Consider the following 70,875-nt stretch of genomic DNA (forward strand, 5'->3'; position numbering starts at 1 on the left):
CAAATGCTGGGATTATAAGCATGAGCCACTATTCCTGGCTCTCTTTTTCATATTTGAATGGACGTGGGAGACAAAACAGAATTGAGCCATGCTAAGTCTTTTAAAGAATATTTCAGTTTCATACTTGTATTTATTTACTGCCCAAGAACTCCACCATGACCTCTTTCTGTAGTTAGCACACAGTAAATCTTACGATTTCATGAGTTTAACATATATCCAGTTAGTATTCTTTTGAGGGGGGAGCAGGTACTGAGGATTGAGCCGAGGGGCATTTTACTTCTGAGCTACACCTCCAGCCCTATTTTTTTTTTTTTTTTTGCTTGTTAATTTATTTGTTTATTTTTGTGGTTCAGGGAGTTGAACCCAGGAGCATTCTGCCTCTGAGCTATACCCACAGACCAATTTTGGTTTTCATTTGGAAACAGGGTCTTGCTAAGTGTCTTAGAGCCTCACTGAGTTGCTAACGGCTGGCTTTGAACCTACGATCCTCCTGTTTCAACCTCCCAAGTACTGGGAGTACAGACATGTGCCACTACACAGCAGATTTTCTTTTATTTTCTATTTTTTTTTTAATTTTTATGGTGTTTTCTACTTTTTTTTTTTTTTTTTTTTTTGGTGGTACTGGAGTTCCTGGAAACCCTTCTACCTCCGGGCTACACTCCCAGACCTATTTTTACATTTTTATTTGGAAACAGGGTCTCCTAAGCCGGCACACGTGGCTGGCTTCGAACCTGCGCGATCCTCCTGTCTCCGCCTCCCAAGCGTGGGGATGACAAGCGTGCGCCACCACGCCCGACTGTTTTCTATTTTTTGAAACAAGGGTTTACTACATTGCAGAGGACCTCACTAAATTGCTGATCCTGGCCACCAACCTATGATCCTCCTGTCTCAGCCTCCTGCATAGTGGGCATGCGCCACCCTGCCTGCCCCAGTGAGCCAGTCTTAAGCCACTCATTTTAACTTTGTCAAGACAGATGAAAGCATGTATTTGAGAGATAGTCGGCCTGATTACCCTATTTACGTTTTTACATATCCTCTTATTTATCTCATTCATTTTCAGCCGTTTTTAAGTGCCTTTCTAATACAGAAGGATTCTGGAGATTTGCTATTAATTCTTATCGCTCATCTTTCCATCTGTAACAGTTTTCGGTTGTGATAACTAGAAGTGGTAGCAAGATTGTTGATTTTAAAAGATACTGTCAAACAGCGCACCACATTTCCTGCAAAATACCCTTGGTTTGGTTTTTCATCTATATATCTCTTCCCTTTACCTGAGATGCAAGACTGTCCAGGTTTCTGCCGCTGCAGCTTACCCCCTCTCCAATCATTTCAGCTTCTGGAAAGGAAGAAATGGAGGTGAAAAGGTTGAGCATTTCCTGGCAGCTCTTGATAGTTCTGGTTCTCATCCTGCAAGTTCTGTCTGCGTTGGATTTTGACCCGTACAGAGTCCTAGGGGTCAGCCGGACAGCCAGTCAGGCTGACATTAAAAAGGCTTATAAGAAGCTCGCCCGGGAATGGTAGGTGAAACACACGGAAGTGTACCGTAAGCTAAGAAGTCTTAGCAGGGGAGCGGAGCCTAAACGGTGATTGGCTTCTACCTGTCTCTGTGTCTGTGTTCAATATATGTGTACGTGGATGTGTACGTAGACGCATACGCACCTGTCTAGAATACTTACGTAGAATTAGTGCTTATGTTCTCCGATTCTTCAGCGATAACGTCCAAAGCATGTATTTTCTATGAAAACCCCTCTTAGAATTGGCTTAAAGAACTGTCTTAGATACTGCTGGCATATTTAATGTTAAACTGTAAGAGACTTTTTAAAAAAACAACAACAACAATTTATGTTACTTTTTTTTTTTTTTGAAGACTTAAAGAAGTTTATTAGAAAGATAGAAATACAGAGGATAGGTACAGCTCCATACCAGACTGGCATGGAGGGGTGACTCGAATGAATACACCCTTATGTTACTTTAAAAAAAAAAAAAATGGATAAGCTGTCTTTTCCATGACATCTCATTCATGAAGTGGTGTGTGTGTGCGAGAGAGAGACAGAGAAAAAGAAAGGAGAAAAAAATGAATGAATGAATGAATGAATGAGGATTGGTTGGACCCAGGGGCATTCTACCACTGAGATACACCCCAGCCCTCCTTTTCTAGCCCCCACCTTATTTTGAAACAGGGTCTTAGTAAGTAGCCCAGGCTGGCCTTGACCCTGCAGTCCTCCAGTCTCAGCCTCCCAAGTACTAGGATCACAGGTGTGTACCACCACACCGAGCTGAGTATATTACTTTTAAGAATTTTTTTAGTAAAATCTTAATTTTTTCTATAATTAGCAGGGTAGAAATGAGCAGTATAGAAAAAATCTAAAACTTATTTTGTTTGTTTTTTTGTTTGTTTTTTTGTTTGTTTTTTTGTTGTTATTTTGCGGGTTTGGGGATGGAACCCAGGGGCATTTGACCTCCAAGCTACACCCCCTGCCCTATTTTTTATTCTTTATTTTGAAACCAGGTCTCACTGAGTTGCGGAGGGCCTCACTAAGTAGCTGAAGCTGTCCACAAACCATGATCCTCCAGTTTCAGCCTCCCAAATGCTGGGATTACAAGCGTGCGTCACCACGCCCGGCTTAAAACTTATTTTGGATAAACATTATCAGTTTCTCCCAATAAAGCTTTAGCTATGCCCAAGAAAACAGAAGTGTTGGATTATATAGCTGGAGGAAGAACAGCGGGGTCACAGAAGAGCAGACAGAAGGGACTCGGGGACCCCAGGCAGCTGAACAGCCTTAGCAGTGAAGGAAAGTGTGGTAGGTCCATCACTCAGCATCCCCTGCATGCCAGCCCCGGTTCTGTGTACATAACCTCAAGGAAACCTTGTCATTAGCCCGTGAAGGGCAGGGGATTACTGAGCCTGTTTTACAGATGAGGTTATCAAGGCTCAGAGCTTGCAAACCTGTATTACTTCTGGGTTCCAGGGTTTGACCTTCTGCAGCAACAGTTAGATTTAGAGTTTTTTGTTTTGTTTTCGCAGTTTTGTTTTTTGGTTTTTTTGTGGGTCTCTGAGCTACACCCCCTGCCCTATTTTTTATTCTTTATTTTGAAACAGGGTCTCACTAAGTTGCCAAGGGCTGTCTGCAAACCACGATCCTCTGGTCTCGGCCTCCCGAGTGCTGGGATTACAAGCGTGCACCACCACACCCGGCTTGTTTTCATTGTTTGTTTGTTTGTTGTTTTTTGGTGGTACTGGGGTTCCTGGAAGACCTTCTACCTCCCAGCTACACTCCCAGACCTATATTTTATATTTTTATTTGGAAACAGAGTCTCCTAAGGCAGCAAGACTGGCTTCTAACCTGCGCGATCCTCCTGTCTCCGCCTCCCAAGCACGGGGATTACAAGCGTGCGCCACCACGCCCGGCATTTTCACAGTTTTTTGCTTTTAACCATTTGCTCACGTGGGCATAAGTCCGGTGAGTGGGTGTCTGGCAGGAAGGAGCGGAAAAAGAGCCAGAGGTGAGGGGGCAGAAGCAGACCTACCAGGTCGAGACGCCAGGACTCCGCCTGCCCCCAGTCCTCAATAGGCAGGCGTTTCTCAGTATTGACCTAGCTGCGATGAACACAGTGTTTTGAATAAATATTTTAGACCGTATGCCTATCACAAGGAACACAGAACTGGACCCTAAAAAGACAATCTGTAACTCCGCCTGGCCTCTTCCTAGGGCCTCTTCACCCCAGACTTGCTTTCAGTCATTTCAAACTCTTGCCTTGTTATATTTAAATCAAAATACAGATATTGGTAGTTAAGTCATAAGGTGGCAGCATTCTTTGGGATGGGATGTAGTCTTGGACAAAGTTTCAGAGCAGAAATGATAGGTTGGGGATGTGAGACCTATTAACATGTACAGCCTAGACTTTTCTGTCTTCCAGAGCTGAAAAGGATGTTATGATATTAATTAAATGAGTCATGTGCTTCCTTTCTTTAATAGATTCTCTCCAGGAATAATTCATCACCGTAGAAATAGAGAGAGTGTCATCTAGTGAGAGTCTAAAGCTCTGTTTCACCTGTGTCTCTACTGTCTTTTCCTGCTGTCTTTGCTGTGGTGGTGTTTATCACTTGGAATAGTTTCAGTTTCACTCCATAATGGTTTCATATACACTTAAAAAAAAAAATAGCCGGGCGTGGTGGTGCACACTTGTAATCCCAGCATTTGGGAGGCTGAGACAGGAGGATCGCAGTTCGTGGACAGCCTCAGCTACTTAGTGAGGCCCTCTGCAAGTCAGTGAGACCCTGTTTCAGAATAAAAAATGGAGCTGGGGGTGTAGCTTGGAGGTAGAATGCCCCTGGGTTCCAACCCAAGTACTGAAAAAAAAAAAAAAAATAGGGCTGGGAGTGTAGCTTGGAGGTAGACCTAAGCCCCTGGGCTCATTCCCTGGTACCATAAAGGCGGGGGGGGGGGGGGAGTGCTCCTCAGTTTAACTTCTCAGAATAAGCTCTAACAGAGAGAAGTGGTTAACTGACAGATTATATTTACTGTTTTATTAAATGTTTCCTAGAATTCACAAGAATCTTCCCTTGCTTGATGAAACCTTGAAATTACCTTTTCTCTCAGGGAAACTGTTTCTTCCCCAATAAGGAAGTTTTATCCTAGATACTTTTATTTGTCATCCATCTTAGCAAAATAATACTTGTCATCCCAGCATTCGGGAGGCCGAGAAAGGAGGATCGCGTTTCGCGGACAGCCTCAGCTACTGAGTGAGGCCCTCTGCAACTCAGTGAGACCCTGTTTCAGAATAAAGAATAAAAAAAAATAGGGCTGGGGGTGTAGCTTGGAGGTAGAATACCCCTGGGTTCCATCCCCAGTACTGGGGAAAAAGAAAAATATATATATATTATTCCAGCACACTTGCTGTCTGTTTAGTAGTCATTTGCTTCCCTGTGCATTATTTTTTCTTCCAGAATCTTTGCTGGGGAAAATTTAGAAAATAGCAGAAGTCATTCATAAGGAGTAAACTCTGAGACACGGGGTATCCTAATAACGCAAACACTGAAAACCCAGTGTATACGTAACACTGGTGTAGATCTTAGGGAGCTGCTCCCCTGCACTGTGACTTCCCCAGAGGTGAATCGGCATGAGCAGCGACAGCTCATAGACGACCTCAAGATGGAGGCAGGTGATGACGAGCTGGACCTGCAGCAAATGTTGACGCTTAGGTGTTTGGGTTTGGTTTGGGTTTTGGTTTTTCTTAGTACTGGGGATGGAACCCAGGGGCATTCTGCCTCCGAGCTACACCCCCTCCCCTATTTTTTATTCTTCATTTTGAAACCGGGTCTCACTGAATTGCGGAGGGCCTCACTCAGTAGCTGAGGCCTGCACCACCACACCCAGCTTAATTTTATTTTTTATTTTTTTTATTTTTATTTTTTATTTATTTATTTTTTTTTTTGGTGGTACTGGGGTTCCTGGAAGCCCTTCTACCTCCGGGCTACACTCCCAGACCTATTTTTTACATTTTCATTTTGGAAACAGGGTCTCCTAAACCAGCGCGCGCGGCTGGCTTCGAACCTGCGCGATCCTCCTGTCTCTGCCTCCCAAGCGCGGGGATTACAAGCGTGCGCCACCACGCCCGGCTTATTTTTTATTTTGAAACAAGGTCCCACTAAGTTGCTGAGGCTGTCTTCAAACCTGCAATTCCCCGTCTCAGGGTCCCAAGCACTGGCGTTAAAGGCGTGCACCACCACACGTGGCCAAGATTTCGTTTTAAGTTAGTTGAAATAACAATGTGAACTGTAGACTTTTTTCAATAATTCTTGAAATTATTATCCATTCATAGGGGAAAGCCGTCCCAGGCGGAGAGGGACGGCCAGAGCAGTAATGCAAACCAGTATCCTCATCTGAAAGTCATCAGCAGGGCTCTCCTTGAAACTGGCTGTGCGGGCCGTTCACTGTGGCTCCGAAAAGCTGCTCTTACCCCTGGCTGCGTTGCCAGAAGCGGCGCCTGCGCCGGTATACTTCTACCACGGGGAGGAGGTGCTGCCATCCTGGGGGAAACATACCAGTTCTGGTGGCAGAGTGATTTAGCCTGCGCCCCTCGAGCAGCGTTTGGGATTCACAGGAAGACGCAGCCCAGCTCCTCTGAGAGACACCTGCTGCTCCCTCTCCAGTGCTTTGAGAGCGTGCCCCGCGGCAGTGCTCGGGAGCAAAATCACCTGCCTCAAAGTTCCATGAACCGTGGTCACGGGAAGCGACTGCTTGCTCCCACCGCTTGTCTTAGGTCACCATCCTGAAAAGGCGTTCCTCTGTTTGCCTCTAGTGTAGAGAAGTAGGGTGTGTGTGTGTGAGAGTGTTCAATGACCGTGTGTAAACTGAAGCCCTTCTCACCAGCTGCCCGTCTGTGTTCCAGGCATCCAGACAAAAACAAAGACCCCGGAGCAGAAGACAAGTTCATTCAGATCAGCAAGGCGTATGAGGTACAGTCAGACTGTGTGTTGCATCTGGTAGCGCTCACCTTTGGGGCGGGGAGGCGGGTACCGGGAACTGAACCCAGGTGTCTCAGGGATGGTGGCGCATGCCTGTAAAGCCAGTACTTGGGAGGCAGAGACAGGAGGCTCGAAAGTTCAAAGCCAGCCTCAGCAATTTTAGCAGGGTGCTGTTTCAAATTAAAACTTAGAGCCAAGAGCAATGGCACATGCCTGTTATCCCAGCCGCTGAGCTAGCCTTGAACCTGTTGCTGAGCTAGCCTTGAACCTGTGATCCTCCTGTCTCCACCTTCCATACTGGGATTAGAGTGTGGGCCACCACACCTATATTAGCTCTTATAAAATATGCCACTGATGATGCGTTCTGGAATGCCCTCTCTCAAATGGCGTGTCCCAGCACCCTGGCCCAGTTTCTAAATACCGGCGACCTGCCGGGCGTGGTGGCGCACGCTTGTAATCCCCGCATTTGGGAGATGGAGACAAAGGATCGCGCTGGTTTAAGAGACCCTGTTTCCAAATAAAAAGTATAAAAAAAAAAGTCGGTCTTGAGAGTGTGTAGCCCGGAGGTAGAAGGGTTTCCAGGAACCCCAGTACCACCAAAAAATAAGTAACAGTCGACCATATTTGCCACATCCGTATGATCAGACAGTGCAGTGCATGGACACTCTAGCTCCAGAGAATCCAGCCTATTTTAAGGATGTAATTGGAACTGTAAAACTACTCAGAATATGTTTCTGTTTACATTAAAGAATCACACACCAACTAGGCAGGGTGATGCACGCCTATCATCTCAGCTAGTGGGGAGGCGGAGGATCATGTTTAAGGCCAGCCTGGGTGATTTAGTAAGACCCTTTCTCAAAGTAAAAATAAAAAAGGCTGCCAGGCATGGTGGCGCACGCTTGTAATCCCCGCGCTTGGGAGGCGGAGACAGGAGGATTGCTCAGGTTCAAAGCCAGCCGCTTGCTCTGGCTTAAGAGACCCTGTTTCCAAATAAAAATATAAAAATAGGTCTGGGAGTGTAGCCCGGAGGTAGAAGGGCTTCCAGGAACCCCAGTACCACCAAAAAAAAAAAAAAAAAAGAGGCTTGGAATGAAGCCAGGCGTGGTGACACACACTTGTAATCCCAGTATTTGGGAGGCTGAGACTGGAGGATCACAGTTCATGTACAGCCTCAGCTACTTAGGCCCATGGCAACCAAGTGAGACCCTGTTTTAAAATAAAGAATAAATTAAAAAATAGGGCTGGGGGTTTAGCTCAGAGGTAGAATGTCCCTGGCTTTCATCCCCAGTACCAAAAAAGAAAAAGGAAAAAAATCCAGGCGTGGTGCCACAGGCTTGTAATTTCAGTTCTTGGGAGACTGAGACTGGAGGATCACAGGTTCACAGCCAGCCTCAGCTTCTTTTTGAGGCTCTCCACAATTTAGTGAGATCCTGTTTCAAAATAAAGTAAAATAGGGGAGCTGGGCGTGGTGGTGCATGCTTGTAATCCTAGCATTTGGGAGGCAGAGACTGGAGGATCGCATTTCATGGACAGCCTCAGCTACTTAGTGAGGCCCTTTGCAACTCAGTGAGACCCTGTTTCAAGATAAAGAATAAAAAATAAGGCAGGGAGTATAGCTCGGAGGTAGAATGGCCCTGGGTTTCATCCCCAGTACCGCAAAAAAAAAAAAAAAAAAAAAAAAAAAGTAAAATAGGACTGGGGTATAGCTCAGAAGCAGAATGCCCCTGTTTTCAATCCCTAGTTCGAGCCGGGCGTGGTGGCGCACGCTTATAATCCCCGCACTTAGAAGGCGGAGACAGGAGGATCACACAGGTTCGAAGCCAGCCTCTCTGGCTTAAGAGACCCTGTTTCCAAATAAAATATATATATTTAAAAAAAATAGGTCTGGGAGTGTAGCCCGGAGGTAGAAGGGTTTCCAGAAACCCCAGTACCACCAAAAAAAAAAAAAAAAAAAAAAAAAAATCAATCACTAGTACGAAAATAAAAATTACACACTAATTTGCTTGTATTTGTTGAAGTAACCCAAGGTTACAAAAACAGAAGATTTTCAGTACTCTTCCATTATATTGGATTCCATCCCCAGTACTACAAAAACCTGCTGAGCTGGCCTTGAACATGCCACCATGCCTGGCTTAATTTGAAATCTTTTAACGCCAACATTGGCATGAATATCTAAACAACTGAAATATTTTGGTCTTGAGGGTTTTTTAATGTTTTTATCAAGAGAAGCATTTCAGCTGGGCGTGGTGGCTGTTTGAGGACAGTCTCCACCACTCACCGACCCTGTTTCAAAATAAAAAATAAGCCAGGCATGGTAGCACATGCTTATAATCCTAGTACTTGGGAGGCTGAGACAGGAGGATCATCAGTTCAAGGCCAGCCCCAGCTACTTAGTAATGCCCTCTGCAACTTAGTGAGACCCTGTTTCAAAATAAAGAGTAAGCCGGGCGTGGTGGCGCACACTTGTAATCCCCGTGCTTGGGAGGCTGAGACAGGAGGATCGCGCGGGCTCGAAGCCAGCCTCAGCTACTTAGTGAGGGTTTCAGCAACTTAGTGAGACCCTGTTTCCAAATAAAATATTAAAAAAATAAGGTCTGGGAGTATAGCCCGGAGGTAGAAAGCCTCTGGGTTCCACCCCCAGTACCACCAAAAAAAATCAAATAAATAAATAAATAAATAAATAGTAAAAAAAAAAAAAAAAATAGGGCTGAGGTGTAGCTCGGAGAAAGAATGGCCATGCATTCAATCCCCAGTACTGCAAAAATAAATAAATAAATAAATAAATAAATAAATAAATAAATGTAAGAAATAAGCCAGATATGGTGCCGCATGCTTATAATCCAGGACTCGGGAGGCTGAGACAGGAAAATTACAGGTTCACCGCCAGCCTCAGAAGTTTAGTGAGGCCCTCAGCAACTTAGATTTGTTTCAAAATAAAAAATAAAATAGGGCTGGGGTGTAGCTCCGAAGTAGAATGCTCCTGGGTTCAAACTCAGTACTATAAAAAATAAAATAGGGCTGGAGGTGTAGCTTGGAGGCAGAATGTGAGTTCAAACTCCAGCACCACCACGGAAACCGAGAAAAAGTTCCTCCGTCCGTTGAGCCCCTGCCCGCCAAGCATCCCGTCTTCAGGCTTCGCGTTCCCGTCTCGTCTGCCTGCAGAAGAGCCCGTGCGGCGAGCCTCTGCTGTCGTCAAGCTCTCCTCTCTTTCCTTTGTAGATTCTTTCCAACGAAGAAAAACGGGCCGCTTACGACCACTACGGCGATGCCGGCGAGAACCAGGGCTACCAGAAACGGCAGCAGCAGCGCGACTATCGCTTCCGCCATTTCCACGAGAATTTCTACTTCGACGAATCCTTTTTTCAGTTCCCTTTCAGTTCTGAGCGGCGGGACTCACTGGATGAAAAGTATTTATTGCACTTTTCACACTATGTGAATGAAGTGGTTCCAGACAGCTTCAGGAAGCCCTACCTCATCAAGATCACCTCCGACTGGTGCTTCAGCTGCGTCCACATCGAGCCTGTGTGGAAAGAGGCCGTTCAGGAGCTGGAAGGACTCGGTAAGGCCACGGCGCGCACCCTCCTTGCACCCTGTGGGATGGGGGCAGTTAGCGTGGGCTCTGCCCGCCAGTTCACGGTGGGTGGTGGTTTCCAAGGGCGTGTCTCAGAGAGGGAAACTGCCTAAGACACTCGGAGTTGCATTACAGATTTAAAAATTTATCTCAATCTTATCCAAATGTCTAGCTCATACATAGAAAAACAAAATTTATTGGTTGAATAAAGCAGCCCTCAGCATCAGGGTTTTTTTTTCCGATACTGGAGATTGAGGATTCAACCCAGGAATGTTCTACCTCTGAGCTACAACCCCAGCCCTTTTTATTTTTTATTTGGAAACAAGGTCTCTCTCACCAAGTTACCACATTCTGGCCTCAACCCTGCCATCCTCCTGTCTCAGCCTCCCAGATACCAAGATCATAGGTATGACTATTGAGCCACCATGCCTGGCTCAAGCATCAGTTTCACTGCCAATAGGGATTACAGATAAGATAATGTGATAATATAATTGTGGAGTTTGTATGTTTGTGTATGTGGTACTAGGGATTGCATCCAGGGTGTATTCTGCCTCTGAGCTACACCCCCAGCTCTGTTTTATTTGTACGTGTGTGTGTGTGCACACGCATGCACATATACATGTATGTGCATGCACATGTGTTAGTAAGGTTTGAACCCAGGGTCATTCTAGTGCATTCTAGAGCACCTTAGCTCTATCTTATTTTTATTTTGAAACAGAATCTTGTTAGGCTGATGAGAGCCTCGCTGCTTGCTTCGGCTGTCCTTGAACCCATGATCCTCCTGTCCCAGCCTCCCAGGTACTGGGATTACAAGTGTGCACCACCACATGGGGCTTTATTTTTACTTTTTGAAGCAGGGTTTTCCCAGGATGATGAGCGCCTTACTACATACTGAGGCTGTCCTAGGACCCTGCGGTCCTCCTGTCTCAGCCTTTAAAGTACTAGAATTACAGGTTTGCACCACCACACTCTGCTGATATTCGTGTTTTACTTTGTGTGTTAGTTTGCTAGAACTGACACAAAAAATGCCACAGCCTGGGTAGCTTGAAAAACAGGCTTATTTTCTCACATTCTCTAGGCTAGAAGTCTAGGAGCAGAGGGTCAGCAGGCTAGATTTCTCCTGGGCCCCTCTCGGCTTGCAGATGGCTCTCACTAAGTCGCCACCCGGTCACCTGTCTTTGTATCTCTTTTTATATCCTTACCTCAGACAGGCCAGTGTCCAATCTCAGCTCTGCCATTTGCTGTCTTTATATCCCTTGAACGAATCACCTAACCCAACCTTCTTCACCTCTGAAGCAGGAGCAATATTATCAAATATTTTGATAAAATATTATCAAAGCAGGAGCAATATTATCATTATGAAGATCAACTGGGAAAGATGTTTGCTAAATGCCTGAGGCATATTAAGCACTTCCCAAACTAACCTTACAGAGTCTTTGATTAATTGGGTTCTCTGGTTTACCAAAGTAAATCTGTTAAAGTGTCTGTTTTACTAACCCCTTTTCAAAATCTCTCTTAAGCCGGGCGTGGTGGCGCACACTTGTAATCCCAGCATTTGGGAGGTTGAGACTGGAGGATCGCAGTTCACGGACAGCCTCAGCTACTTAATGAGGCCCTTTGCAACTCAGTGAGACTCTGTTTCAAAATAAAGAATAAAAAATAGGGCAGGGGGTGTAGTTCAGAGGTTGAACGCCCCTGGATTCTATCCCGAGACCCACAAAGAAAAGAAAAGAAAAGAAAATCTCTTAAAAACATCAGTCCACTGACCACAGAGCACAACTTGACTTATTTAGAGCTGGGCCTTGAAGAGGGCTGGAAGCTGGCGGGCAGGAAAGGAGGAAGAACATGACGGGCAGAGAAACAAAGACCCACAGCCTGGCTGCAGCGCTGTGCAGGGCGAGGCTGGTGGGTGAACGAGGAGGAAGCAGGATCCGGGAGGAACCCTAAGACGGGGCCGAGGGCGCTGGCCCTTTCTAGTGTATAGCAAGAGCCGGAGGGGTTTGTACAGAGGAGCGGTTTAATCACGTCTACGCTTCAGAAAGCTGACTGGACATGGTGGCACAGGTCTGTAATCTCAGTGCTTGGGAGGTCGAGACAGGAGGATCACAGGTTTGAGGCTCTAGCAAGCCCTATTTCAAAATAAAAACTAAGCCGGCCTTGGTGGTGCATGCTTGTAATCCCAGCATTTGGAAGGCTGAGACAGGAGGATCATGGTTTGCCGATATTTTCTGTCTCAGCTACTTAGTAAAGCCATTTGCAATTCAGTGAGACCCTGTTTCAAGATAAAGAGTTAAAAATAGGGCTGAGAGTGTAGCACAGAGGTAGAATGCCCCTGGGTTCCATTCCCAGTATTGTAAAAAATAAATAAAAAATCAATAAAAGCCGGGCGTGGTGGCGCACACTTGTAATCCCAGCATTCAGGAGGCTGAGACTGGAGGATCACGGGTCACAGACAGCCTCAGCTACTTAATGAGGCCCTCCACAACTTAGTGAGACCATGTTTCAAAAATCAAGAATATCCAGGTGTGGTGGATATTCGCTCCAAACGCTTGTAATCCTAGCATTTGGGAGGCTGAGACCGGAGGATCACGGTTCACAGACAGCCTCAGCTACTTAGTGAGGCCCTCTGCAACTTAGTGAGACCCTGTTTCAAGATAAAAGAATAGCCGGGCGTGGTGGCGCACGCTTGTAATCCCCACGCTTGGGAGGCGGAGACAGGAGGATCTGGTTCGAAGATAGCCCTGCTGGTTTAAGAGACCCTGTTTCAAAAAAATATAAAAATAGGTCTGGGCGTGTAGCTCAGAGGTAGAAGGGCTTCCAGGAACTCCAGTACCACCAAAGAATAAAAAAAAAAAAAAATTAGAAAAATAAAAGTAGGGCAGGGGCTGTAGCTCAGAGGTCGAATGCCCCTAGACCCGCAAAAAAAATAAAGAATAAAAAAAAAATCAAAGAATAAAAAATAGGGCAGGGGGTGTATCTCAGAGGTCAAATGCCCCTGGGTTCCATCCCCAGACCAGCAATAAATAAATAATAGAATAGGGCTGGGGGTGGGGGGTCTAGAGGTAGAACACCTCTAAGTTCAATCCCTAGTACCAACATGCTCACAGAAAATAAAAACCAGAAAGCTAACTGGTTAAAACCATGTGAGGGGCAGATTAAAGAGGTAGAGAAGAGATGCAGGGAGGTTGGCAGCCTGGCAGAGACCAGCCGCTGGCCCGAACCAGGGCAGCGGGAAGAGACAAGGACCGGGCAGTTCAGCCTAGGCCCGGGGACTGGCTCCGGGCACCAGGGGGAACTGAGAACCAAGGAGAGTGGGGTGCAAGACTGACCGCCCCGAGCTGAGGGTGAGCTGGGGAGTCAGCAGCGAAGAGCTGAACTGGAGAAGCGCCTCAAAATGACATTTGGACATTTGTTATGAAATAACAGACATATTAAGAGCTGACCATATGCTGTGAGTGTGTGTGTGTGTGTGTGTGTGTGTGTGTGTGTGTTGTTTACTGGGGAATTGAATCCAGGGGCATGCTACCTCTGAGCTACACTCCCAGCCTTTTTTTTGTATTTTGTTTTGAAACAGGGTCTCATTAGGTTGCTGAGAGTGTCACTAAGTAGCTGAGGCTGGCCTTGAACCTGTGATTCTCCTGTCTCTGCCTCCCAAGTCCTGGGATTACAGGTGTGCTTCATGCCTGACTTGCATCCCAGTACAAGTACAGTGCATGTTAAACAACAGCCCTGTAAGGAAGGAGTATGATTGCCGTTCCTCAGTGCAGATACCAGTCCTGTGATTTACAAGAAATAGAGTCAGGCCTGGTGGCGCGTGCCTGAAATCACAGCACTTTGGAGGCTGAAACAGGAGGCTCACAAGTTCAAACCAGCCTTGGCCATTGAGCAAGACCTCAGCAACCTAGCAAGACCCTGTTTCAAAGTAAAAAATAAAATAGGGCCGGGGTCATAACTCAGAGGTAGCATGCCCCAGACTTTAATACCCAATACTACAAAAAAAAAAAAAAAAAAATGGTGATTTTGACCTTGGTTGCTACACAGAGCTCTTAAGGTCTTGGAGTTTCCAGGCCGGGAGGATCACCTTTGGCACCGAGGCAGCTCTCGGTGGGCTCCTGGATGGGGCTGCTCACGAAGAAGGTCCAGCCATGATCAGAAACTCGAGACTGATCGTGACCGCACGGCGAAGGGCCCCTGCCTCGTCCACGCGGCTTCCCGTCTGCGTCCTTGGCCGTGACCTTGAAATGAGTGAGCAAACACGGCAGTCGCCCAGCGTCCTCGGAGCTGCTCTAGCAGACTGCCAGCCTCAAGGGGAAGGTCCCGGGAGCTTGGTGTGGGGCTGGCTGGTCAGAGGCGCAGGTCGCAGCCAGGGACTTGGCGTGTGGAGGGGTGGCCTGAGCCTGGGGGAGCTGGTGCCGTCTCCAGTTGATGCGTGAGGCTGGACGGAACTGCAAGGTGCACACTTGGCGTTGCTGGGCGTTTCTTGGTGTGGGAGGGGACCCTGCACCCCAGCTGTCACGGGTGACGTGTCCTGTTGAGGGTGAGAGTAGGAAAACAGTTCCGTTTCTCCTATTTCTTCCGCACTTTAAATGGCTAACAGAGAAACTGGCTGATACACTGAAGGCCGGGTTTCGGTGTGCTCCTCCTGTGTGCCCAGCTCTGCTCTGATGCTGGGATAGATACATCAGTTAACGAAACAGAGATTCTGGTCTTTAGGACGCTTCCACCTAGAAGGGGGAAGATGGGCAGTCAGTACCCAACAAGAACGGTGGTGTGCGTCGAATATTAGAAGCTGGTGAGCAGGGCTGGTAGCTCAGCGGTAGAGCGTGTGCTTTTATCGCATGCAAGGCCTGAGTTCATGTCGCGCGCTGTGACGACTCTTACACGATCTTCCTCAAGCAGTTTTATTACCCCAGGTTCTTGTACAGTTCCCGCAAATCTTCTTCCCGTAAATCTTCTCTTCTCTCTCTCTCCCCCCAGAAATCTTCCCCTTATATAGAGCCCAACAGCCAATCAGCAGACTGTTCACGTGCACAACTCATGGCAACAGCCAGTCCATTGGCTGTTGCCCTATGGCATGCGGTGTTCCCGTGTATCTCATGCTCTTGTCGTCACTTCCTGAAAGCTGTTTACCACCTAAGTGCTCTGGGGAAGATTTCCGCTCAGCGCCATCTTAGCTCTCGGACTTACTGGCTGATGGGCGGGGCCCGTCACAGTTCCCCCTTTTTTGTTTTTTCAGACAGGAGAGGACAGAGGACTCAACCCCTGTATGTTTGGAAGGGGCTTCTAGGCCCACCACCTTTTGCCAGGGACGGGACAAGAATCAGTGGCAACCCGTATGCAGTTGAGCATGCCCTCCTCGGGATGCACCCTCCCGGGGTCCCGAGTGCAGTCCTAGCTGGCATCCTGTCATTAAGACTTTCCCATCGCCGCAAGCCATATTTGAGGGGATTGTCCCAACTCCATGGCTGCAAATGCCTGAGCTATGAGCACTTGATCTGTAGCGCGCTGACGGATTAGTTTTCTAAGACAGTAGAGACATAAGATACACAGTAAGACCAGACAAAGACCAAGAGCACCCAGTCCAGCCCACTCTTTTAAATGACGAGCTGCTTGTTGGATCCAGGACATCAAGGTGCGGGCCATCACCGGGTCAACTTGAGTAGTATTGGTTTTGATGATCTCCAACCGCAACCGTCTTGTCAAATTGTCAAATTTCGATGACCGGTTATCTGTAGGATATGCAGAAAGCTCGCAAGAAAGATTAGCGGCAATAAACGCATTATCATTAATCATGACAAGGGGAGCTAAATCCGTGCAACTGCCATTTATCCCACAAAGAAGCCACAGATCAAATAGGTTAGAATGAAAGGCCATGGTCAGGCTCTAATAAGTAAAATTATAACCTGCAAAAGTAGAATTTGCTCCTGTGCCAATTTTAAGGGAAAAAGGTAAAAGGATTAAGCGGGGAAGAACTTGAGCAGAATGACTCAAAGGCAATAGAAAAGAAAAAGCAGTCAAAAGCCCCCATTGTGGATCACTTCCTATCCTTGGAATTCCACAGTATCATGGTCCCCAGAAGAATCAGTCGATGGCTCATCATCCTTTTGTTTCACCAGACGAGTCAGCCGCTCTGGAACCCAGACAGGATCGGCGCCGTTCTGTGGAAACACACAAACAGAGCCTCTGGCCCATGTGAGCACTGGGTCAGGTCCCCTCCATTGCCCTGTGAGGGCATCCTTCCAACGCACGAAACCCTGGCTCGTACCCGAGGGGGCAAAATGACGATCGGCAGCAGTCTTGCCATTGACATCTAATTGCAAAAAATTCAAAGTAAAAAGGGCTAAGGATAGGCGCTGCTTCGGTTTCATATTGGTTCCAATTCCCTCTTTTTGTTTTATCAAGCATTCTTTAAGAGTACGATGGGCGCGTTCCACAATACCCTGTCCCTGAGGGTTGTACGGAAGGCCATGCTTTAGAGTTATTCCCATCTGTGAACAAAAGGATGTGAATTTTTGGGAAGTATAAGCCGGGCCATTATCAGTTTTTATTTCTTTAGGCATATTCCATGCTGCCCAGGCCTCAAGGCAATGATTGACGACGTCATGTGCCTTTTCCCCGGCATGAGCAGATGCATGAATAATTCCAGAGACAGTATCTATGGAAACATGGATATATTTCAATTTTCCAAATTCAGATATGTGAGTTACATCCATTTGCCAGAGATGTAGAGGGAGCAAGCCTCGTGGGCAAATGCCCACATGTGAGGGGTGTAAAAAAGGGGCACAGGCATTACAGGTTTTTACAATTTCCCGAGCCTGATGTCGAGGGATTTTAAATCGCTGTTGTAATGTTTTAGAATTTACATGATATTGACGGTGAAATGCCTGTGCCTGTTGCATTTGAGTAAGAGAAAAAATCATATGTATCTTGGTGAGTTTATCTACTAGATCATTTCCATATGTAATAGGGCCAGGTAATCCCGTATGTGCCCTAACGTGCTGGATAAAGAATGGTGTCTTTCTTAAATGTATATAAATCTGGATTTGGCTAGCCATAGAATGAATAGGAGTATGTAAAGAGAGTTGACCCGCGCATTCAAGCGATCTAACCAGATTAACCACATATTGTGAATCTGATAATAAATTGAAAGGAGAAGAAACTCTCTTAAAAATTTCTAAAACAATATTTAATTCAACCAGTTGTGGAGAGGTATGTGAATATTGGATGACAACAGGATTGCTTCCCTCTATTAGGTAGGCCCCCACACCAGTTTTGGATCCATCAGTAAAAATGTTAATTGCATTAGCTACAGGTTTGTTTTTAGTGACCAATGGGAAAATGAGAGGATGTTCCAGAACAAAATGTAACAATGGATCTTTGGGAAGATGATTGTCTATTTCACCACTGAAAGAGCACATAAGTATAGCCCAATCATCAATAGTGGCTACCAGCGTTTGTACTTGCAGAGCAGTGTACGGTACCACCAACTTATCGGGCGTTCTGCCAAAATGTTGGATGCACTGCTGAATGGCTTTAAGGGCAAGGCTTGCTACACTGGTGGGATAATATTCAACTACCTTTTGAGGGGAGACTTTGGGGTGAATCCAAAGAAGGGGTCCTTGTTGCCAAAGAACACTAGTAGGCTGTTTTTCAGTGGCCAGGATACAAGCCCATAATGGCTGTCCAGGGGTCACTCGACGGAGAGACGCTTTCGTAAGTGCTTGTTCTACTAATTGTAACGCATGGCGGGCCTCATCGGTAAGGACGCGAGGAGAATCTAATTGAGGATTGCCTACGAGCAGATTATATAAAGGTTTCAAGGCATGGTTAGGAATTTGTAAAAAGGGTCGAACCCAATTAATGTCTCCCAACAGTTTTTGGAAATCATTGAGGGTTTTTAATTGATCAGTGCGGATGATTAATTTTTGAGGCAGGACTGCATGGGGGAGAACAATGTTGCCAAGAAAGTGTATATTTTCTCCTCTTTGTACCTTTTCTGAGGCGATGAATAATTGATGAGTTTCCAAAATCTTTACAAGGTGACAATAAGCCTCCTCAAGTATGGAGGGATTTTTTGTGGTTAACAAAATGTCATCCATGTAATGAATACACCGAATTTCTGGAAATTTGGTTTTTACGGGCTCAAGAGCACTATTTACATATAATTGACAGAGGGTAGGGCTATTGGCCATTCCTTGTGGGAGGACCACCCATTCATATCTACTGTCAATTTCCTCTTGATTAATAGAGGGAACAGTAAAAGCAAAACGAGGAGTATCCGCAGGATTTAAAGGGATGGAGAAAAAACAATCTTTTATATCTATGCTGATAAGTGGCCACTCCTTCGGAATAGCAGAGAGGAGTGGAAGCCCTCGTTGGACTGGCCCCATAATCTGCATTTGGCTATTTATGGCTCGGAGGTCGTGTAATAACCTCCATTTTCCAGATTTTTTCTTTATCACAAAAATCGGGGTATTCCAAGGAGAGGTGGATGGCCGGATATGGCCTAACTGTAATTGCTCTTGTACTAATTTCCTTGTTACTTCAAGCTTTTCACGGGAGAGAGGCCACTGAGGAACCCATACTGGATCTCCCGTCTTCCAGGTAATGGGAATTGCCTCCTCAGTGGCTACTGCACAAAACCCAGTTCCTCGCGACCACTCTTTTCTTTAGTAGGAATTGGGCTTTTACGTCCCTGGAGGTGTTTTCCCAGCCCGTAGGAAGGGTGGTAGCCCTGGCGAAGGAGAATATTATGGGCTTGGGGGAAATAAGATGTATTTTGTAAGGAATATCCCATGTCCACTAATAAATCTCTTCCCCAGAGGGAAACTGGCAGCTCCAGCACATAGGGTTCAAACTGCCCCTTATGTCCCTCCTGATCTTTCCAATGTAAAGCCCTAGCACTGAGGTCAGGGGTTTTAGCATAACCCAAACCTCTAAGTTCTCCGGTAGCCTTTTGAGTGGGCCATGAAGATGACCAATCTTTACAGGCGATGACACTTTTATCTGCCCCAGTATCTAAAAGTCCTAGGATTTGCTTGCCTTCCACGTCCAAGGTTATCAAGGGACGAGTTCCCATATCAAAGGCAAGAGATATTAACTCATTTCCTGAAGAACCGAACCCACCAATACCGCGTCGTCCCTCTGCTGAAGGAAACATACCATGTAGACTGGGAAGCAAAAGTAACTGTGCCACTCTATCCCCAGGGGAAATGGCAACGATACCCCGGGGCGCTGAAACCATCACTTTGATAATACCGGTATAATCCTCATCTATAACCCCCGGATGGACTACAAGTCCTTTCATGGTAGAGGAAGACCTTCCAAAAAGTAAGCCAACAGAATTAGGTGGCAGAGGACCTTGAAAATCTGTTTCAATAATTTGAACCCCCATTTGTGGCGTTAATACCAGCCTGGAGGTGGCACAGAGGTCCAATCCTGCCGAACCTGGAGTGGCTCGCCGGACTGTTCCGGAGGCTGTAAATTGGGCCACTGAGGTGGCTGTGTCTCCATGGCCCCATACACCTGAGGGTTCCCATATTTTTGTGGGCCCTGGGAACGAGGGCCCGCCCTCCCGTTTTTTGTCTGAGTATTTGATGATTGCTTTCCAGTATAGGGCAAGGGGTTGCCATCGATATCTTTAACCGAACGGCACTCAAAAGTAGGATGCCTTCCTTTTCTACATCGACGACAATACTCAGGAGGAGAAGGATAAGATTGGGACGCCCTACACTTAGGACAATCTCGTTTTAAGTGTCCTGTCGCTCCACAGGAAAAACAATTGCCATTTTTGGTACTATTCTTACTTTGTTGTCCGGAGGCCTGTATAATGGCTGCAGCAAGTCCTGAATTGGTTAAGGGTCCTCCGAGTTCCCTGCACACCTTCATCCACACCTCTAGGCCTTTATGTTTGTAAGGAGTGATGGCCTGTCTGCATTCTTTAGTGCATTGCTCATAGACCAATTGTTTAATGAGCGGCATGGCCGCGTCAGAATCCCCAAAAATTCTTCCCGCAGCCTCTACTAGACGGGCAACGAAGTCTGAAAAGGGTTCAGTCAATCCTTGAGTAATCTTTGTAAGGTTACCAGATACCTCTCCTTTGTTAGGGAGGGCCTTCCAGGCCTGGGTAGCGAGTCTGTTGATTTGTTCATACACCTGTTGTGGATACCCAAGCTGTTGATTAGCAAATCGTCCTTGGCCCATCAGCATGTCTATATCCCAGGCTGAATTTCCTGCTGCTCGATTACGTGCAGCTTGTTCAGTGGCATATTCTATATAATAAGCTTTCCAATCCAAATATTGGCCAGGATTTAAGGTGGCCCTAACCAAATTTTGCCAGTCTCCTGGGGTCATGGCATAGCGATGTAAACTCTCTATTATTGCTATAGTGAAAGCAGCTGACGACCCATATGTGCGAACTGACTCTGCGAGATGCTTAACTATTTTAAAGTCCAAAGGCTCATGATAACGATTTCCCCCCTCCTGCAGCTGGAAAACTGGGAAAGCTTGATTTGCTAAAAAAATTCCCGCATCTCTCCACATCTGACTACTAAAAGAGACACCTTCTCCTGCTCTGGGCGCAGAAGGGTTATACGGAGGAGGCGAAATTTCCTCTTTAATCAGTTCAAAAGCTTTCACTTGTTTACAAATGGCCTCTAATTCCTCCTCAGATTCATCCTCCCCCTCTGACTCTGAATCCTCCTCACTGGCCACTTTAGAGGAAGTTGAACGTTCCTCTTTTACACCGTCTAAAGCTGCCTGGCCCTCCTGCACAAATCTTCTAAAGCGCCTTTCTTCCAAACAGGCACGAATCAGCCGACAAAGCGGCCGAGTCCCTCCTGTGACAATACCTTGTTCTTCGGCGCGTTCTACGTCTCTTCCCAATTTATCCCAGCTTGCTAAAGAAAGATTCCCTGATACTGTAAACCATGGCGCTACCCTATCTATTTGTTCGAGAAAATCTTGTATTGTCTTGTCCCTAAGCTTTAGGCCTCTACTTTTCAACAAAGCTTTCAATGCTTTATGCAATGGGTGAGATGGACTATTTCCCATCTTGTCGAATCAGGACCAGCCCGATTCTCTAACTTACTTACACTAAAAAATATCCTCCTTAATGGAGCCCCCTTTGATCGGGGAAAATACAGCGCTGTTCCTCGCTTTTCCGCGAGCCTCGCTTATCCGCGAGCCTTATTTACTAAATATCCTCCTTAATGGAGCCCCCTTTGATCGGGGAAAATAACCCTCCGTAAACGGAGCCTCCTCCTCCCTTTTCGGAGTCAAGGAGTACTTACCAGCCGGCTGCCCTGGACTGCCGAGGTTCTGATCAAAGCGAAGGTCCCCGTACGGGCCAACCACTTGTCGCGCGCTGTGACGACTCTTACACGATCTTCCTCAAGCAGTTTTATTACCCCAGGTTCTTGTACAGTTCCCGCAAATCTTCTTCCCGTAAATCTTCTCTTCTCTCTCTCTCCCCCCAGAAATCTTCCCCTTATATAGAGCCCAACAGCCAATCAGCAGACTGTTCACGTGCACAACTCATGGCAACAGCCAGTCCATTGGCTGTTGCCCTATGGCATGCGGTGTTCCCGTGTATCTCATGCTCTTGTCGTCACTTCCTGAAAGCTGTTTACCACCTAAGTGCTCTGGGGAAGATTTCCGCTCAGCGCCATCTTAGCTCTCGGACTTACTGGCTGATGGGCGGGGCCCGTCAAGTTCATCCCCAGCAACACAGAAGAAGCCAGTAAGAGCCGGGCGTGATGGCGCACACTTGTAATCCCAGTACTTGGGAAGCTGAGACAGGGGAATCACAGGTTCGCGGCCAGCCTCAGCTACTTAGTGAGGCCCTCTGCAACTCAGTAAGATCCTGTTTCAAAATAAAGAATAATCCAGGCGTGGTGGCTCAGGCTTGTAATCCCAGCATTCCGGAGGCTGAGACCGGAGGATCGCGATTCATGGACAGCCTCAGCTACTTAGTGAGGCCCTCTGCAACTCAGTGAGGCCGGGTTTCAAAATAAAGAATAAAAAATAGGGCAGGGGGTGTAGCTAAGAGGTTGAATGCCCTTGGGTTCCATCCACAGACCCACAAAAAAAAAAAGAAAGAATAAAAAATTGGGTGTAGATCAGAGGTAGAATACCTCTGGGTTCAATTCCTGGTACTGCAAAAAAAAAAAAAAAAACAGTAAGCAGCCAGGCATGGTGGCACATGCCTGTAATCCCAGTATTTGGGAGGCTGAGACAGGAGGCACCACAACTTTGAAGCTAGCCTCAGCAACTTAGTGAGGCTGTCAGCAGCTTAGCAAAACCCTGTTTCCAAATAATTCAAACATGGTGATGCATTCCTATAATCCCAATACTTGGGAGGCTGAGACCGGAGGATTGCAGGTTTGAGGCCAGCCTTAGTAATTTAGTGAGAACTTGCATAATTTAGTGAGACCTGTTTCAAAATAAAGCATAAAATAGAGTTGGGGGTATAGTATAGAGATGGAACACCCCTGGGTTCAATCCCCAGTACCACAAAAAATTAAAAAAGAATAAAACATAAAATCAGTCTTGGGTTCTGGAGTTAGAATGCCCCTGGGTTCAATCATTAGCACCACAAAAGTGGATGGATGGATGGATGGATGGATGGATGGATGGCTAGAAGGTAAAATAGGGTTATGGGTGTGGTTCAGAGGCAGAATGCCCCTGGGTTCAATCACCAATACCACAAAACAAAAACCAACAGCAAAAAGACACCAGTAAGCCCCCGTGACTTGGTAGACTGAGGCAGGAGAATCACAAATTCAAGGCCAATCTAGGCCTTGAATTTAGTAAGACTCTGTCTCAAAATAGAAAATACATCCAGGTGTGATGGCACACACTTGTAATCCCAGCACTTGGGAGGTTGAGACAGGAGGATCGCAGGTTCACAGACAGCCTCAGCTACATAGTGAGGCCTTCTGCAACTCAGTGAGACCCTGTTTCAAAATAAATAATAATTTTAAAAAAGGGCCTGGGGTGGAGCTCAGAGGTAGAATGTCCCTGGGCTCAATCCCCTGTACCGCTAAAAATAAATAAATAAATAGATAGATAAATAAATAAATAAATAAATACAAGAAAGCTGGTAATGTAGCTTAATGGTTGAGTGCCCCTAGGTTCAATCCCAGCACTACACTCGAATAAAAATGTCAGCCAGGCATGGTGGCACACACTTATAATCCCAGCATTTGGGAAACTGAGACAGGAGGATCATAGTTTGAGAACAGCCTCCGCTACTACTTAGTGAGGCCCTTTGCAACTCAGTGAGACGCTGTTTCAAAATAAAGAATAAAAAATCGGGCTGGGGGTGTAACTCAGAGGTAGAACACCCCTGGGTTCCATCCCCCAGTACCGCAAAAAAAAAAAAAAGTCAGCCCTGTGTCAAGAGCGTAAGCGAGCAGGGTGCAGGCCCTTACCTGTGGGAGAGGACATGACGCCGGCGGCGGGGCGCCAGGGAGGTGCGCCGGGCCGAGGCCTGAGGCGGGAGCACAGTGCACTCAGGGAGGAGCAGGGATGCCAGGGACAAGTGCGAGGGCACAGGAAGGATGGCAGAGGGGACCAGGAGCCACGGCACAGAGGTCCTCTTGGTCTTTTGTGGCTTGTGGGTTTTATGCTGAGTTAAACAAGTACATCTTTGCAGGGTTTGGGCGGAAGATTATCGTGATCCATATATATATGTGTTGGAAGGAAGAGCTTGGCCACTGTGTTAAGAATAGGCTGCCGGGGGATAAGGGAAAACAGGCAGCCCGCCAGGAGGCTGGTGCCGCGGCCCAGGCAGGAGACGGGCAGGCCAGCAGGGCGGACCTGGGAAGAGCAGTCGAGTGGGCCGACTCTGAAGGGAACCGACGGGAGGACAGATGGACATGGGGTGCGAGAAACCAGAGGCCCCTGAGGTGGGGCCCAGGAGAGAAGGCACCACCAGCCGGGGTGGCTGCCGTGTGGGTGGAGCAGGTCTGTGGGAGGAGAGAAGAGCTGGGTTCTCAAGCTCCCCAAGTCTATGAGACATCCAGAGGAGATGTGTTTTTGTAGGCTCTTTTTTTTGGGGGGTGCTGGGGATTAAGCCCAGGCTAGGGCCATTCTACCATTGAGCTACACCCCCAGCCCAATTTTTTTTTTTTTTTTTTTTGGTACTGGGGCTGGAACCCAGGGGCATTCTACCTCCGAGCTACACCCCCAGCCCTATTTTTTATTCTTTAGTTCGAAACAGGGTCTCACTGAGTTGCAAAGGGCCTCACTAAGTAACTGAGGCTGTCCGCGAACCGTGATCCTCCTGTCTCAGCCTCCCGAATGCTGGGATTACAAGCCTGTGCCAACACGCCCAGCTTTGTTTATTTTGCAACAGGGTCTAAGTTGAACAGGGCTCCCCTAAGTAGCTGAGGCTGGCCACAAACCCAGATCCTCCTTTCTGAGCCTCCCAAGTACTGGGATTACAAGCATCACCACGCCCTGCTTGTAGGCGGTTAGTCTTACTGTAGAAACTGAAGAGATTTTAGCTGTGTCATTAGCCCTTCAGATAACACTGGTTGAATGAAGGAACAAGAAAGGTGGAGAGGGGGAGAAAGGACGAGGAGGAATAATTTTAAAGCCAGTCTCAGGCCAGGCATGGTGGCACATGCTCGTAATCCCAGCGCTTGGGAGGCTGAGACAGGAGGATCGGATCACACAGGTTCAAAGCCAGCCTCAACTACTTAGGCTCTCAGCAACTTAGTGAGACCCTATTTCCAAATAAAGCATAAAATAGCTCTGGGAGTATAGCCCGGAGATAGAAAAGGCACTGGGTTCCACCTCAGAAACACACACACACACGCACGCACGCACGCACGCACGCATGCCTCAGCAATTTGGTAAGAGCTCGAACCTGCTATCCTCCTGTCTCAACCTCCCAGTACTGGAATTACAGGTGTGTACCACCACGCCTATCTTTTTTTTTTTTTTTTTCTCCGTACTGGGGCTGGAACCCAGGGGCATTCCACCTCCGAGCTACACCCCCAGCCCTATTTTTTATTCTTTATTTTGAAACAGGGTCTCACCGAGCTGCAAAGAGCCTCCCTAAGTAACTGAGGCTGGCTGCTGTGATCTTCCTGTCTTAGCCTCCCAAATGCTAGAAGTAGAAGCATGCGCCACCACACCCGGCTTCTTTTTATTTTATTTATCTATTTTTTACTGTGGATGGAACCCAGAGGCAGTCTACCTCCACACTACACCCCCAGTGTGATTTCATTCCTTATTTGGAAACAGGATCTCACTGAACGCCTAAGTTGACCCTGTGATCCTCCTGCCTCAGCCTTCCAGGTACTCTACAAGCGTGCACCACCACAACCAGCGCTTTGTGTTTTCTTAATTGCATTCTAGGGATTGAAATCAGGGACACTCTATCATCCCCAGCCCTTTTCGGTTTTTTTGTTTGTTTGTTTGTTTGTTTGTTTGTTTGAGACAGGGTCGCAGTAAATTGCCTAAGCTGGCCTCGACCCTGTAATCCTCCTGTCTCGGCCTCCCAAGTACTGGGATTATAGGTATGAATCACCCACCATGTCCAGTTTTAGGTCTTGTTTCTTTTTCTTTCATTTGTTTTGTTTTTGTTTTTCTTGCTTTTGATTTTGTTTTAGTTTTGTTTGTTTTTGTGGAGCTGGGGATTGAACCCAGAGGCATTCTACCTCTGAGCTACACCCCCAGCCCTATTTTCTTTTTTATTTGGAAACAGAGTCTCACTAAATTGATACAAGCCTCACTGAGATGCTGAGGCTGGATTTGAACCTGTGATCCTCCTATCTCAGCCTCCCAGTACTGGAGTTACAGGTGTGCGCCACCATGCCCAGCTTAGGTTTTGTTTCTTTATAAATAGGAATATGGAATACAGATTGCTCTTTTCCCACTTAAACTACCTCCTATGACTTCCTCCCAAAATTAGAAGCAACAGGCTTAGCCGGATGTGGTGGCGTATGCTCTGGAATCCCAGCATTTGGGAGGCTGAGACAGGAGGATGATGGTTTGCAGCCAGCCTCAGCTACTTAGTGAGGCCCTTTGCAACTCAGTGAGACCTGTCTCAAACTAAAGAATAAAAAATAGGGCTGAGGGTGTACCTTGGAGGTAGAATGCCCCTTGGTTCCATCCCCAGTAATGCAAAAAATAAAAAAAAAAAAAGAAGTAGTAGTAACAGGCTTAGCCAGGCGCACGCTTGTAATCCCAGCATTTGGGAGGCTGGGACAGGAGGATCACGAGGCCCTTTGCAACTCAGTGAGACTCTGTTTCAAGATAAAAAATAAAAAATAGGCCTGAGAGTGTAGCTTGGAGGTAGAATGCCCTTGGGTTCCATCCCCAGTAGCACAAAAAGAAAAAGGAGAAGGAGGAAGAAGGAGGAAGAGGAGGAGGAGGAGGAGGAGGAGGAGGAGGAGGAAGAGGTGGTGGTGGAGGAGGTGGTGGTGGTAGTAGTAGTAGTGGTAGTAGTAACAGGCTAAAAGATAGAAAGATTTGTAACTCTTCTTAAATATCACCATATTCCTTTGCAGAAAAACTGAATAATCCAGAATTTTAAGAGTAAACAAATGCTAGACAGTCTATTAGAAATAGATTGTCTTCAACTTAGTGTGATGGTGCTCACCTGTAATTCGTGTACTGGGGAGACTGAGACAAGAGGGTCACGGGTTCGAGGCCTGCCTCAGCAACTTAGCAAGACCCTGCTTCAAAAAAATTATATATATAATTACTAGGGATGGAATCAAGAAGCCTTCTACCTCCGAGCTACACTCCTAGACCTACTTTATATTTTTATTTGGAAACAGGGTCTCACTAAGGTGCCATGCCTCACTAAGTAGCTAAGGCTGGCTTCGAACCCACACGAACCTCCTGCCTCAGCCTCCCAAGTACTGGGATCACAAGCATGTGTCACCACGCCCAGCCATCAAAATTTTAAAAAGCTGAGCATGGTAGCACATACTTAGAATCCCAGTACTTGGGAGGCTAAGGCAGGTTTGAAGCCAGTCTCAGCAATTTAGCAAGGCTGTAAGCAATTTATATCCAAATAAAAACTGGGGGAGCCAGGTGTTGTGCCGCACGCTTGTGATCCCAGTACTTGGGAGGCTGAGGCAGGAGGTTTGTGTGGGTTCGAAGCCAGCCTTAGCTACTTAGTGAGGCCCTCTGCAACTTAGACCCTGTTTCAGAATAATAAAAATTAGTACTGGGAGTGTATCTCAGAAGTAGAATGCCCTTGGGTTTAATAGCCTCGTACTGCAAAAAAAAAAAAAAAAACAGGGATAGGGTTATAGCTCAGAGATAGAATACCTCTGGGTCAATCCCCAGTATCTAAAATAAAATTTCTCTCCTAGTAAGTTGGTTTTAATTTCAAGCCAAAAACAACCCCAAAGTTATCAGCATGTGTTCCGCTCACTGTGGGGCACGGAAAGGCCTCACGGAGCTCTTGTGTGCCTTGCAGGCGTGGGCATCGGCGTGGTGCACGCTGGGTACGAGCGACGCCTGGCCCACCACCTGGGGGCGCACAGCACGCCCTCCATCCTGGGAATCATAAACGGAAAGATCTCCTTCTTCCACAACGCAGTTGTCCGGGAGAACCTACGGCAGTTTGTAGAAAGTCTGCTTCCAGGAAACTTGGTGGAGAAAGTAAGTATCCGTGGAGGAGAGCGTGGCTGGGAGGGTTTGCAGGGACCTGGGACACCGACTGCCCAGGACTCTATCCGGGCACTCCTGGACCTGAATTTCATTTGGAACAGAACAAGCCACAGTGTCATCAATTGATCACTCAAACGAAATTCTTTTTTTTTTTTTTTTGGTGGTACTGGGGTTCCTGGAAACCCTTTTAACTTCAGGCTACACTCCCAGACCTATTTTATATTTTTTTTATTTGGAAACAGGGTCTCCTAAGCCAGCGCACAAGGCTGGCTTCGAACCCGCGCGATCCTCCTGTCTCCACCTCCCAAGCGCGGGGATTACAAGCGTGTGCCACCACGCCCAGCAAACTAAATTCTTTTAAGTGATGTCTGTAGGGAGCTGAAAATTGAAACACGCACTACAGAGGCTGAGAGAGTTCACTCACCACGTGGTTATCTTGGGACTTTTACCCTGCCGTGTGAAGCTGAGTGTAAAATGGCAGGGACTCTTATTTTTTCTTTCCTTTTCTGTTTTGGGGTTGGAGATTGAAAGCGACAGTACTTTACCTCTGAGCTACAGCCCCAGACCTAGTTTTTATGTTTTTATTTTAAACAGGAGAGTCTTGCTGCTTCTTGAGGCTGTCCTTCAACTGCCATCCTCCTGCCTCAGCCTCCCAAGTACCGGGATTAAAGGCGTGTGCCACAGTGCCCTGCTTGAAAGTGACTATTTTATAAACAATAGTAACAAAAAGCTCTTATTTTCTTGCTTGTTTATTTTGTAGGTCTGGAGAGTGAACCTGGGAGCATTCTACCTCTGAGCTACACCTAAGCCTTATTTCATTATTTTATTTTGAAACAGGGTCTCAATTGCAGAGGGCCTCACTTAAGTTGCTGAGGCTGACTGTAAACCTGCAATCCTCCAGTCTTAGCCCCCCAAGTACTGAGATTACAAAAATTAGGTCATGTGGTACAATAAAAGATTTCTCTCCCCTGGCGTGGTGGTACGTGCCTGTAATCCCAGTACTTGGGAGACTGAGGCAGGAGAATCACAGGTTCCAGGCTAAGTTCAGTCATTTATACTCTCAGAAACCTAGCGAGACAATGTTTTAAAACAAAAAAGCTGGGTGTAGTGGCACAAACTTGTAATCCCAGCATTTTGGGAGGCTGAGACAGGAGGATCATGGTTCAAGGACAGCCGCTGCTACTTGGTGAGGCCCTGTGCAAGTCAGTGAGACCCTGTTTCAAAATAAAGAATAGAAAATAGGGCAGGGGGTGTAGCTAGAGGGTAGAATGCCCCAGAATTCCATCCCCAGTGCCACAAAAAATGAAAGAATATTGAAAACTTAATAAAATTTTAAAAGTAAAAAAAAATTAAAGAATAAATAATAGGGCTAGAGGTGTAGTTCAGATGTAGAATGTCCTTGGGTTCATCCCCAGTTCTGCAGGAAAAAAAAAAAAAGAACTTTGGCTGTGGCCTGCAGGTGGAGCTGTTGCTGTCGTAGAAGTTTGAGCAGAGGAATGGAACAGATTTAACTTTACTATGAAAAATTTCTATGTAGAAATTTAATTCGTGCCGGGTGTGGTGGCGCACACTTGTAATCCCCACGCTTGGGAGGCTGAGACAGGAGGATCGCACGGGTTCAAAGCCAGCCTCAGCTACTTAGTGAGGCTCTCAGCAACTTAGTGAGACCCTGTTTCCAAATAAAATAGAAAATAGGTCTGGGAGTGTAGCCCAAAGGTAGAAAGCCCCTTGGGTTCCATCCCAAGAACCACACACACAAAAAAAAGCAATTTATGGGGTTTTGTTTTGTTTTGTTTTGTTTTGTTTTTTTGGTTCTCAGTAGGAATATTTTAAGACATAAGTGAGAAAAGGAACAAATTAGATGTTAATAAATGGAATTATATAATGTATAGACAGGATGGGTCACCAATTTATATATATGCTATTTATTTTATTTACTTACTTATTTTCAGTACTGGAGGTTGAACCTACCTCTGAGCAACACCCTAGCCCTATTTTTTATTCTCTATTTTGAAACCGGGTCTCACTAAGTTGCGGAGGGCCTCACTAAGTAGCTGAGGCTGGCCAGGAACCTGCAACCCTCCTGTCTCAGCCTCCCAAGTACTGGGATGACAAGTGTGAGCCACCACGCCTGCCTATGTAAGCCATTTATTTTTTTTTTAAATTGGTGCATCGTAATCATACATCACATTGGAATACAAGACTTGAGAGGATATACAAGCACACATCATCCAATTAGCCCTCATCCAGTCCCCATCCCATTGCCTCCCCCTCCCTCGATCCCATGCTTGTTTGGTGATTAACTTTGATACATATGTTCATGTACCTCCTGCTTTTTAAAGAGGCTCCATCCTCCCCTTTTCCATACCCTCTGATTGGTCACCTTAATTGATGCACTATAGGGCCCTTTCTATAGCTCATCCTCTTCCTGTTGCCCCTTTCCTCCTAGTTATTGCTGATTAGGGGAAGCATCTGGTTTTAATTTTCTGCGATATTTCTCTGTGCATGCCGCATTGAAAATACCAATCCCACTCTTGACGGCCCCAGTAGTGGCCTGGCTACCCGGTGGACTGATCCAGACCTCACTGGCTCAAGCAGCGGCCTTGCCTCATGTAAGGCCCCGATTCTGGTCTCGCTGGCCCCGACACTGGCCTAACCCCTCAGCTGGCTCCGATCCCGGCCTCGGAGGTTCCAGCACCGGCCTTCCTCACGGCAGGCTCTGATGCTAGCCGATGGCCCTGGCATCGGCCTAACCCCTCGGCAGGCTCTTGTCCAGACCTCTGAGACCCCGGCACTGGCCTTGCCTCATGGCATACTCCGATCCCGGCCTCACTGGCCCCAGCACCGGCCTAACCCCTCGGCAGGCTCCGATCCCAGCCTCGGAGGCCTCAATAACGGCCTTGCCTCACGGAAGGCTCCAATGCTGGCCGAAGGATGCCCCGCCAGCGCCTGCCCACCAGCCCAGGGTCGGGGCCAGAGGCCTGGACCTATGTAAGCCATTTAAAAAGAGCAAGTAAGCCGGGTGTGGTGGCACACGCTTGTAATCCCCACGCTTGGGAGGCAGAGACAGGAGGATCGTGCAGGTTCGAAGCCAGCCGCGTGTGCTGGCTTAGGAGACCCTGTTTCCAAATAAAAAATGTAAAAATAGGTCTGGGAGTGTAGCCCGGAGGTAGAAGGGCTTCCAGAAACCCCAGTACCACCAAAAATAAAAAATAAATAAAATTTTAAAAAATAAGAGCAAGTCAGCCAGGCGTGGTGGTGCATGACTATAATCCCAATACTTGGGACGCTGAGACAGGAGGATCGCAGGTTCCAGGACACCCTCAGCAAATAGTAAGATTCTCATCAACCTAGAAGACTGTTTCAAAATTTAAAAAATGTTTGGGAGTATAGCTCAGTAGTAAAATTCCCCTGAGTTCAATCCCCATACCGCATACACACAAAAAAAGAGCTGAAACAAATGAAAATAGGAAATCTCTGTCTCTATTTTTTAAGTTTCAGTGAAATGAAGACAAAGATTAGTTAATCTGAATTTTTATTTTGGTGCAAACAGTCTTTTATACACGTTTATACATGTTTAATTTGTTTATCTCCTGACTGCTAAGAATTAAATATTTGAAACTAACATTATGTTTTCAATTTCAGGTTACAAATAAAAACTATGTCAGATTCCTGTCTGGCTGGCAGCAAGAGAATAAACCTCACGTCCTTCTGTTTGACCAGGGCCCCATTGTGCCGCTGCTATACAAGGTACTTCATGCACTCACAGGTTGTTCTCAGATGTTGGTGGTAATCTCTGTTAGAACTGGTAACGTGTGGGCATGGTGGCGCACGCTTGTAATCCCCGCGCTTGGGAGGCGGAGACAGGAGGATCGCGCAGGTTCGAAGCCATCCTTGCTGGCTTAAGAGACTCTGTTTCCAAATAAAAATATAAGAATAGGTCTGGGAGTGTAGCCCGGAGGTAGAAGGGTTTCCAGGAACCCCAGTACCACCAAAAAAAAAAAAGAAGAACTGGTAGCGTGTTTGTATTTTATGTAAATATAAGTTGGATACCCGAATTTATTTGGTGGGGGGCTGCTAGGTTTTAACCCAGAGGCCTTCAAGCTGCGCCCCAACCCAATTTTATTTCTTATTCGGAAACAAGGTCTCACTAGGTTGATTAGAGTTTCGCTACTTGCTGAGGCTGTCCTCAAACCTGCGACCCTCCTGTCTTAGCCTCCCAAGTATAGGGATCACAGGGCAGGTCATCACTCCTGGCTGAGTGTCCCTAATTTAAGAGTCCAAAAGGGAAAACTTGGTGAGCACCAATGCAACACCACAAATGAAAAATTCCATGTCTGACCTCAGGTGATAAATCATAGTCCAAACCTGGGCACAGGCAGACATGGTAGCACACACGGATTGCAGGTTCCCGGCCAGGCTTAGCAACTTAGCGAGACTCAGTTTCTAAATAAAAACGGGCTGGGGCTGAGCGTGGTGGCACATGATTGTAATCCCAGCATTTGGGAGACTGAGACAGAAAGATCATGGTTCATGGACAGCCTCAGCTACTTAGTGTGAGGTCCTTCGCAACTCAGTGAGACTGTGTTTCAAAATAAAGAATAAAAAATAGGGCTGGGAGTGTCACTCGGTGGTAGAATGCCCCTGGGTTGTATCCCCAGTACCACACACACACAAAAAAAGAAAAAAAACGGGCTGGGAGCCGGGCATGGTGGCGCACACTTGGAATCCCAGCATTTGGGAGGCTGAGACAGGAGAATCACAGTTTGCGGCCAGCCTCAGCTACTTAGTGAGGCCCTCTGCAACTCAGTGAGACCCTGTTTCAAAATAATGAAAAATAGGGCTGGGGGTGTCGCTCGGAGGTAGAATGCCCTGGGTTCAATCCCTAGTACTGCCAAAAAAGATTTTTTTTTTTTTAATAAAAAGGGCTGGAGGTATAGCTTAGTGATCAAATGGCCTAGGTTCAATCCCTAGTAACACACACACACACACACACACACACACACACTCATGGTGTCTACCTTTGTTGTACAGTTTTTGAGCATGGAACACCACAGAGTTCCCAGAAGCACATAGGGATATAGACCGGCTAGCTGGCAGTAGAGGCTGGCATTCATCTCCACCCATTGATGTGAACAGGTCCCACCTGATTCGTTATTTAGGTTTCTTGTATCAGTTTCCTTTTCTTCTCCGTTTCTGCCCGCAGTTGACTGCTTTCGCGTACAGAGATTATTTGTCATTTGGATACGTGTATGTCGGTTTGCGAGGGGCGGAAGAGATGACGAGGCAATACAACATCAATGTCCACGCCCCCACCATCTTGATCTTTAAAGAGCACATCAACAAGCCTGCCGATGTGATCCAGGTACGTGAGAGTCACCGCGCTTCAACACCTATTTCTCGCCGGGCGTGGTGGCGCACGCTTGTAATCCCCGCCGTTGGGAGGCTGAGACAGGAGGATCGTGCAGGTTCGAAGCCAGCCTCAGCTGGTTTAAGAAACCCTGTTTCTAAATAAAGTATAAAATAGGTCTGGGAGGGTAGTCCGGAGGTAGAAGGCCCCTGGGTTCTATCCCCAGTACCACAAAAAACAAAACTGTTTCTCGCTAGGCGTGGTGGCGCACGCTTGTAATCCCCGCCCTTGGGAGGCTGAGACAGGAGGATCGTAGGTGTGAGAACATCCTTGGCAAATAGAGGGACTCTCAATAACCTAGCAAGACCTGTTTCAAATTGAAGATAAAATAGGGCTGGGGTGTAGCTCAGAGGAGGATGTTCCTGGGTTCAGTCTCTAGTGCCACCAAAAACAGCCCTACTGCTCATTTCATCACAGACCTTCATGTCAGTATTAGTTTTTCATTTCTTCCTGCCAGTGGACAGCATTTTTACTTTGCTCTAAAAAATATACATATATTCTTTGCTTTGCTATAAAAAATATATTTTACAGCCAGGCATGATGGCACATACCTATAATCCCAGTACTTGGGAGGATCACAGGTTCCAGGCCAGCCTCAGCAGCTTAGCAAGACCATGTCTCAATATAAATAAAGCTGGGGGTGTAGCACAGAGGGTGCATCCCCCGGATTCCATCCTCAGTACCATAATAAATAAATAAATAAATAAATAAATAAATAAATTACCTTGTACTAAGCCAGGCATGGTGGCCCAAGCTTGTAAACTCAGCATTCAGGAGGCTGAGACAGGATTGCGATGTGCAGCCAGCCTCAGCTACTTAGTGAGGCCCTCAAGCAACTCAGTGAGACCCTGTTTCAAAATAAAGAATAAAAAATAGGGCTGGGGCAGCCCGGAGGTAGAATGCCCCTGGGTTCCATCCCCAGTACCACACACACAAAAAAAAAATTGTATCAAACGTTTCTTGGTTTTCCTCCAGGCTCGAGGTCTGAAGAAACAGGTCATTGACGACTTCATCACCCAGAACAAGTACCTGCTGGCGGCCAGGCTCACCAGCCAGAAGCTGTTCCACGAGCTCTGCCCTGTGAAGCGGTCTCACCGACAGAGGAAGTAAGGGTTGGGCTCCCCTCTGCCTGTCATTGCGGCCGAGGGGCCAGGTGTGCGCTATGGGAGTGCAGTCAAACGTCCACCTGAAAGGCTGGCTAAGGGTGGGGAGTATAGCTCAGAGGTGGAGTGCCCCTGGGTTCAATCCCCAGGACCAAAAAAAAAGTGTTTAGAGTTATTTCATCTATAAAAGGTGTCAGGAAGCCAGGCGTGGTGGCGCACACCTGTAATCCCAGGACTGGGGAGGATAAAACGAGTGGAAGGCAAGTTTGCAGCCAGCCTCAGCAGTAGCAAGACTCAACAGCCTAGCAAGACTGTTTCCAAATAAGAAACATCCGGTGAGGGCATAGCTCAAAGATAGAATGCCTCTGGGTTTAATCCCCAGTGCCACACACACAGACAAAGTTATCTGGATATGAAAGGAAAACTAAATATTGTTGAAAATAATGAATTTCCCTATGTTTACAGATTTTCCCAATTCCCTTATAGTCTAAAAAGAAAGATTTTGATTAGATTTTTTTTTTTTTTTTTTTTTTTTTTTTTGGTGGTGGTACTGGGGTTCCTGGAAGCCCTTTATCCTCCGGGCTACACTCCCAGACCTATTTTTATTTTTGGAAACAGGGTCTCTTAAGCCAGCGCGGCTGGCTTTGAACCTGCGCGATCCTCCTGTCTCTGCCTCCCAAGCGCGGGGATTACAAGCGTGCGCCACCACGCCCAGCTTGATTGATTATATTTTTTAAAAAATATCCTAGCCAGGGGCCTCGGAGGCCGGGATCAGAGCCTGCTGAGGGGTTAGGCCGGTGCCGGAGCCAGCGGCCGGCATCGGAGCCTTCCGTTAGGCAAGGCCACTATTGAGGCCTCCGAGGCCGGGATCGGAACCTGCCAAGGGGTTAGGCCGGTGCTGGGGCCAACGAGGCTGGGATCGGAGCCTGCCGCGAGGCAAGGCCGGTGCCAGGGTCTCAGAGGCCAGGATCGGAGCCTGCCGAGGAGTTAGGCCGGTGCCAAGGCCAGCGGCCGGCATCAGAGCCTTCCGTGAAGCAAGGCCGCTACTGAGGCCTCCGAGGCCTGGATCGGAGCCTGCCGAGGGGTTAGGCCGATGCCGGGGCCATCAGCTAGCATAGGAGCCTGCTGTGAGGAAGGCCGGTGCTGGGGCCTCTGAGGCTGGGATCGGAGCCAGCTGAAGGGTTAGGCCAGTGTCGGGGCCAGCGAGACCAGAATCAAGGCCTCCCATGAGGCAAGGCTGCTGCTTGAGCCAGCGAGGTCTGGATTGGTCTACCGGGTAGCCAGGCTATAACTGGGACCGTCACGAGTGGGATCGGTATTTTCAATGCGGTATGCACAGAGAAATATCGCAGAAAATTAAAACCAGATGCTTCCCCTAATCAGCAATAACTAGGAGGAAAGGGGCAACAGGAAGAGGTCGAGCTATAGAAAGGGCCCTATAGTGAAGCAACTAAGGTGACCAATCAGAGGGTATGGAATAGGGGAGGATGGAGACTCTTTAAAAAGCAGGAGGTACATAAACAAATGTATCAAAGTTAATCACCAAACAAGCATGGGATCGAGGGAGGGAGGGAATGGGATGGGGACTAGATATAATTAAAATAAAAAATAATAAAAATAAAAAATAAAAATATCCTAGCCAGGCATGATGGCGCACGCTTGTAATCCCAGCATTCGAGAGGCTGAGACCAGAAGATTGCGGTTTGCGGACAGCCTCAGCTACTTAGTGAGACCCTGTTTCAAAATAAAGAATAAAAAATAGGGCAGGGAGTGTAGTCGGAGGTAGCATGCCCCTGGATTCTATCCCTAGACCCGCAAAAATAAATAAATAAGTAAAAGGATATCCTAAACTGGGTGTGGTGGTACATGTTTATAATCTCAGTATTTAGGAGGCTGAGACAGGAGGATCCCAGGTTCAAGGACAGCCTCAACAAGTAGTGAGACTCCCATCAACCTACCAAGACCCTGTTTCAAAATAAAAATAAAAGATAGGGCTGGGGATGTAGCTCAGGGGTAGAATGCCCCTGGGTTCAGTCTCCAGCAAAACAAAACAAAAACAGATCTTCAGTCAGGCATGGCAGTGCATGCTTATAATCCCAGTACTTGGAGGCTGAGACAGGAGAATTGCAGGTTTGAGGGCAGCCTCTGCTACTTAATGAGGGCCTGTTTTAAATAAAAAAATAAGTGAAGTTGGGAGTGTAGCTTGGATAAAGAACGCCCCCGGGTTCAATCCCCATTACCCCCAAAAAGAAGCAAAATGGATGTTCGTGCTTGTGGTTCTTTCTGCCTGGGACTCGGACCCCGTTCCCTCCCGTAGCTTACCACAGTCAGGTCGTCTCTATGACTTCCTTTAACCAAGCCATACAACAGACTCCCACCCGTGCTGGCCTTTCCGTATCTCTTTGCCCTCTTCTTCTTTGATGGCACGTGCCGTTACTGTTAGGATACGCCTACTTGTCTGTGCTGCCCTCTGGAACATTACTCCGCGGGCGTCTCTTACCTGGCATGTGGTTGCTCGGGGAGGGTTTGGGGAAACGCTGGATGAGTGAGGGGCTGAGTTTCCACGGGGCCTGGTAAAGGAGGCCCGTTCAGAACGAAGCTCGGAAGCCGCGCGGTCGGTGTCAGCACTTGGGAGGCTGAGACAGAGGATCACAGGGCCAAAGCCAGTCTCAGCAACTTAGCAAGGCTCTCAGCAACTTACTGAGATCCTGCTTCCAAATAAAAAATAAAATTGGCCTGGGAGTGTGGCTCAGAGGTAGAATGCCCTCGGGTTCAATCCCCAGCACCACACACACACACAAAAATCAGAATGAGGCTCACTGGCCTACGTTAGATCAGCCAGTCACCCTGGGTGGAAGAATTAGGACGGAAAGCTTCCAACAGGTCTGTCCACATCAAGGATGCAGTGACCGAGGCCTTAAAGGAAACTCGGGAGCACATCCCCAGTGCAGACCAGGAGCCGGTCGCCAGTGACTGGGAAGTCTCCTTTCCACACTATGCGCTCTGTAAGTCGGCGCCTCCTCCTCCTCCACTTCACCAGCCTTTGCAGGGAACTGGTCAGAGAGCCTTCTCCCTTGTTCTCTTGCAGGTACTGCGTGGTCTTGCTGACTCCCGAGGCCACCAAGCTGAGCCAGCCCTTCGAAGCTTTCCTGTCCTTCGCGCTGGCCAACTCGCAAGACACAGTGAGATTCGTGCACGTCCACAGCGGTCGGCAGCAGGAGTTCGCCAGCACGCTGCTGCCGGACAGCGAGGCCTTTCAAGGCAAAGCTGCGGTGAGGCCCCGCGCTACTACCCCCCTGCCTTCTGCTCCCTTCTTTCTCGGGAGTTGTTTTTTTGTTTTTTTTTTTGTTTTTTTTTTTGCAGGTCTGGGGATGGAACTTAGGTCATTTGACCTCCGAGCTACACCCCCTGCCCTATTTTTTTTTTTTTTTTTTTTACAGTTGCTGAAGATTTTTAAAAGTTTATTAGAAAGAAATACAGAAAATAGAAATACAGCTCCATACCAGACTGGCATGGAGGGGCGACTCAAAATGAATACACCCCCCTGCCCTATTTTTTATTCTTTATTCTGAAACCGGGTCTCACTGAATGGCAGAGGGCCTCACTAAGTAGCTGAGGTTGTCGGCGAACCGCGATCCTCCAGGTCTCAGCCTCCCAAATGCTGAGATTACAAGCGTGCGCCACCCCGCCCGGCTTTTCTTGGGAGTATTGAATGCAGATTCCAGAGTCCAGAACCATCTAGGGCTGGTTTTTTTGTTTGTTTTTTGTTTTTGTTTGTTTGTTTGTTTGTTTTGTGGCACTGGGGGTGGAACCCAGATGCTTTCTACCTCCGGGCTACACTCCCAGACCTATTTTATATTTTATTTGGAAACAGGGTCTCACTAAGTTGCTGAGAGCCTCACTAAGTGGCTGAGGCTGGCTTTGAACCTGCGTGATCCTCCTGTCTCAGCCTCCCAAACGCGGGGATTACAAGCGTGCGCCACCACGCCCGGCTCTAGGGCTGTTTTGAAAGGCGTGGTGGCGCACACTCCTGGTTAAGTGAGTGGTCCTTCTCACAGTTCCCCTCTGTGATGGGTCCGCTCTTACAGGATCCTGATGGCAGGTCAGACAGATCTTTAGTTTAGGCCACTGAAAATACTCTTGGAGATTTCTCCTCCTCCTGCTCTTCTTCACAGTGGGTCTTTCTTCCCTCTCGCTCCTCCTGAAGCAGGAAATTAATTCTCCTCGTCCTCTGGGTGGAGCTAGGGCACATGCCTAGCATGCCTGAGGGCCTGTTTTTGGGTTTTTTTTTTTTTTTTTTTTTTTTTTGGTGTGTGGTTTTTTTTGGGGGGGGGGTGTGGTTTTTTGTTTTTTTTGTTTTTTGGGGGTTTTTTTGGTGGTACTGGGGCTCCTGGAAACCCTTCTACCTCCTGGCTACACTCTTAAGACCCATTTTTATTCTTTTTTATTTTGAAACAGGGTCTCTTAAGCCAGCACGGCTGGCTTTGAACCTGCGCGATCTTCCTGTCCCCGCCTCCCAAGCGTGGAGATTACAAGCGTGTGCCACCTAATTTTTATTCTTTACTTTTGAAACTGGGTCTCACTAAGTTGCAGAGGGCCTCGCCAACTATCTGAGGCTATCTGTGAACCACGATCCTCCGGTCTCAAGCTTCCTGAATGCTGGGATTACAAGTGCCACCACGCCCAGCTTTATTCTTTATTTTTGAAATGGTCTCACTGAGTTGTAAAACACCTCACTAAGCAGCTGAGGCTGACCTCCTGTCTCAGCCTCCCAAATGCTGGGATTACTAGTGTGCGCCACCATGCCCAGCTTCTAATGGTTTTTCTTTTATCCCAGGTGTCTATCTTAGAAAGGCGCAACACAGCAGGAAGAGTGGTGTATAAAACCCTGGAAGACCCCTGGACCGGGAGTGAGAGTGATAAATTTGTCCTTTTGGGTTATCTGGACCAATTGCGGAAAGACCCGGCTCTTCTGTCTTCTGAGGCTGTGCTCCCAGACCTGACCGACGAACTCGCCCCTGTGAGCATGGTCCCCAGGAGGGTGGCGCTGGCGGCTTCAGGGGCTCCTGGGGCTGGTGACTGATTTCTGCGCAGAGCAGAGGTTCACAGCAGCCCTGCTGGGTGCGGGGTGCGGGGCCTCCCTCTGTCCACCTTGACCGCCATTCTCTCTCCGTAGGTCTTCCTCCTGCGGTGGCTCTACTCCGCCTCTGACTACCTCGCAGGCTGCTGGGATAGCATGTTTCACAGCAACTGGTAGGAAGGCTGCTGGGCGGGTTTCTTCTCTCTCTGAATAGCATCATCACTGTTTCCCTCGGGAAAGAAAGAGCACATCCTACTTTGACTTCAGGGTGCCCTTGAAATAATGACTGGACAAGCGTTTACACATTTCTGCTTGGGCATGATGGCTCAGACTTGGGATCCCAGTACTTGGGAGGCTGAGACAGGTGGATTTCAGGTTCAAAGCCAGCCTCAGCAACCTAGCGAGGCCTTCTGCAACTAAGTGAGGCCCTGTTTCAAAATAAAATAAGGCTGGAGGCATAGCTTAGAGATAGAATGCCCATGAGTTGAATCCCCAGTACCACACACAAAAAAAAATGTGTGTACATTTCCAACAACCGTTTCCTTCTTTTTTTTTTTAAGCTTTTTATTTTATTTGCTGATGATCCCCTTCCCACTGGCAGGGAAAGGATCACCCTGGCTGCCCTTTAGACAGAAGAGCTGGGACCGTGCCCTGCACGGGAGCACTCCAGCTCAGCACATGGCCAGCACACACGGAGCCCCCTGTGCAGGTGCACGGATGAATCAGTGGTTGACCAGAGGAGGGATGTCCAACTCCCGCCCCAGTGAGACCCACCTCGCTCATGCTTACGGCTCCTGGCCCACAGCACGGCACCTGAAAGACGACAGGCCCTTGATGGGCGTTCATGGGCAAACAAAGCGTTAGAACAGCAATCCTAGAGGGAATCTCAAAAAATCAACATTCCATCCCTGCTCCGCCCCTCTCGACCAAATCTGCATTATTCTGGCCAAAAATAAATAAACTCAAGGAGCTCGTTCCGCAGACTTTCTAGTTACATGTTTATAACTTAAATTCTTTATTATAAAGCAAGACAGGGTAGCTGGGCACGGTGACACACATTTGTAATCCCATTACTTGGGAGGCTGAGACAGGAGGATCGCAGGTTCATAGCCAACCTCAGCAACTTGTGAGGCCCTCTGCAACTTAGTGAGACCCTGTTTCAAAATAAGTAATAAAATAGGGCAGGGGGTGTAGCTCAGAGGTAGAATATCCCTAGGTTCAACCCCCAGTACCACAAAAATACAATAAAATAAAAATAAGTAAAGCCAGGCATGGTGACTTATTCCTGTAATCCCAGTCCTAGGGAGGCTGGGACAGGAAGATAGAGGTTCGAGGATAGCCTCAACAAGTAGTGAGGCTCTCATCAACTTGGTGAGACCCTGTTACAAAATAAAAATGAAAAAATAGAGCTGGTTGTGCAGCTCAGAGGCAGAGAGCGTCCAGGTTCTAGCAAGAACTAGCAAGAAGCCTAGGAAGACTCTCGGTTATTATTTGTGGACACAGTATCTCGCTCAGTTGCTGAGAGCCTCCCCAAGTTACAGAGGCTGGCTTTGAACCTGGGATCCTCCTGTCTCAACCTCCCAAGTACTTGGATTGCAAGTGTGCACCACCACGCCCGGCTAAGATTTTGTTTCAAAATAAAAAGGGAAGCTGGGCATAGTAGCGCCCACTTGTAATCCCAGCACTTGGGAGGCTGAGACAGGAAGATCACAGGTTCAAAGCCAGCCTCAGCAACTTAGCGAGGCCCTGTTTCCAAATAAATATCGAGCTGGGGGCAATCCCCAATACTACAAATTAATAAATAAATAGGGCTGAGGGTAATGTCAGACGTACGATGCCCGTATGGTACTCTGCAATCCACAGTACCACACACACAGAAAAGTGCAACATAGCCTACTGAGATACCAAGTCAGACTTCTTTTGGTACTGGGGATTGGACTCAGAAGATTTTTACCTTTGAACTACACCCTCAGCCCTTTTTTTTTTTTTTTTTTTTTAATTTGGAAACTTGGAAACAGAGTCTCAATAAATTGATGAGACAAGCCTCAAACCTGCAATCCTCTTTTCTCAGCCTCCGTAACAGGATTAGCAGCATGTGCCACCACACACAGCCCAGAATCAGGCTTTTAAAATAAGCACTCTGTAGCTGGGCGTGGTGGCGCACGCTTGTAATCCCAGCATTCGGGACCAAAGGATCGAGGTTCGCGGCCAGCCTCAGCTACTCAAGTGAGGCCCTCCGCAACTCAGTGAGACCCAGTTTCAAAATCAAAGAATAAAAAATAGGGCAGTGGGTGTAGCTTGGAGGTAGAATGCCCCTGGGTTCCATCAGAACCCGCAAAAAATAAATAAATAAATAAAATAAGCGCTCTCTGATTTAGGGCACTGAAGAAACTATCTCTGGTATGGCGTCAAAGCTCCCTGGCTGGGGGTTTGTTTCTTCCTAGCACCCCAGCACCCAACAGGAGCTGATGCAGCTGTGTGCTTGGTTTCAGGCGGGAAATGATGCCTCTCCTGTCCTTGCTCTTCTCGGCCCTGTTCATCCTCTTCGGCACCGTCATCGTGCAGGCCTTCAGGTGAGCCCCTCGGGCTGCCGTGGGGGCTCCCGACCCCCATACACATACTACTCCCTTTTCATAAGACACTTCTTTTCCTTCTCTAGTGACTCGAATGATGACCGAGAGTCCCACGCTCCGGATAAAGAGGAAGTGCCCGAGAAGGTCGGGAAGGCCGAGCCCAGCTTCCCCAAGGAGAGCAGCAGGTGTCCGACGCCCGGGTCCCCCGCCCAGGCTCGCGCCTGCGCACACGCAGCTGAGAGCGTCGGACGCGAGTCCGTGGTGGAGCTCGGCTGCACCTCCGCGTGGGTGTGAGGCGAGAATGCAGGTTGAGCTTCCCTGCCTCGGAAGCTCAAATCCCAACCGGGCCAGAACCTGAAATGCTTTGAGCGCCATCATGACACCACAGCAGAAAGTCACACACCTGAAATCAAGTGACAGACAATTTGTAGTCGAAACTCAGGCATGGTGGCGCACGCTTGTAATCCCAGTACTTGGGAGGGTGAGACGGGAGGATGACAGGTTCACAGCCACCTCGACGACTTTGCGAGGCCCTCTGCAACTCAGTGTGCCCCTGTTTCCGAGTAAGAAATAAAATCAGGCTGGAGGTTTAGCTCAGAGGTAGAATGCCTCGGGGCTCAATCCCCAGCGTCACAAAAACAAAAATCAACTCAGATACGCCAAAAATTCCATATGCAGTTAGCTTCAGGCTATGTGTACAGGGCGGATAGGAAATATAACTGAACTTTGTGTTCAGGCTTGGGTCCCGTCCCTAAGATATTCCAAATGAGAAGAAATCTGAAACACTTCTGGTCCCAAGCCTTTGGGATAATGTATACTCAGCCTGTATTGTGAAAGATTCCCGCTGACTGGTATTCGCTAAGACCTTGTAGGCATTCAGATACAGGACCTCCATTCCTTATACCCCGTGACTTTGGTTTCTCAGTCTCAGATCTCGTAATGAAGGCAGGAAACAAGTATATCAGGCTGGATACAGTGGCACACACCTAACCCCAACAACCTGGGAGGCTGAGGCAAGAGGACTGCGAGTTCAAGGCCAGCCTGGGCCGCTTAGACCCTCTCTCAAAAAAAAACAAAAAACAAGCTGAGCGTGGGTGGTACACACCTGTATAATCTCAGTACTTGGGAGGCTGAGACAAGAGGATCACAAGTTCAAGACCAGCCTCAGCAACTTAGACCCTGTTTCAAAATAAAGAATAAAACATGACTGGGGGTGTAGCTCAGAGGTAAAATGCCCTGCGGTCAGTCCCTAGTACTATAAAAATAAATAAATAAGGGCTGGGGTGTAGCCCAGTGGTCGAGTATTTGCCTAGCATGCACAAAGCCCTGGGTTCATCCTCCAGAACCACCAAGAATGCAGAGCACACCGGGGAGGGGTGGCGGAGCCAGAGCAGAGCGTGAGCCGTCTGCAGTCCATGATGGTGTCGAGGATGGTGTGACTAATTGTTGAGGGCACACGGCAGCAGTGAGGGGCCGGGGTTTCTGAGACGAAACAAAGCAGATTGCTAACCGCCTCCATCTTCTGGCCTCAGACAGCTCCTGTGGCAGCTGAAAAGCCGCAGCAGAGGAGCCGTGAGCTCAGGGGTCACGTACCGAGGGCAGGTCATGCCGTCCTGCCAGCGGGTCAGAATCAGCGTTTTCTTTTTCTTTTTATGGTGCTGGGAATTGAGCTCAGGGGTGTTCTACCTCCAGCTGCACTCCCAGCCCTATTCTATCTTTTGTTTTGAAAAGGTCTCTCTAGGTTACTGAGAGTCACCGTGTTGCTAAGGCTGTCCTTGAACCTGTGACCCCGTGTCTCGGCCTCTCACGGACTGGGATTCTAGGCTTTCCACCACACCTGCCTGCACTTGTTCCTTTTTAGGTCATAGCATTCCTCCTGCCCTGATAACATCTTCATTCCTCTGTGTTTCTCCACAGCAAGATTCCTAAAAAAGGTTTCGTGGAGGTGACTGAACTCACAGATGTCACGTACACCAGCAACTTGGTGCGCTTGAGGCCAGGCCACATGAACGTGGTACTCATCCTGTCCAATTCCACCAAGACCAGCCTGCTGCAGAAATTTGCTTTGGAGGTCTACACATTCACTGGGTAGGAGTGTGTGCGTGTGTGTGTCTGTGCACACACGTGTAAATAAGGAAGGGAGCGGGGAAAGGGGGACTGGAGGACCCCGCCCCTCCCCTCTGTGCCCACGTGGGGCTTTGCCCATGCAGCAAGGCCTCGGCCGTGTCCTTCCCCGCAGATACCCAAGCCGCCGTGGGGGCTTCCCCCCCCCCGACTTTCATATTCTATCTGTCTGAACAAAGTCTGAACACAGTGCCACTGCTCCCTGAGCCCTTTGAGAAAGCCTGCTCTCTGGCCCTTTGCATTTCCAGAGCTCTGCAGCAATGGGCCGGTTGGTAAACGGAGCCAGAGGCCTGGCGCCCTCAGAAAGTCTTTGTTCCAGCCGAGCGTGGTGGGCACGCTTGTCATCCCGCGCTTGGGAGGCGGAGACAGGAGGATTTAATTGGAGACCCTGTTTCCAAATAAAAAGTATAAAATAGGTCTGGGAGTGTAGTCCAGAGGTAGAAGGGTTTCCAGGAGCCCCAGTACCACCAAAAAATTAAAAAAAAAAAAGTTTTTGTTCTTCTCTGTTGAGCCCCATGTGACACAAGGCCTCTGTGAGCGTGTGTGTGTGTGTTGGGGCGGGGGGTGTTTGGCACCAGGGATTGAACCCAGGGGCTTTCTACCTCTGAACTGCATCCCCAGCCCTATTTTATTCTTTATTTTGAAACAAGTTCTCAATAAGTTACAGAGGGCCTCACTAACTAGCTAAGGCTGGGTGTGAACCTGTGATCTTCCTGTTTCAGGAAAAATAAAGCGTGTGTGTGTGTGTGTGTGTGTGTGTGTGTGTGTGTGTGTGTGTGCCGGGCGTGGTGGCACACGCTTTTAATCCCCCTACCTCCACCCCCCCTTGGGAGGCGGAGACAGGAGTATCGCGCTGGTTCGAAGCCAGCTGTGCTGGCTTAAGAGACCCTGTTTCCAAATAAAAATATAAAAATATAAAATAGGTCTAGGAGTGTAGCCCGGAGGTAGAAGGGCTTCCAGGAACCCCAGTGCCACAAAAAAAAATAAATAAATAAATAAATAAAATAAAAAAACTGTGTGTGAAATGCCCTGACCCCTCTTCCTGCCCTCCCGCAGGAGCAGCTCCCTACACTTCTCCTTCCTGAGCCTGGACAAGCACAGGGAGTGGCTCGAATACTTGCTCGAGTTTGCTCAAGACGCAGCCCCCATCCCAAACCAGTACGATAAGCACTTCATGGAGCGAGACTACACGGGCTACGTCCTAGCTCTGAACGGCCACAAGAAGTACTTCTGCCTCTTCAAGCCCCAAAAGACAGTGGACGAGGAGGCGGCCATGGGGGCCCCGGGTCTCGACCCCTCCCTCCCCCTGGGCGAGGCCCGGGGGAAGTCCGCCTGCGGCCCGGGACCCAAGCCCCTCAAAGGCAAGCTGAGCAGGCTGTCGTTGTGGATGGAGCGGCTGCTGGAGGGCTCCTTGCAGAGGTTCTACATCCCGTCATGGCCCGAGTTAGACTGAGGACTTCCACGAGAGCCGGGAACTTCGGGCTTTTAACACGCCCTGGGAACAGGCGTTCTCAGGACTCGGATGGTCACCATGAACAGAGTAGAGATTTTAGATTGCTCTTCTAGAACAATGGCTGGAAGAATCTTTCCTTCATCCTGTTCTCACCTGGGAGTGAAACACACTGCAGGTTTGAATTTCCCAGATCAGAACACTTCCCTTTGGGTTCGCTGCCCCGGTTTGAATGCCATACTGTTTTAAATGGGCTGCTCAGCCCCCCCTCGTCACCCTGCCACGGCCTCACACCGCCCCTCCTCTGTGCCCGGTACCAGAGAGAGCGGAGCTGGACCCTAGCAGCCCCGCACCCGCCCCACCCGCCCCGCGCGCTTGTGCCAGGCGCATGCTCAGCGCTGCCCGCCGGCCTCTAGGCCCTGCTGCCCAGAAGAGGCCTAGCTCAAGCAGTTTCATGGCCTGGTGGTCCTGGGAGTGAGTGTATTTTGGGGGTATCTCCCACAACAGCTTGCCAGCCACAGTTTTGGAAGGCAAGGGCTGAGCAGGGGTTCTGTGTATGAGTCTGGTTTTCATCCCAAGCCCCGCGAAGGGAAGGCCGGGCGCGCCTGCAGCGGCGAGCTCGGGCCCTGGGTGGCAGCCCAGCAGACGCCCGCGCCGCCCGGTGGGCTCACCTGCCTTCCTGCCTCTGTCGATTTAGGGTCTGGATATTAGGAGCCATAACCTGTAAACTTGTTCTCTGAACGTAGCTAAGCTGCTATAGAGCCAGTAGGTAAATTCTTCGTGCCTGCCAGGAGTCGGGCAGAGGAGCCTCTCCACGCCCTCGGTGTCTCTTGTCAGCACCACCCGCGTCCTTGTATCCAGCGAGGAGCTTACACTCAGCGGCGGCGTCTTTACTGCACGGCGCCGGGCCTCAGTCGTCCTGGGCGAGTAGCGAGCCGAGACCTGGGCAGGACGCCCGCCTCGCCAACAGCTCACTCTCCGCTCCAGGCCTGGATTTGGGCGTCTTGGCCTAATGGTTTCACGCGCCCCTTAGCGCCGCTTCACAAGAGTCAGGGCCCCTTTGTTTTTAGGCCCACGCCACCAGGGAATCCGGACAGCTTCCACGAGTGGTCTGTTCTACTGTCAAAGCAGACGCCCTTCTGTAAAGTGAAGGGCAAAAATCAGGGATGGGACGTTTACAGAGTTAGTATTTCTTTAATTATAATTGCTTTAAACTAAGCCACCTGGATCCTGAATAACTTAAGCGTTGAGCCACAGTGGAAAGTAGTAAATTATTCGAGCCCAGGAATTGCTGTCGTTTCCATGGAGTCTGTAGCTTTATTAGAAAATAAGGAAACCCCTGCCAGGCCTAATCCTTCCCCATGGCCAATCCCTGCAAATGGATGCTTGCTCTGGACACCGTGTCTCATGGCACCTGGCCCACCTGGAAAAGTCAAGGAATGGCCAGACATGGTGGCCCACGCTTGTCATCCCAGTACTTGGGAGGCTGAGACAAGAGGATCACACGTTCAAAGCCAGCCTCAGCTACTGAGTGAGGCCCTCTGCAACTTAGTGAGGCCTTGTTTGAAATTAAGAATAAAAAATAGGACTGGGAATGTAGCTTGGAGGTAGAAATGCCCCTATGTTCAATCCCCAGTTCCACACACACGGGCACACACAAAAAATCAAGGAATGCATGGGCTTCCTGCTACCCCAGTCCTCTGAATCATTAGGGCGGGGTTATGGCCCAGTTGCTCATATGATGTAGTGTTTGTTTCAATGATAGCTTTTTAAATTTCTGGTACTAATGAAATTTAAGACTTTAATTTCTGAAAGCCAAAATTCCCTAAATGTGTTCACTTTTGAAAATTTTGTATCATGAAATCGAAAAGCACCAGCCAGGCTTGGTGGCATATGCGTGTGATCCCAGGCCTTGGGAGGCTGAGACAGGAGGGTTGCGGGTTCAAGCAGCCTCAACAACAGAGCAAGCCTCTCCGTGACCTAGTGAGACCCTGTTTCTAAACAAATAAAAATAAAAAGGGGTAGGGGTGTGGCGTAGAGGTACAATGCCCCTGGGTTCAAGCCTCAGCACCACAAAAAGCAAAGCACCTTCCATTTGCACTAGGAAAGGAAAGTGTTGGTAGAACTGGCAACACTCCTGGTAAACACTTCAGTCCAAAAATGCACATCTACCTGGGGCAGTAGCCTCGCCCTCAGAGCGCACCAGGGAGCTCGGTCACAGGCTGCACCTTATCCTCGGCCACACACGCCTTTTCTTCCTTCCGAATGTTGTTTCCATGGATTTGTTTCTTTTGTGTCAAATGTAGAAGCCATTGTCACGCTCAGCCAGCGCCACCCTTTGTCACTCTGGAGCCTGTAACCACACAGGCCCTGGTTTGGGTTTTACTCCCCTCGTCTTCAGATATGGGCACCGATGTCCTCAGAGCCGCGTGTTTCCAGTCAATATAGACTATGCATCCTGTTTAGTAGACGGAGTGAAAACTAGCCTAGAGCGCGTCTTTGTAGAACACACACAAAGTTCCAGAAATCCTCTTCCTGTCGCTCAGGTATCCGTTGCACGATTCATCTCACACTGAGGTGGTCAGCCCGACGCCTCAGCGAGCCGCTGCCCTCTGCCAGCAGGTGCCTGCCTCCTCCCACCGCCCCACGAGCTGGGTCGGGCCCTCAGGCCGCTCTCCGTGCTCCCTCCCTGCTTGTAACCTTTATTCATTACCATCCTAACCAGTCTGCAGCTGCCACCAGTGCAGAAGTGTTTTCCTGATGTAAAAGGGAAAAGGGCCGTCTGCGCTGTAAGTGATTCTCTTTGTTTGGGGATAGGAATTGGAAGCAAATGCTCGGCCTTTCGGGTCTCTCCCCGCCCACACTAAAATAGAATTCCTTACCAGCGTGGTGACACACACCTAAATCCCAGTACTTGGGAGGCTGAGACAGGAGGAGCACAGGTTCACGGTCAGCATCGGCAACTTAATGAGACCCTGTGTTTTTTTTTTATGTGGGTGGTGGTTTTTTTGAGGGTCTTGCGGTGGAACCCAGGGGCATTCGACCTCCGAGCTACACCCCCTGCCCTATTTTTTATTATTTATTTTGAAACCGGGTCTCACTGAGTTGCAGAGGGCCTCGCTAAGTAGCTGAGGCTGTCCACAAACCGCGATCCTCCAGTCTCAGCCTCCCGAATGCTGGGATTACAAGCGTGCGCCACCACACCCGGCTGAGACCCTATTTTAAAGTAAAAGAATAAAATAGGGCTAAGGGTGTTGCTCAGAAGTAGAATAAAAATGCCCCTGGCTTCCATCCCCAGTGCCACAAAAAAAAAAAGTACTAAGGATGTAGCTCAGAGATAGAATGCCCCTGGATTCAATCCGCAGCACTAAAAAGAATGAAAATTTTGAAAGAGCTCGGGGTGTGGCTCAGAGGTAGAATGGCCCTGGTTCAAGCCCCAGTATCACACACAAAGCAGACTCCCTCAGAAGCCAGCGCAATGGCGGGAGCAGAAGCCGAAGCGCAGCGGCAGCTGGCTGGCCGTCCGTGCACGAGACCCTGGAGTCCATCCCTAGCACCGAAACCTTAAAAATTAAGAAAACAAAAGCCGCTGAGTGTGGTGATACACTCGTAATCCCAGTAGTTGGGAGGCTGAGTCAGGAGGATCGCAGGATCGCGGCCAGCCTCAGCTACTCACTGAGGCCTCTGCACTTAGTGAGACCCTGTTTCAAAAATAATCAAAATAGCACTGGGGTTGTAGCTCAGAGGTAGAGTGCCCCCAGGTTCAATCCCTAGTACCACAAAAACAAGATGCAAAACATCCTTACAAATTAAATGTAGCTCACATTCAGACATAGGACACGGTCCCCTGAAAAAGCACACAGTGTGGCAGCTGCTGGCTCTGCTCAGTTGAAGATGCTTGTACCTGGGGGGCACATCTGAGAAGAAGGTGGATATTTTGCACTTTTGATACTCCTAGGAACAAATAATTTATTTAGAAAATTGTGTCTTTATGTTTTAGGGGTTTTTTTTGTTTAGGTCCTTTTTTTTTTTTTTTTGTATTGTGAACAGGCACCGAAGCTGATATTATTTTAAGAATATTACAGACTGGAAACAAATAAACTATTTTAATGTGTCGTGACTGTGGGTGGCCCTTGCATCCGAGATGATTCAACCAGGGACCCGTTATCAACAAAACTGCATTTGCCCGTAACTCTAGGCGCGCTGACTGGCCGCCAGCAATCCGCACACTTCCCTGCGGATTCCAGGAATGGCTGCTGTAGAGGCCACTTCGACTGGAAAAGTGGATCGTGCAGAACCGAGGCTTGCCAGGAGTGGACTAGAAGCCCCTTCAAGCTGATGTTATCTGGGTTAGAAGACATTCAGTCGCCCTCCTGGGCTTCCAAGTGGGAAATTTTCCTATCAGGACTTGCGTGTTATTTTGCTTCAGATGATTTATTTATGTTCACCATGGTCCTAAAACCAAGATGCAGTCCTGAGGTCCTCAAAGGAAGAGCTCTCTTTTAAGGAAAAAAAAAAATACTATAGAAATATGGAGCCAGGTGTGGTGGTGCACACCTGTAATCCCAGTCCTTGGGAGGCTGAGACAGGAGAATTACAGGTTCAAGTCCAGCCTCAGCAATTTAGCGAGACTCTTGGCAACTTAGAACCTGTTTCAGAACAAAAATAAAACAGGACTGGCTGTAGCTTGGAGGTAAAATTTCCCTGGGTTCAAATCCCCAGTGCCACAAAAAGAAAGGAAGAAAGAAGAAAGGGAGGGAGGAGGAAAAGAAAAGAAAGAAAGGAAAAGAAGGAATCTGTGCTGGGTTATTTCATAGGTTATTTTTTATTTTGCTGTTCTAATTTTTAAATAACCTCGAGTGAAGTTCTCCATCCACTTTCCCTTACCCTTCACCATCCTTCATCAAAGGAATAAAGACCCAAGCAGTGTAAGTGCCTCGTTTATTCTTAAATCCATTCCAGCCCTTAGAAATGTTAGCTCTTAAGCCAGATGCTTGTAATCCCAGCATTCGGGAGGCTGAGACCTGAGGGTCACGGTTCGCAGCCAGCCTCAGCTACTTAGTGAGGCCCTCTGCAACTCAGTGAGACCCTGTCTCAAAATAAAGAATAAAAAATTGGGCTGGAGGTGTAGCTCGGTGGTAGAATGCCTCTGGGTTCAATCCCCAGCACCACCAAAAAAAAAAAAAAAAAAAAAAAAGAAATGTTAGCTATTGAGTTAGAATCCTGAATGTCCTTATTTTACAGCCACCAATGACACTTTTCACAGAAGGCTTTATTGGCATAAATTCTGGCTCTCAGACTACTTGCTCAGACATTCTGGAGAATTTGTCAGCAGTGCGATCAGTTTGGTCTTGGAAGCACACAGGCGTCAGGCGGGTGTCGCTTTGGGGAGAACACACAGCATCTCAAACAGCAGGTTAGCAGCCAGGAGGGCCGTGTTGCCTACGAGGACCAAAACCCGGCGTGAGCACCGCACACACCACACCTGACGCCAAGGCCTCCCGGGCCCCTTGGGCTGCCCTCCCAGAGCCCTGATGCCCACACCCGCTCACACGGCCACCTGTGTGTCTGCCCTGCCTGGCATTCTCCCCCCACCAAGCATCACTTCGACACAGTACTTGAAAATTCAGAAGGTTCTGGGTGGACTTGTAGAAAAGATTATTTTTTCCCCAAAGGAAAATCTATGCTAGGCCCACGTGGTGGAACATGCCAGTAATCCCAGTACTTGGGAGGTTGAGATAGAAGAATTGGTTCAAAGACAGCCTCAGCCACTTAGCAAGACCCTGTTTCCAAATAAAAAATAAAATAGGTCTGGGGATGTAGCTCAGAGGTAGAATACCCCTGGGTTCAATCCCCGATACCAAAAATGGGAAAATTTATAATAAATGGTGTGTACTATATTTCTTAATTCATTTACTTTGTGGGATTAAACCCAGGGTTGTTCTACCACTGAGCTACACCCCCAGCCTTTTTTTTTTTTTTTTTTTTTTTTTGGTACTGTGTGTGTGTATGTTTGAGACAGGAAATTGAACTCAGGGACATTCTACCTCTAAGCTACACCCCCAGACCTTTTTTAATTTTGAAACAGGGTCTCGCTAGTTTGCTGAGCACCTAGGTCACTAACGCTGGTCTCAAACCTGCAATCCTCCTATCTCAACCTCCCAATAACTGGGATTACACCATGACCTGGATAAAACAATTGCCACTAGCCGCTGCCTGCAGATCGTTGTCTCCCTGCTCACTTACCAGAAAGATCGTACAACGGCGACACTTCCACAAGATCACAGCCCACCACGTTCAGGCCCTGACAGCCCCGGATGATCTCCAGAGCCTGTTGAGGATTGAAACCGTCCACGGTAGCCATCATTTACAATCCCAAGGAACCCCAGAAAGACTTCCTGGGCTGCTCCCAACATGCGCCCACCCTTTTATGGGCTTAGACCTCTGTATTTTTTTTTTTTAATGTAGTTCTGGGGATTGAACCCAGGGACATTCTAACTCTGAGCTATACCCCCCAGCCCAATTTTTTTATTCTGTGTGTGTGTGTTACTGGGGATGGAACCCAGGGGCTTTCTACCTCAGGGCTACACTCCCAGACCTATTTTTCATATTTTATTTGGAAACAGGGTCTCACTAAGTTGCTGAGAGCCTCACTAAGTAGCTGAGGCTGGCTTCGAACCCGTTCGATCCTCCTGTCTCAGCCTCCCAAGCGCTGGGATTACAAGCGTGCGCCACCACGCCCAGCTCTTATTCTTTATTTTGAAACAAGATCTCACTAACTTGTGGAGGAGGGCCTCACTAAGTAGCTGAGGCTGGCCACAAACCTGCGAGTCTCCTGTCTCGGCCTCCCAAGTACTAGGATTACAAGCGTGCGCCACCATGCCCGGCCCTCAGTAAACACTTATTGACTGCAGCTGAACTGGGGCGGGGGCGCTCCCAGAGATGCAAATATCTAAGGAGCTGCCTCTGTTCCCAGGGCTTCTTAGTGTGATGATGGAGATGAGCAATCCAGGAGGTGCAATGTCATGTATTACGGCCTTCGAGAAAAGAAGCCCGGAGTAGCACAAGTAGCAGCCTGGAGATGCGGGAGGCGCCCAGTGAAGCCAGTTCAAGGCTTTGCCCCCGCAGTTGAGCAGAGGAAGAGCCTTCCAGGCAGAGGGAAAGGCCCCGGCCCGGAAGATGTGTAGGTAGTCAGATGTGGCCGAGGACAGGACGAGCCCGGGAGTGGCAGGAAGACAGTTGTCTGAAAGCATTTCTATCCTGCAGGCAGAAAGCCTGGAAAGGCGACAAGCAGAGGGCTGACTGAGGACTGTTTCAGAAATCCCTCTGTGGGCCAGCCACAGAGGGCCATGCCTATGACCCCAGCTGCTCAAGAGGCTGCAGCAGGAGGATCCCAAGTTGGAGGCCAGCCTGGGCAACGTAGCAAGACCCTGTCTCAAAATGAAAAAGATAAGAGCCAGGTGTGGTGGCACACCCTGTAATCCCAGTGATTGGGAAGCTGAGACAGGAGGATTGCAGGTTCAAGAACAGCTTCAGCAAATTAGTGAGACCTCAGCAACCTAGTAAGACCCTGTTTCAAAACCCCAAAATTAGAAGGGCTGGAAGTGTAGCTTGGAGGTAGAATGTCCTTGGGTTCAATCCCACCAACACACACACAAAACAAAATCCTACCTTGATTCCTCAAGACTCACTACAAGTCCTGGGGAAGAGGGGGTGATTGAGTCCCCCAGGAACCTCCCTCGAAGGAGCCTCCTTACCTGACTAGGGGTGAGGCCGGCGATTTCAGGTGTCCCTGTCCCTGGGGCATAGGCGGGATCCAGGGCGTCAATATCAAAGCTGATATATAGGGGCTTGCCTCCCATCTGCTGCCGGACCTCGGCCATCAGAGGAACCAGCGACTTCATCCAGCAGTCTTCAGCCAGGACCACCCGGAAGCCCTGAGGAGCAACCGCAGAGCCAAGGTAAGGCCAAGGCCATTTGACCCTCAGTCTCCGTGAGGAGGAACATGAGGGTCCCTGTTTTACAGGTGAGGTAAGGAGGTAGGTCAGACATGGCCTGTGGGAGCTGGGCGTGGTGGCGCACACTTGTACTTCCAGTCCTTGAGAAGCTGAGACGGGAAGATCGCAGGCTTAGGCTCCCCACAACTTAGCAAGACCTGTTTCAAAATAAAGAATAAACACTAGGGCCGGGCATGGTTGTGCACGCTTATAATCCCAACATTTGAGAGGCTGAGACAAGAGGATCGTGGTTTGCAGACAACCTCAGCTACTACTTAGGCCTTTGGCAACTCAGTAAGACCTTGTTTCAAAATAAAGACCAAGAGCCAGCCGTGGTGGCGCACGCTTGTAATCCCAGCGCTTGGGGTGCTGAGACAGGAGGATTACACAGGTGCGAAGCCACCCTCAGCTACTTGGTGAGGCTCTCAGCAACTTAGTGAGACCCTCTTTCCAAATAAAATATAGGGCTGGGGGTGTAGCCTGGAAGTAAAAAGCCCCTGGGTTCCACCCCCATACCACCAATACAAAGTAAATAAATAAATTGTGTAGCTCAATGGTAGATGCCTCTGGGTTCCATCCCCAGTATCACAAAAAAAAAAAAAAAAAGAAAGAGAAATGGCCTCAGCCTTTCCTTTCGTGTGTGTGTGTGTGTGTGTGTGTGTGTGTGTGTGTGTGTGTTAGTATTCCTGGGGGTTGAACCCAGGGGCATTCTACCTCTGAGCTACACCCCAGCCTTTTTTATTTATTTACTTTTGTTTATTTTGAAACAGAGCCTCACTAAATTGCTGAGGCTGTCCTCGAACCTGCAATCCACCTGTCTCAGCCTCCCAAGTACAGGGATTACCAGCGTGTGCCTCGATGCCCGGCTCCTCCCTATTTTTTGAACTTGATTATAAAAGTCAGAGCCATGGTGGCCTCAGGGTGATAATGGAGAGGGGGACACTTTGAGGTGCGGGGAAGGGCTTTCTGTCTGTCACCTGGCTCCGGCTGTATCTGTACGGATCCAAGAAGGTGGAAGAGCCCCGGATGCCGATCTGTGCCACCCGCTTACAGTCCAGGAGGCCCTCGTCCACGCACCGGCGGAAGGGCGACCCGTGGTAGAGCTTCTCCCCCAGGGCCTTGTCGACGGTGTCCATGTGGGCATCCACGTGCAGCAGCCCCACCGGGCCATGCCTGGGGACAGCAGGGCTGCTCAGAGGCCATGCATGCCCCGGGGCCCAGCACACACCCCAGGCCACCAAAGGCTTGGTGAGGTTCACAGCCGCAGCGTAGACCTGTCAGTTACCTGCCCGGCAATGGGTTTCTGCCTTCTGATTCACTTAGCTCCTTGGAAGAACAGAAACCCTCAGGCAGAAAACAGGCAGGTGACTTGGTGACCACCCAGAATTACCTCCCTCGGAGGGAGCAGGGGGGATGAGCCCGCTGGCTCAGCGGAGCTCCGCTGCAGGCTGTGATACCAACAGCAAGCCCTCACCCAGTTCCTCCAGCCTCCGTTCACCCCACGGGCCACCCCAAAGGAGCGTGCACATCCATGGGGGGCCAGCACAGTTCAGAGAAAAAACCATTCTCACCTGCCTCCAACCAGAACACTGCCCAGGAGCCCTTCCCAAAAACCAGCTCTCTGGGGCTGCCACCCACAGCTTCTGGCTTTAGCCCTTCTCTCTCCAACGGAGTCAGCCAAAGCTGGTCAATCCCTGGTAGACTTCCTCTACTGAAAAAGCAGTATGTGTCTCACGCCTGTAATCCCAGCACTTGGGAGGCTGACACAGGAGGTTTGCAGACAGTCTCAGGAAGAAGCAAGATTTTCGGCAACTTAGTGAGACTCTTTCCAAATAAAAAATAAAATAGGGCTGGCGGGGGGGGGGGGGTGGCTTGGAGGTAGAATGCCCCCGGGTTCCATCCTCAGAACCACACACAGACCAAAAGAAAAAAGGAAAAGAAAAACTCAGTCTTCTCATTGTCTGGGAAAGAGCGCCCTCTCAGGAGAAAATGGCTTCCCAGCAAGCTCCACTTCTGTGCCCATCAGAATCTGTATTTGGTACCCGTGGTGGCACATCCCTGCAATCCCAGTGCTTGGGAGGCTGAGACAGGAGGATCGCAGGTTCACGGCCAGCCTCAGCTACTTAGTGAGGCCCTCCACAACTTGGTGAGACCCTGTTCCAAATTAAAGAATAAAACCAGGCTGGGGATGTAGCTCAGAGGTAGAATGCCCCTGCGTTCAATCCCCAATACTGAGGAAGGAAGGAAGGAAGGAAATAGGGTTGGGTATGTAGCTCAAAGGTAGAATGCCCCTAGTTTCAATCCCCAGTACCACAAAAATAAAATAAAAATAAAAAGAGCTGGGAGCTAGGCGTGGTGGCGTGGCACATGCTTGTAATCCTAGCATTTGGGAGGCTGAGACAGGAGGATCGCTGGTTCGTGGCCAGCCTCAGCTACTTGGCGAAGCCCTCTGCAATTTAGTGAGATCCTGTTTCCAAACAAAGAATAAAAAATGAGGCTGGAGCTATAGCTCAGAGGTAGAATCCCCTGAGTTCCACCCCCATTACCTCAAAAAAAAATAAAAGAGCTGGGGTGTAGCCCAGAGATAGAACACCCCTGGATTCAATCCCCAATACAAGAAAGAAAGAGAGAAAGAAAAAGAAAAAAAAATTGTATTTGGCTTTCGAAGCCAAACAGAAACTGAAATCAACAGGGTTGTACATTTCACTAGGGGCTCATCTTCCAAAACCAGTCCAGCTGAAAATGCTGACCACACATTCCACAGCAGATCTGGGCAAGGAGGGCGGAGGCTGGAGGTGTTAATAATAAATTGTCATGGCTTCCAGCTGGTGACTGACAGAGACACCTGGAGCCCGGCCTTCATTCTGATCCACAGAAACAAACTTAGTTGGGAATTTCCCGCCACGCGCCCCCGCCCCTGACCTGAGCCTACAGCAGTCACGCGATGCCCCCCAGCAACACTCAGCTTTTCTTGCAGGGCACGGTGGTGCACTGTTGTAGCCCTAATTCGGAGGCGGAGACAGGAGGATCCCAGGTTCGAGGCCACACCCAGCAATTTAGTGAGATTCTATTTCAAAATAAAAGAATAAGCCAGGCATGGTGGCACACTCTTGTAATCCCCGTGCTTGAGAAGCAGACAGGAGGATCACACGGGTTCGAAGCCAGCTTCACTGGCTTAGGAGACCCTGTTTCCAAATAAAATATAAAATAGGTCTGGGAGTATAGCCCAGAGGTAGAAGGGTTCCATCCCCAGTACCACCTAAATAAATAAATAAATAAATAAATAAATAAATAAAATAGGGCTGGGGAGCTGGATGTGGTGGTCCACGCTTGTAATTCCAGGACTTGGGAGGCTGAGACAGGTTCGTGGCCAGCCTCAGCTACTTAGTGAGGCCCTCCACAACTTAATGAGACTCTGTTTCAAAATAAGAATAAAAAATAGTTCTAGGGGTGTAGCTCAGAGGTAGAATGCCCCTGGGTTCAATCCCCAGTACTGCAATAAATAAATAAGTTATATAAATAAATGATGGCTAGGTGTGGTGGCGCACGCTTGTAATCCCAGTGCTTGAGAGGCTGAGACAGGAGGATCACACAGGTTTGAAGCTAGCCTCAGCTATTTAGTGAGACCCTGTTTCCAAATAAAATATAAAAAATTGGGCCGGGCATGGTGGCGCACGCTTGTAATCACCGCGCTTGGGAGGCAGAGACAGGAGGATCGTGCAGGTTCGAAGCCAGCCGTGCGCGCTGGCTTAGGAGACCCTGTTTCCAAATAAAAATAGGTCTGGGAGTGTAGCTTGGAGGTAGAAGGGCTTCCAGGAACCCCAGTACCATATATATATATATATATAGTAGGTCTGGAAGTATAGCCCAGAGGTAGAAAAGCCCCTGGGTTCCACCCCCAGTACCACACACACAAAAATAAATGAATGAATGAATGAATAAATAAATAAATAAATAAATAAATAAATAAATAAATAATAGAGCTGGGAGTATGGCTTAGAGGTAGAACGCCCCTGGGTTCCATTCCCAGTACCACACAAAAAAAAAAACCCTCTTCTTTAGCGCCTGAATTTCAGAACCGTGCCTGGCCAAGCCATTCGAGACTTACTTTTTTGCTATCGCTTGCAATATAGGGTACGTGATCGTGTGATCTCCACCTGCAGAGAACAAAACGGAGAAAACGTGTAGAACGTCGACGTGGTTATCCTGCGTGACAGCCCTAAAGTCGCCACTTCCTGCCACCCGTTCGGTTTGACTAGAAAACTTTGACCACAGCTAAATCACGATCTTGTCCAGCGGTACGATGCTTAAGCTATCATTGTCGTCCAAAGAAGAAATCCTGTGACTTAGGCTTATGAGTAATTCCCTGGACCACCTCTGTCCAACAGAACTTCCTGTGATCGTGGAATGCTGTATAGCTTATAGCTGCACTGGCCCATTGGATGCCTGAGGAACCGAATGCTTTTTCTTTCTTTCTTTCTCTATTTTTTTTTTGGTACTGGGGATGGAACTTTGAAACAGGGTCTCATCAAGTTGCAGAGGGCCTCACTAAGTAGCTGAGGCCGGCCGCGAACTGCGATCCTCCTGTCTCAGCCTCCCGAATGCTGGGATTACGAGCGTGCGCCACCACACCCAGCTTTTATTTATTTATTTTTTATTTTTTATTTTTATTTTTGGTCGTACTGGGATGGAACCCAGAGGCTTTCTACCTCCGGGCTAGACTCCCAGACCTATTTTATGGTTTATTTGGAAACAGGGTCTCACTAAGTTGCTGAGAGCCTCACTAAGTAGCTGAGGCTGGCTTCGAACCTATGTGATCCTCCTGTCTCAGCCTCCCAAGCATGGGGATTACAAGCATGCGCCACCACGCCCGGCTCAGCTTTTATTTAATTATTTACTTATTTGCAGTATTGGGAATGGAACTCAAGACCTCGTGTATGCTAGGCAAGCCTTTTCCACTGAACAAAATCCTCAGCCTCTGTGTGTGTGCATGTGTGTGTGTGTGTGTGTGTGTATTAGTGTAAAGTGAACCCAGGGGTGTTCTACCTCTGAGTTACATCACCAGCCCTATTTTATTTCTTATTTTGAAACTGGATCTTGCTCACGTATTGCATGCTGGCTTTGAGCCTAAGATCCTCTTGTTTCAGCTTCCCAAGTGCTGGGATAATAGGCGGGCACCATTGCACCTGCCAAAACTCTTATTCTGCAGTAGTGGGGACCAAACTCGAGGTCTCCTGCATGCTAGGCGAGTGCCCTACACCCAGAACTACACCCCAGCCTATTTTTGTTCTCCCTCAACCTTCAGTACTAAGTTGCTGAGGCCACTGGACCTGGCTTCGTTTTAAGTATTTGGGAGTCAGAGAAGAAAAAAAAAATGCTACAGTGAAGGTAGAGGAGGATGAGCAAAAGCTATCACATAGATTGATGTTAAATCTGACTAGGACAGAAATACTGTGTGTGTGTGTGTGTGTGTGTGTGTAGGGGGGATTACTGGGATTAAACCCAAGGGCATTCTACCTCTGAGCTCCACCCCTAGACCATTTCATTTGTGGGGTTTTGTTTTTTTTTTTTTTGTTTTTTTCAGTACTGGGGATGGAACCCAGGAGCATTCTGCCTCTGAGCTACACCCCCAGCCCTATTTTTTATCCTTTTCATTTTGAAACAGGGTCTCATTGAGTTGCAAAGAGCCTCACTAAGTAGCTGAGGCTGTCTGCGAACCCACAATCCTCCTGTCTCAGCCTCCGGAATTGCTGGGATTACACGCGTTCGCCACCACGACTGGCTTATTTTGTGTGTTTTTAAAAACAGGATCTGGCTAGGTTGATGAGAGTCTCATTAGCTGAGGACAGCTGGGGCTGTCTTCGAAGCTACTATCCTCCTGTCTCAACCTCCCAAGCACTGAGATTACAGGCATGCACCACCATGCCCAGCTCCTTTATTTGTTTTTATTTATTTATTTATTTTGTGTTGCTGGGAATGGAACCCAGAGGCTTCCTACCTCCGGGCTACACTCCCAGACCTATTTTCTATTTTTATTTGGAAAAAGGGTCTAAGTTGCTGAGAGCCTCACTAAGTAGCTGAGGCTGGCTTCAAACCTGTGCCATCCTCCTGTCTCAGCCTCCCAAGCGCGGGGATTACAAGCGTGCGCCACCACGCCTGGCTCAGCTCCTTTATTTTTAATTTGGAAACAGGGTCTCGCTAGGTTGAGGAGAGGCTTGCTAAGTTGCCGAGGCAGGCATTATCGAACCTGTGATCCTCCTGTCTCAGCCTCCCAAGTACCAGAAAGACCCTTAATCATTAGAAACACTGAGATTGTTGGCAAGTTGCAGCAGGGACCGTGTGGGCAGCCTTCCCCTGGCCTGGAATAGCGGGCTGGGCTAAGGGTAGACATGAGGGACTCAAGCCAGGGCACGACATTTAAAGGAAGCCAAAAACCTCAGTAACCAAGATCAATATTTCCCATTCTAGTTCTGAAAATTGTAATCAATACAACGCAGGGTATAGGTCAGTGGGAAATTTCTTGCCTCCCATTCACAAGGCCCTGTATTCTATCTCCAGCAGTGAGGGGTGGGGGTAGAGAATCAATGGAAACCCACTTTTCTGTGATGAATAAAAAGGTAAAAAAAAGATCAGCGACCATACTGTGCCCAGCCACACTGGAGCCAGAGGCAGAGGGGAAAGGGAAGTCAGTACGACTTACCCTGTTTTATTGATCTTGATTGCCGATGTTTTTGGCACCCTTAAGTTTTGCACCAAGGCAATATGTCTCTCTCCCCTCATCCTAGTCCACCTGCCCTATTATTCAAGATAGCTCAAATTCTAGCCGGGCGCGGTGGCGCACGCTTGTAATCCCCGCGCTTGGGAGGCTGAGACAGGAGGATCGCACAGGTTCGAAGCCAGCCTCAGCCACTTAGTGAGGCTCTCAGCAACTTAGTGAGACCCTGTTTCCAAATAAAATAGAGAATAGGTCTGGGAGTGTAGCCCAGAGGTAGAAAGCCCCTGAGTTACATCCCCTGTACCACACACACAAAAGAAAGATAGTTCAAATAAGCTGGGTGTGCTAGTGAACACTAGTAAACCCAGTTCCTAGAAGGCAGAGATAGGAGTATCGTGTATTTGAGGCTAGCTGTAATAATTTTGCAAGAACTTCAAAACTTAGACCCTGTTTAAAAGAGGAAAAAGAGGAGGAGGAGGAGGAAGAGGAGGAGGAGGAGGAGGAGGAGGAGGAGGAGACGCTGTATGTTTTTTCCCAGTACTTGAGAAGCCAAGACAGGAGGATCGCAGGTTCGCAAGCCAGCAGCAGCAATTTTGCAAGGCCCTCAACTTAGTGAGACCCTGTTTCAAAATAACAAAGAACTAGCTGGGCATTGTGGCCCACGCTTGTAACCCCAGCATTCAGGAGGCTGAGACTGGAGGGTAGCAGTTCGCGGACAGCCTCAGCTACTTAGTGAGCCCCTCTGCAACTTAGTGAGACCCTGTTTCCAAATAAAGAATTAAAAATAGGACTGTGGGCCAGGCGTGGGGGTGCACACTTACAATCCCAGTACTTGGGAGACTGAGACAGGAGGATCACAAGTTCGAAGCTAGCCTCAACTACTTAGTGAGCCCTCTGCAATTTAGTGAAACCCTGTTTCAATATAAAGAATAAAAAATAGAGCTTAAGGGTGTATCTCAGAGGTAGAATGCTCCTGGGCTCAATTTCTAGAACTACACACACACACACAAAAAGACTGGGGATGTAGCTCAGAGGTAGAATGTCCCAGGGTTCAACCCCCAGCACCAAAAAACAAAATAACAAATAAGTCTGGGAGTTTAGCTTGGAAGTAGAATGCCCATGGGTTCCATCCTCACACACACACACACACATATGTCCTCAGGATTAAAATAAATGAATAAATTGGAGCCAGGCATGGTGGTGCTGGCTGTGATCCCAGTTCAAAGCCAGCAAGACATAAGACATAATTTAGCAAAACCCTGTTTCAAAGCAAAATAGGGCTGGACATGGTGGTGCACGCGTGTAATCCCAGTACTTGGAGGCTGAGACAGGGGGGTCACAGGTTCAAGGCCAGCCTCAGCAACTTAGCAAGACCTTTTGCAACTTAATGAGTCCTTGTTTCAAACTAAAAATAAAATAGGGCTGGGGGTGTACCTTGGAGGTAGAATGCCCCTGGGTTCGATCCCCAGTACCAATAAATAAACGAGATGACTGTCACCACCTTCTCAGTGGCTTGTCCTGGCAAAGGAGCCGTCCTTAAGCCCAGGGTAGATACACCCTGAGCGCAGGGACCTGCACTCGCCCTCGGGGAGCCTACCCAGGGTCAGGGGGACACAACCAGCCTCTACAATCTTCTGATAGGCCTCTCGAATTAGCCGGCAGCTGTCCTGAAGGTTGTAAAGATTGACATTCACATCGCCTAGGTCCGCCACCTTGAGGGACTGGAAGGGGACAGCCCCCGTGCTAGGGTTGACAGTCCGCAACAGCACGGATTCCTCCCGGATGCGTCGGGGTCCAAATCTGGGAGAGAAGAATCGTCTGTCAGCCGCCGTTTCAAGGTGTGCAGGCGCCTGCCAAGGCCGGCGCTCCGCAGTCCCAGTCCTGCCGATGTTTGAGGACCCTGATTCTCTGCTGCGGGTTTGCCTTGTAGGACGGTTGGCGGCAATCCCTGGCCTGACCCACTAGATGTCAGGAGCACCTCCTCCCCCAAGTCCTGGCAAGCAAAAACGCCTCTAGAAGCCAGTCAGTGGCACATGCCTGGAATCCCAGTACTTGAGAGGCTGAGGCAGGAGGATCACAGGTTTGAGGCCAGCCTCAGCAACTTAGCGAGACTGTCAGTAACCTAGTTAGATTCTGTAGCCAGGCGTGGTGGCGCACGCTTGTAATCCCAGCATTCAGAAGGCTGAGCCCAGAGGATCATGGTTTGCAGACAGCCTCAGTCCTTTGCAATTCAGTGAGAGTTCAAAATAAAGAATAAAAAATAGGGTTAGGGGTTTAGCTCGAAGGTTGAATGGCCCTGGGTTCCATCCCCAGACCCGTAAATAAATAAATAAATAAATAAATAAATAAATAAATAAATAAGGCTGGGGGTGTAGCTTAGAGAAAGAGTGTCCCTGGGTTCCATCCCCAATAACACACACACACACACACACACACACACACACACACTATCTAGTGCAACCCTGTTTTCAAATTAAAGAAATAAGATCCGGCTGATGGTGTAGTTTGTAGGTAGAATGACTCTGGGTTCAATGCCTAGTAACACACACACACACACACACACACACATGCACACACACTCTCTACATATATATATACACATACATATATATAAATAAATAAAAAATTTTGTGGTACTGGGATTGGAACTTAGGGGCCTTCTACCTCCAGGCTATACCCCTGACCTATTTTATTTTTTGTTTGAAAACATAGTCTCACTAATTTACTGAGAGCCTCACTAAGTTGCTGAGGCTAACTTTGAACCTGCAATACTCCTGTCTCATTCCTCCAAATACTGGGATTGCAAGCCTGTGCCACCATGCCTGGCTTCCAGGGGACTCTACCTCAGAGCTTCATCCGCAGCCCTATTTTATTCTTTATTTTGAAACAGGGTCTCACTAAGTCGCAGACCGCCTCACAAGTTGCTGAGGCTGGTCGCAAACCTGCGATGCTCCTGTCTCAGCCTCCCAAGTACAGGGATTAGAAACGTGCCACACCCGGCAGAAACCCTTCTTGACCAACGGGTGGCGCTGAGATGACCGAGGGCTGGTCCTCCAATCATAGGTTGAGCCCTGGGGGTAGGTTGTTGAGGAAAGAGGGAAGCCAGCTCGCTCTGTCAAGCCCTGAGGGGCACAGCGGAGCAGGCCACCAGCTTCTAACCTGACCAGCAGAGGTGCCTGTCCCGGTGCCTTCCACGCCCAAGGCTACTCAGGCCTGGCCACGTGTCCCCAGCCCGGTCTCCCGGTCTTACCTCGCCCCGGGCCTGTTGGAGGTCCCAATGTCCAGGGGCACCCCGACGAAGGCGGCATCCAGCCCCTCCGGGGAAGTCTGCACAGGCAGGCGCATCATGGAGCAGATGCCCACGGGCCGGGCCACGATATCGGGGCTGGGAGGGTGGTTCCGGGGGACATCGGAGGCCTGGCGGCTCGGGCTGTGCCCCGGGTGGCAGAGCCCCGCAGCGGGACGCGTGGTCCCCAGAGCCCGGGCGCAGCCGGGCACCAGCAGCCGCAGCATGTCCCTGCTCAGAGCACGCTGGGCCGCCCGACCCGACCCGGCCTGCCGGTCCCCTGGCGGAAAAGGGGACTGTGCCAGCCCAAAGCCGCCCAGCTCAAAGGGCAGAGGGGGCCTGGGAACAAGAGAGTGAGAGCGGCCCCAGGGACCAGCGTCTCCCCCCACAAACACACTCCCTCTGAACTTCAGCCTCTAGCTCCTTTGGTAAACAGTGTGGCGGCTCCCAGCTCCCGCCCACCTGTCCTGCGGCCCCAGCACCTGGCCCTCAGCGGCCTGTTGGCCCAGGCAGAGAAACGAGATGAAAGCCCAGAGATCTGATGGGAAGAGACCTTTCTGTAAGCAGTGGACATGGACATGCATTCTTTAAGAAGTAATGTATTGCTAAACACGGAAGGCTTTTAAAAGTAATGCACTAAATGGAAGTTTGATAATTTATTATGAACTCAAGGAGGAAAATACTATTTTTGATATTTTGTGCGTTAATATATTACAGTCAAATTGAAGATGTGTTAAAAAAAAAAGTAATGTTTAATCTGGGGGTGGTGGAGCACGCACTTGGGAGGCTGAGACAGGAGGATCACACAGGTTCGAAGCCAGCCTCAGCTACTTAGTGAGGCTCTCAGCAACTTAGTGAGACCCTGTTTCCAAATAAAAGAAATATAAAATAGGTCTGGGAGTGTAGCCCGGAGGTAGAAAGCCCCTAGGTTCCACCCCCAGTAGCACCAAATAAATAAATAAATAATAAATAAAAAGTTACATATTAAGTGGTGGCACACATTGTATCCAAGTACTAGGGAGGCTGAAACAAGAGGATCACAGGTTGAAGGACAGCCTCAGCAACTTGTGAGGCCCTCTGTAAATTAGTGAGACCCTGTTTCAAAATAAAGAGTAAGGGGGGCATGGTGGCACACGCTTATAATCCCAGTACTTGGAAGGCTGAGACAGGAGGATCGCAGGTTTGCAGCCAGCCTCAGCTACTTAGTGAGCCCCTCTGCTACTTAGTGAGGCCCTGTTTCAAAATAAAGAATTAAAAAATAGGGCTGGGGTGTTGCTCAGAGGAGACACAGCGGCCGATGACGGCTTTGGCCAGGGTGTGGGAAGCCCTGCGTGTGTCCCGGCTCTTGGGGTGGCTCCCTTTGACCTGTGACTGACGCAAGGGTTCACAGGAGTCAGCGCTCTGCACCTGCCTGAGCCTGTGCAGTTCAGAAGTGACCAGGCGTGTGAGTTCAGCCAGACGCCTCTCAGGGGCTTCCTTGCGCCACCCTGCTCGCCCGGTTCATGAGAGGAAGTAGTGCACTCTGTGGCTGGCGTGCGTGTGTGCATGCGTGCCTGTGTGTGCGTGCGTGCATGCGTGTGTGTGTGTGTGATACTGGAGATTGGATCCAGGGGTTCTCTACCTCTGAGTTCATCGCCAGCTCAGGGTAATAGGGATTAAACCCAGGGGCATTCTACCTCTGAGCTACACCTTTAGCCCTATTTTTTATTCTATTTGTTTGTTTATTTATTTACTTATTTATTTATTTATTTATTTTGTGGTGCTGGGTATTTGAACCCAGGGCATTCTACCTCTGAGCTACACCATAGCCCTATTTTTTAATTATATTTATTCATTTTTTTTTCCCCAGTACTGGGGATGGAAACCAGGGGCATTCTACCTCTGAGCTACACCCTCAGCCCTCTTTTTTTTTTTTTTTTTTTTTTTTTTTTGGTGGTACTGGGGTTCCTGGAAGCCCTTCTACCTCCGGGCTACACTCCCAGACCTATTTTTACATTTTTATTTGGAAACAGGGTCTCCTAAGCCAGCGCGCGCGGCTGGCTTCGAACCTGCACGATCCTCCTGTCTCTGCCTCCCAAGCGCGGGGATTACAAGCGTGCCCACCACGCCCGGCTCAGCCCTCTTTTTTTATACTTTAGTTTGAAACAGGATCTCGCTAAGTTGCAGAGGGCCTCACTAAGAGGCTGACACTGGCTGCAAACCTGGGTCCTCCCATCTTAGCCTCCCTAGTACTGGGAGTACAAGCGTGCACCACCACTCTGGCTCCCAACAGGATTCTTCCTGAAGACAGGCTGGGGTGTTCAGGCTTTACCTGAGGGATGGTAGATGATAAGGCAGGGGTAAGATATTGAGAATGATTAGATGTCCACCATGTCATCTTGTTACACTAAGTAGGGTTCTTTGCTAAAACTTAATTTTGTAAGGAAGTAGACTTGTAGGCCTAGAAGAAGGTTGGGAAGGCTGACTAAAGTTTAGCCAAGCAAAAAATCTTTGTCACATCAATGCATGTCAAGATCCATTCAAAGCCGGGCGTGGTGGCACACACTTGTAATCTGCAGGTTCGAAGCCAGCCTCAGCTACTTAGTGAGGCTCTCAGCAACTTAGTGAGACACTGTTTCCAAATAAAATATAAAATATAAAATAGGTCTGGGAGTATAGCCTGGAGGTAAAAAGCCCCTGAGTTGCACCCCCAGTACCACAAAAAAAAAAAAAATTATTCAATGCTGGGAGTGGTAGCCCATGCTAGTAATTCTAGTACTTGGGAGGCTGAGACTGGAGGATCACAGGTTTGTAAACAGCCTGAGAGAGTAGTGATATTCTTATCAAGCTAGTGAGACCCAGTTTCAAAATAAAGAATAAACTAGGGCTGGGGGGCAGCTAGGCATTGTAGTGCACACTTGTAATCCCAATACTTGGGAGGCTGAGACTGGAAGATCACAGGTTGGCGGCCAGCCTCAGCTACTCAGTGAGGCCCTCTGCAACTTAGTGAGGCCCTGTTTCAAAATAAAGGAGGTGGCTCATTGGTAGAATGCCCGTGGGTTCCATTCCCAGTACTACAAAAAATATCCATTCAAAGCTGCTTGTGGTGGCTCATACCTGTAATCCTTGTACTAGGGAGGTGGTGACAGGAAAATTGCAGGTTTGAGGACAGCCTCAGCAAGTAGTAAGACTCTCATCAACCTAAGGAGACCCTGTTTTAAAATAAAGATAATAGCCGGGCGTAGCCAGGTGTGGTGGCGCACGCTTGTAATCCTAGCATTTAGGAGGCTGAGACCGGAGGATCGCGGTTCGCGGACAGCCTCAGCTACTAAGTGAGGCCCTCTGCAACTCAGTGAGACTCGGTTTCAAATTAAAAAAAAAAAAAAAAAAATAGGGCAGAGGGTGTAGCTCGGAGGAGGTCGAATGCCCCTGGGTTCCATCCCCAGACCCGCAAAAAAAAAAAAAAAAAAAAAAAAAAAAAGCCAGGCGTGGTGTCACATGCTTGGTGTCACATGCTTGTAATCCCAGCATTCTGGAGACTGAGACAGGAGGATCTTGGTTTGTAGACAGCCTCGGCTACTTAGTGAGGCCCTTTGCAACTCAGTGAGACCCTGTTTCAAAATAAAGAATAAAAAAAATAGGGCTGGTGGTATAGCTCGGAGGTAGAATCCCCCTGGGTTCCATCCTCAGTACCTCAAAATAAATAAATAATAAATTAATTAAATAATAAATAAATAAAATAAAGATAATAACTAGGGCTAGGAATGTAGCTTGGAGATAGAATGCCCCTGGGTTAAATCCTCGGTACCAAAAAAAAAAAAAAAAAAAAAAAAAAATTGGACTGGTGGTATAGCTCAAAGGTAGAATGCTTCTGAGTTTAATACCTCCCCTACAAAATAAATAAATAAATAAATAAATAGGAGCTGAGGGTTTAGCTTGGAGGTGGAATATCCCTGGATTCGATCTCCAGTACTCCTACCCTCCCCCCCCAAAAAAAAAATCCCACCAGGCATGGCGGTACCTGCCTGTGGAAGAATTGGTAGTGGTATCACAATTTATTATTTATTTATTTGGAAACAGGGTCTCACTAAGTTGCTGAGAGCCTCACTAAGTAGCTGAGGCTGGCTTCGAACCTGCGCGATCCTCCTGTCTCAGCCTCCCAAGTGCTGGGATTACAAGTGTGCGCCACCACGCCTGGCTCATTATCACAAATTTGAGGCCAGCCTGGAAATTTTAAAAGTGTGTGTGTGTGTGTGTGTGTGTGTGTGTGTGTGTGTGTATGTTACTAGGAAATGACCCCAGTGTGGCACCATACCACTGAGTCACACCCCACCACCCTATTCATTTTGAAATAAGGTCTCAATTGCTGAGGGCGTCGCTAAATCACAGGCAATGAGGCTGTGATTCTCCTGTCTCAGCCTTCTAAATACTGGGATTACAGATATATGCTACCATGTCCAGCCCAACCGTGTGTGTGTGTGTGTGTGTGTGTGTGTGTGTGTGTGTGTGTTTCACTAGAAATTGAACACAGAGCATTCTGCTGCCAAAGTACATCCCCATTCCTTTTCCTTTTTATATTTTTTGTTTGTCTGTTTGGGCTCCAGCCCCAGCCCTATTTTTTATTCTTTATTTTGAAACAGGGTCTCATTGAGTTGCAAAGGGCCTCACTAAGTAGTAGCTGAGGCTGTCCACAAACCTCGAGCCTCCAGTCTCAGCCTCCCAAATGCTGGGATTACAAGCATGTGCCCAGCTTTTATTCTTTATTTTGAAACAGAATCTCACTAAGTAGCTGAGGGCCTAAGTAGCTGAGGCTGGCCACAAACCTGTGATACTCCTGTTTCAGCCTCCCAAGTACTAGGATAACAAGCGTTCACCATCACGCCTGGCTTGAAAGCTGGTGTTTTTTCTCCTTTATCCTCTCTCATTCCTTCACCCCATGTTAATAAATAACACGTTCTTATCTATTTAGTGGTGGAAGGGGACCTGACACCTGGATCTGAGTAAGAACTGAACTGACTCAAGGAAGACTTAGCGTGACATCCCTTCTGATAAGACACCAGCATGACCCCGAAGACGTAATTCTTTTTTTTTTCTTTTTTCTTGGTACTGGGGTTAGAACCCAGGGGCATTCTACCTCCAAACTATAGCCCCAACCCAATTTTTTTCTTTATTTTGAAACAGAGTCTCACTGAGTTGCAAAGGGTCTCACTAAATATCCAAGATCCTTCTGTCTCAGCTTCCCAAATAACTTAGAGACCTGAGTCTTTTGGGGAGAATCCACGGCTTGTTCCCGGCTGCTTTTTTTTTTTTTTTTTTGCAGTACTGGGGATGGAACCCAGGGGCATTCTACCCCCAAGCTACGCCCCATTCCTATTGTTTATTTTGAAACAGGGTCTCACTAAGCTGCAGAGGGCTCACTAAGTAGCTGAGGCAGTCTGCGAATCACGATTCTCCAGTCTCAGCCTCCCGAATGCTGGTATTACAAGCGTGCGCCACCACGCCCAGCCCAACTGGTTTCTCCAATTTGCTAGCAAATCAATACACGTGTTTTTCTTCTTCCCAAGGGCTTGTCCCTTTTTTTTTTTTTTTTTTTCAGTACTGGGGATGGAACCCAGTGGCATTCTACCTCCAAGCTACACCCCTAGTCTTTTTTATTCTTTATTGTGAAACTGAGTTTCACAATAAACTGAGTTGCAGAGGGCCTCACTAAGTAGCTGAGGCCGTCCGCGAACCACAATCCTCCTGTCTCAGCCTCCCGAATGCTGGGATGACAAGCGTGCGCCACCACGCCCGGCTGTCCCAATTATTTGATTCAGCAACTTGAGGCAGGTTCCAGGGTTCAGTGACACATGGAAACCACGGGAGCCCGATTCCAAGAGACAAAGTACCAGGGAGGAGGGAATCAGGAGAGACCCCCAGAGATCGGTAAAGGGTCCACTCAGAAGATGACTGGTCGGCATCTCAGTGTAAGAAAACTACGTGTGCCAGGTGTGGCGGTACGCGCCTGTGCTCACCTGCTCAGGAGGCAGAGGCAGGAAGATCGCTTGAGCCCGGTGTTCAAGACCAGCCTGGGCAACATAGCAAGGTCCTGAGAAGTACCAGGAAGGAATGGAAGGAGGAAGAGACACAGCAAGCAAGTTGTCCGAGGCTTTGAGGAAAAGCTGCGTGAGGCTGGGGAGGGGGCTCAGTGGTAGAGGGTAAGCGGCTCGCGTGGAGCCCTAGAAGCAATTCCTCGCACGGGGAGGCTGGGGGTGAAATAACTCATGAAAGAATTAGAGGGAACGGAGCCTGGTGTCCACACAAGGCTGGAAATAGTGCCTATTCCTACCAGCCAAGCTGGGGGAAAAAAATCCATCATTTATGGGGCACTGGGAAGAGTGTTTATGAAAGTTTTAGCGTAGAAAAATAATTAGCCCTAGGGCTGGCATTGCTCTGGTCTTGCCTAACAAAATTTAAAAAAAAAAAAAATTGTGCGTGTACTGGGGAATGAACCCAGGGAATTCCTACCTCTCAGCTACACCCCAACCCATTTCTTTTTTGTGGGTCTGAGGGTGGAACCCAGGGGCATTCGGCCTCTGAGCTACAACCCCTGCCCTATTTTTTATTCTTTATTTTGAAACAGGGTCTCACTGAGTTGCAGAGGACCTCACTAAGTAGCTTAAGCTGTCTGCAAACCATGATCCTCAGGTCTCAGCCTCCCGAATGCTGGGATGACAAGCATGCGCCACCATGCCTGGCTTTATTATATATTTGAATAGGGTCTTGCTAAGATGCTGAGGCTGGCTTTGAACCTGTGATTCTCCTGTTTCAGCCATCCAAATACTAGGGTCAGCAGGGCATGGTGGTGGCACATGCTTGTAATCCCAGTAGTTGAGGGGCTGAAACAGGAGAATTGTGCAGGTTCGAAGCCAGCCTCAGCTACTTAGTGAGGCTCTCAGCAACTTAGTGAGATCCTGTTTCCAAATAAAATATAAAATAGGTCTGGGAGTATATCCCGGAGGTAGAAAGCCCCAGGGTTCCATCCCCAGTACCACACACACACACACAAAAAAAAAAAAAAAAAAACTAGGATCATAGGTATCTATCACCACACCAAGGATCTAACAAATTTTGAGGATTTTTAGGGGGAAGTCAGGTATTGGGGGTTGAACCTAGGGCAATTCTACCTCCAAGCTACAACCCTAACCTTTTTTTATTTTTATTTATTTTTTTTGTGTGTATGTGGGACTGGGGATTGAATCCAGAGGCATTCTACCTTCAAGCTTCAAGTACCCCCAGCCTGATTTTATTTATTTGGAAACAGGGTCTTTCTAGGTTGATAAGAGGCTCACTACTTGCTGAAGCTATCCTCAAACTTGCAATCCTCCTGTCTCAGCCTCCCAAGCACAGAGATTACAGGTGTGTACCACCACACCGAGCCTTTTATTATTTATTTATTTATTTATTTACTTACTTACTTACTCATTTAGTTGTAC

The 70,875-nt window shown here is 48.4% G+C and overlaps 2 protein-coding genes across 2 annotated transcripts; one reads left to right on the forward strand and one right to left on the reverse strand.

Moving 5' to 3' along the window:
* Window positions 1-1,343: 1,343 nt before the first annotated feature.
* Window positions 1,344-45,426, forward strand: DNAJC16 (DnaJ heat shock protein family (Hsp40) member C16; the record flags this gene model as incomplete). Its single annotated transcript, XM_080691140.1, has 14 exons — window positions 1,344-1,517; window positions 6,397-6,463; window positions 9,692-10,031; window positions 27,490-27,674; window positions 31,329-31,433; window positions 32,890-33,048; window positions 34,069-34,199; window positions 37,285-37,468; window positions 39,034-39,216; window positions 39,373-39,449; window positions 41,769-41,849; window positions 41,936-42,034; window positions 43,767-43,937; window positions 45,030-45,426. Exons 1-14 carry the CDS (start codon window positions 1,351-1,353, stop codon window positions 45,424-45,426), a joined length of 2,346 nt encoding a protein of 781 aa, XP_080547266.1. The 5' UTR covers window positions 1,344-1,350.
* A 5,365-nt stretch (window positions 45,427-50,791) lies between these two features.
* AGMAT (agmatinase (putative)) lies at window positions 50,792-63,648 on the reverse strand (the record flags this gene model as incomplete). The annotated part of the gene is made up of 7 exons (XM_080691031.1): window positions 50,792-50,865; window positions 51,670-51,754; window positions 53,181-53,360; window positions 54,398-54,593; window positions 57,529-57,577; window positions 61,733-61,935; window positions 63,386-63,648. The coding sequence occupies 7 exons, from the start codon at window positions 63,646-63,648 to the stop codon at window positions 50,792-50,794; spliced, it is 1,050 nt and encodes a 349-aa protein (XP_080547157.1).
* Between the last annotated feature and the right edge of the window lie 7,227 nt (window positions 63,649-70,875).

The sequence above is a fragment of the Muscardinus avellanarius genome (assembly GCF_963383645.1).
Source record: "Muscardinus avellanarius genome assembly, chromosome: 3".
In the NCBI taxonomy this organism is placed as follows: domain Eukaryota; kingdom Metazoa; phylum Chordata; class Mammalia; order Rodentia; family Gliridae; genus Muscardinus; species Muscardinus avellanarius.